We start from the raw sequence: 72,089 nt of genomic DNA on the forward strand, positions 1-72,089 counted from the left end.
CTGTTGTTCCTTAATGAGACAATTAATTACGACGGTTTAGCCTAATCATGGGTAGACACCTAATTTACCCGTGCTGGTGGGCTGTGACACTGAGACATTCCTGCTAGAGGGTAGTCCAGTAGAGCTCTCTGTTCTGCCCATTTGCAGACAACAGGATGTCCCAGAGACATAAAAGGTTTGGTTTCAGCTTGTTTTTAACGTTTCCTGTGCTCTGTGGCATACTTTGGGTTAGATGCCTGCTGGCTGTTCTCTTATACAAGTTAGGTTACATGCAGGAAATTCATGAATATTGAACATTGATTATACATTACTAATTAATACGAAGTCTTTTATAAACGTTTTATAAACTACCTAGCCAATAACAAGGCCCGCTTGCTAACAGGGGGCAACGAGAACTCTGTTCTTGCCCGTGAAAATGAAATGAAGCACCTTTTATTTACTGTTTAAATTTCATGATTTCTATCCCCCATTGGAATGAATTACGTAAATCCAGATTTTGACATCAACGTGATGCAAGAAGGCTAGAGAAGTAGCTTTCAGATCCAGCTGGAAGCTTTGTACAGTGGGAGGATACCTACGCAGAATAAACCCAGCATCACTGACAATCCTGTTTGTGTTCAGCGTAGATGGGGTACCGACCGCGGCAACTTGATATTGTCTCTGAAATGCTGAGCCAGCGGGACGCGCTCCTAGGGAACATTGCTACCAGCACAAGTAAGAGGAGCTGGAAAACTCTTCTGTCTTGATCCAGGGCCAAGATTGCTTCAAGAAGAGGAAGATGGAAAAGTTCCACCTGTGCCTCCGCCAGCGCCAAACATTTCCTTGGGGACACGCGATGATCTGGCTGCTCTCAAACATTTCTTTGAAGTATTTAACTTAGAGGAAAAAAAAAAACACCTTTAAGTTAGGAACAACTGTTTTGTCTTAAACTACTTGATCAAAGTGGGAGAAAAGAGCATCGTGCTCATTTTATTGATGTTCACTGAAGATGCACTTAGGAGAACAGCAACATGGCCACGTAAATACACCAGAAGTTGTGTATTTACCCTTTCTGTGCACTCCTGTGTTTTTCTGGAAAGATATCAAAGGCATTTACTAGCTCTGAGAGGGGAAATATATGACTCCATTGTGTCTTCTGAAAATGGAAGCCCTCTGAAAGAGAGACATCAGTCAAAGTGGGGATACAAACTCTCCAGCATTTCAGGATATATTTTGTCTGGAATTTGCTTTATTACTTCATCTTTGGGTCTTTAAAGTTTTATTTTTCTCCTTGTCCTTTTTGCACCTCGTTTCCCAAATACTTGAAAATCATCTTTACATTGTAAAGTGGAACATGCCTAGAATTTAATTGATCAGTGTAAACACAGTAACTGCATGAAGGCTTTTATAAGTCTTTTTAATTCTCTTATGATGCACTTTATGTACTTGTTTTGCATTTTTCTTTTGCTGGGGGTAGTAGAGAAGAAGACATAGTTGGTTTTGCTTTCGGGTTGGCATACTGAGGAGGTGCAAATTCTTCTTATGAAGTAATATACATTAGTCCCCGGAGCTGGAAGCGATGTTTGTCACCAATAGGAACAGAGGTGGAGCATTTCTGTCTTTCCGTTCTTGAAGCAGCTTGACCTTCTCAACTTAGGATAGTTTTGGAACTCTCCTGTGCTACCTACGACCTATGTTTTTAAATGCTCTGTTAATCTCAAACTAGTATAAAGAAAGACTAATACAGTTTCAGCTGCTCATATGATGAGTTTGGACTCATATCAGTTGATGCTTTAAGTGACTTGCCTGAGGACAGAAAAACAAAATCAATATTAGAAAAAAAATTATTCTCCCAATCCTGCACTTGGGGCAGTAGCAGAATGATTTAGCTTTCTTTTCCACACTGGCAGGCTGGTTTCTGCAGACGTTGCCAAATTTCCAAATACCTTGACTCAAGCTCATAAAAACTTTTTACTTCTCTTGGGAGAGAAAATTGGAGGGCAAGAGTTTTATTAGACCAGTTGGAAAAGCCGACAAGCTTTACAGCAGAGAGTCTCTCATTTCTCTTGGTTGTGGTTGTTGTCTTTTCCCTTCTTTTACGAGTACCTCTGCGAAAGGAGGCACTTAGCTGCTGTCAGCCGTGCAGCGTAACACTGGGAGCTGCCTCACAGAATGTGCCACAAGGGGATACCTCAGCAATGGCGTTTCTGCACGGTCGTACCTCCTCAGGTGTGGGATAGAATTCATCCCCTTTCATTGGAATTTTGCCCAATCTCAATTTTTTTTACTTTTCACTGATCATATCTGTTCTGGCACTGATGTTCCCTGAAGTGGAATACCTTTTGATGTATGTATCTTTCAGGGCAAGTACCATTTAAAAATGATTACTTAGGCTTCATATATACCTCTACCAAGTTAATACACATGTAATTATAATTCTACCTGCCTATCCATCTGCGTCACACAGGGCATACACTCAGTTTAAATGCTTTTTGCATAGGTTTAATAGCAGAATTTTTTTTACAGTAATTGCTACGTTCTGGCCTTCACAGCATTACTCACAGGTACGTGGTGCCATGCTTGCATGAAACACATTTCTATCCATTTCTTGCAGGACCCGAGAAGGCCCTTAAACAGACTGTTTCAAACGTTTCTATATTAATTAGATGTGGGGTGTCTGGAGTAGGACTGTTTTTTAGGTAAGCAAGCGGTGTGTTCGAGGGAGACAGTGATGTTGTCGCTCTGGATGAAACCCGGTGTCACTGTCGGCTCCAAGTGACTTTTAAGATTTTTCTTACACTGCTTAATTAGCTCACTGGCTGAGGGCCAGCTTTCTTCTGGGTAGTCACAGGTTGTTGTTTCAGCTGTGCCATGTTCTTTCTTTCCTTATAGTTTTCAGAAGGTGGAGTGTCTCCTATAGCAAAGTGCACTGGTTTGTATCAAAAGACGTCTACGTTTTTAGCAAGTTTTTAATGCTTTATAGATGTTGTGCTTTTTTTTTTGTGTTTATTTGTGTTATGAACAATAAGGTGCCATTTTTTACACAGTATTTTAGTCCATGAACCACGATGTGTAATGGTGTGAGAGACCAATAGGCAAGATCATCTTCAGTAAGAGTAATAACAGATTTTAAAAAGAAAAAACACTTGCTGAATCTTTCTGTGCTTGGTTAGGTGACTGTCTTCCTCTAGAAGAGAAGCGGTGGGATTGAGTTCAGCCAGGAGAAGGTGGTAACCTGATGTCAGCCTGTGTTCCTGCCGGCAGCGTTACTTCTAAGCCAAGGCTCAGATTTAGACTGTGTTTTCTCTGTATGACTTTGGTTTCTTAATGATGCAAAAAAATTTTTGGTGAAGTCACCAAAGTCTCTTAATGTGAGTTTGGGGAATTGTACTGCTCTGCCCACAAAGCGCCTCTTCTAACTCTACTAGGAAAGTTTTATTACACGAGTATTGTTCTTAGGATTATAAATAGCAGCAAGTTGAAAAAGGTTGGTTTTGTCACAGTGTTTGTAGATCAAGTGCACAGCTCTGCAAAACCATTTGAATGGTTTGTTTTAATGGAAAAATATCTGCTGGAGATTGGAAAGCAAGAGGGCTGCTATTCCTGCAGCTCTACTGGTCTAAACGTCGCCAGCGTGGCAGGGTGTGCAGGGATGCCGAGTGCGCTTCCATTGCTGGAAGACAGGTTACCAGCACCCCCGTGTTTTGGTGAAGGGTCACAAGGGCTTTGGGAATGAAGGCTTCAGAGCTCCTGCGAAGCAGCAGACTGTCCCTCGAGCTGTGCAGAGAGAAGATCATTCAATCCCACAGGAGATTTCAAGAACCCAAGTATTGTTTTCATTTCCAGCTCCCAGCCTCCAAAATGTCATTTTTCTCCACAGAAGAAAACAAAGCCCAGGAGCAATCTGGGGTTAGCTCCAGAGCTGTGGAACAGGGGCGCCCTGGCCACAGGCTCTGCTGGCACAGGACACGTACATGCCAGGCTGCGTGGGGGCTGCCCACCCTCCAAGGCCCCTGCAGCTCACCAGAAACACCAGGCTACTTCCCGTGAGCGTTACCACTTCTACCAGACCCACTATGACAAACCTCTGGCTCGTCTTGTCTGAGATACTGCAGTTTGTCCAAGTCACTAGATGGTCCTGCTGCCTTGCCTTTTGGCTGAATTACTGGAATGATCTCAGCGGACCCCAAGTTTGAGTTCATTGGAGCCTGTTGTTCAGTTTTCTGTCTGTGCCCATTTTCTGTAGGAGGAGCAGGGAGTTGGATGGAGGTTGGAGGCTGGGCTTTCCATACAGGGAGGTGCACAGCTCTTACTGACAGCAGCCTCCACGGTGCATACCTACCTCCAGCTCTGCTTCCTTCACGGCACCCACATCCAGGCTGGATGGGGAACGCTATTTCTGCTTACCGTGCTGTAAGGGTTGTATGGGATGTTCCATCACCCTTCTCTATAGAACAATATCCCATGTTACATACAGGCTTCTAAAATGTTGTCAGTACTATCCTCACTAATCTGAGTACTTTAAAGTATTTTCCACTGTTTTTTACAACACACGCTATAGAAAGCACTAGTTAGACTTCAGTGACCACTGTTGTGGTTGAAAGGCAGCGATCCTCCTACCAGACGTGTAATTCAATCATTCATTCTGAGAGTGAAGTTGCTGTACGAGCTTGTCATGTCCACGGGATTAAACTTTATCTCAGGGGTTTTGTTATGTAAGAACATAATATACAGTCTTGTAAGAAAACTGGGAAAAAAGCTAATTTTAAGAAACATCCTTCATTCCTGCTTTGCCCCTGCCCCCAGAAAACATAAACATTCTTTTTTGTAACTGTCGTAAGTGTACTTGCTTTAACACATGGTTTTACAAAGTTTTCCCCCAAGTTGAGTGCTGAGGTCACACCTTTGGCCTTGAGAGGTATCGTGCACTTGCAATTTCTCCTTAAATCAATCCATATCCACTTGTAGGTGTTAGCAATTTTTTAGAAGAGAATCTGAACACTCAGCATCTCACCATTTTCTATTTTCTCAGTCATCTGAGTTTGTACCTTTGAAGTTACTGCTATAATTGGAAGAAAGGTCACGCCAATCTATTCCCTTTAAACATTATTTTCATTTCACTAGTATCTAATTATTATTTTTCTCTCATTTCTTACAATGTTTTAGGTGAAAGTAATTTTTGGTGCTTGTAATTTTTTAAGCATTTTCTTTTCTAGAAGTTATTTTGTAGTTTGATGTATTCCTCACATCACAGTAGGTGGTGATGTTCTGGAAGCCCCAGTGATATTTGTGAAATATTTTCATGCAAAAACCTAAAAAGGAAGCATTACTAATTTCCCTTAGGTACTAGTTCGATTGGTTTTCATGGAATTAAAGTATAATTTCTGTTCAGTGCCAGGCTTTTTTTTTTGTTTGTTTGTTTGTTTTTTGTTTTGGTTTTTTTTTTTTGTTTTGTTTTGTTTTAACATGAACAAAGCACAATTCAAACAGCAGAACTTCATCTTAAAACTGATTTCGTATTGTTTGGGTCTTTCAAGGGCCAATATGACTTCTGGTCGTCCACGACCTTCCTTTTCCTTTTGGGTGCTATGCTATTTTTTTCTTTCCCTCCAGATTTGCAGGGGGCTGGGGGAACATGGCTGCAAAAACACCTTTCAGATCTCAACTTTCCCGCCGAAATGGCGGTGGGGTTGGCGGTGCGCGGGTGGGAAGCGGGTGCAGCTTCCCTTAGGGGAGCGTCGGGGACCGCATGGCCAGGCTGGTGGCACCGGGGACGGGTGCGGGGGTGTCAAGGGACACGGGTGGGGTTTCGAGCTGTGCTTTTGGAGCCGCCTCGGTGCAAATGACTCGGGGGGAGGGGGGCGTTTTCCACTTAAAAGAGTAAAAATAACTCTCCCGACAGGGGACCTCCTGCTTAGCCATCCCTCCGCGGCACCGCGCTCGCTCCCACACGAAGCGAAGAAGCGGCGGAGAGCCGGAAAGCGCTCGTTTGCCTCCGGGCTCCCTCCCGCCGGCTTCTCCCAGTGGAGCTAAAGCTCCCGTGGGGCCGGGGTGGTGGTGTGGGGGGGTGGTCCCCAGCGAGCAGCGGGGCAGCCCCGTCCGCCGCCTCCTCTCCGCTTCCCCCCATCAGGAGGAGGATTTTCCCTCCTTAACGCCAACACCCGGGAAGCCTCGGCGGGAGCCCGGCAGCGGCGGCGAGCGCGGGGCAGGTGCCGCCGGCTCGGCGGGGGCTCGGCCCGGCCCCGACGGGCGTCGCAAGGCGGGGGGGCACCGGGGGGTCGGCCGCCAACGGAGGGACGGGGCGGGGAGCGAACAAAGCGTCCCCGACGGGGCCGGCCGGCACGGTGCCGCCCGCAGCGGGGGCGGGGTGACCGGGCCACCCGGCCCCCCCTTCTCCACACACACACAGAGACACGCACACGCAGAGACACAAGCGGCCGCCGGTGCGCGGCGGGAGGATGCGGAGGCTGCGCCCCTGGGCGCTGGTGCTGGGCGGGCTGCTGTGTGCCGCCGCCGCCGCCGCCGCCGGTCCGCCGCCGCGGAGCTACCCGCACAGCGCGGTGCTGGACGGCGCGGCCGCGTACCGCCTGCTCTGGGGCCGCAGCGGCAGCTCCCTCGCCTTCCGCCTGGAGGTGCGCACCCGCGGCTACGTGGGCTTCGGGCTCTCGGCCAGCGGCGGCATGGCCTCGGCCGACATCGTGGTAGGGGGCGTGGAGAGGGGACAGCCCTACCTGCAGGTAAGGCCCGGCGCTGCCGGCACCCCCCTCCTGCCCCGCGTCCCGGGGCCTCTTTGCCCCCCCACCTTCCCCCCTTGCCGTCTCTTTCTCGGGACGCCCCTCTTTCCCTGCCCCTCTTTCGTTTGCAGCCTCTTCGCCCCCCATCTCCGTACCTCTTTGCTTCTTCCTCACAGCTTTTTGGTTATCCCTATTGTTATGCGTCCCTCTCCCCCCCAGAGGAGCTACTCCTTTTCCTACTCCTTTTCGGTCCGCTCCCTGCCAACCTTCCCTCTAAACTTCTACGTGGGTTTCGTCAAAGGTGTCAGGTTTCCTTCCTCTTTATCCAGAAAATGCAACAGCCCCTTTTCTCTCTCTTTGGGCACTCTCTCCCTGCCGGACCTCTTTGCCTGGACCCGAGGAGGAGAGGGGAGGGATGGCAGAGTCTCTCCCGCCGAGATGCGGCACCTTTTCCCTCACTCAGCCGTAGCGCATCGGTGCAACCAAGTGACAGAGCGCGGCCGTCCTGGTGCCGCCCGAGCTTCCTCTCTGTAATCCCACTGGCATGAGGGCACAATCCCACCAGCTTCCCAGCCTGCTGATGTCCTCATTCGCTGGGGTACAACCGGTGCTGCTCCTGCCCTTGGTGTTCCTTCTCTCCTCACCTGGAGCTGTTTTGACCCAGATATTGAAAAGGACTTACAGAGAAACCACTGGGGCCCCTGGTACTTGTCCTTGGTCTGGTAAAGCAACCTCAGGGGAGCCCAACTTTATTGCCATAATTCCCTAGGTATGTTTCTGTAGTTGTATAGATAGTGCCAGGGCTACAGCTCGGAACAGGAGTGTGGGATGTAGGCTCCGCTGGTGCTTCCAGTGAAGCATCCCCTTCAGGAGGCACCAGTGGCTGGTGGGGTAGGAGCCATGAGAGGGGGAGGGACCCATACCTTCGGTTCCTTCTCAGTGACCTGAGATCCATCGTGGATGAATTGTTCCGGGGCTGGGGGAGCTGGGACACCTTGTCCCATGGGTGAGTGAAAGGGGAATCAGGCCCGACATGACACCTTGTCGCCCCCAGTTGCCTGAATAATAACTTTTAGAAAGGCAATTTAAGAGCAGAGTAACTCCCAGTTGTTAGAGTAAGGTCTAGGAGAAGTTGTCTTTTCTTCATTGTGTTAGAGCTAGTTGATCTTTAAAGCTGCTGCTTAAATGTTGATAGCTTTTTCTTTCAGAATATGGATTTTTATTAACATTTCTTCATAAGAAAACTAAGTGCTTAATATGCTTTCCCTACTACTTGTCAAGATTTTATAAAACCAAAACCTTTACAGAAAAAGGGAGCTTTTAGCATAAATATTTCCTTTTGTTTCTATTAGTTTGCTACATGAAGTTTTGGCAAATGGTTGTCTTATCTCAGTTCAGACTGATGATTTTCAGAATATTCTTTTCTCCATATTTCAAAATGAAGATCATTTTTCCAAAAACCTCAGTCTAAATAAAAAACTACTAATAAAAATGCCCTATTTTGGTCATGGAGCAATGAGCTCTTAGCTCACAGAATGTAAAGCTTTCTGGAGCCTTACACTTCAGAAGATACACCTATTAATCATTAAAAGAAACCCACACTTTGTGCTTGGTTAGTTCATAGATACTGTTAAAGCAAGCCTTTTAGAAAGGCATCCAAACCTAGTGTAAAGACATCCAGGATCCATCACTTCCCTTGATAGTTTCTGGCAATGGCGAGTCTGTGCTTTTCCTGATTTCCAGTATTAGTTTGGGTTCAGATTCCAGCTATGTATTTTCTCTACTATATTAAAAACTACACCCTCCAACCCCCTTCCCCCACATCCCACCTCCATATAGTTATTTATATGCTGTAATCAAGTCACTCATTTTTCTTTTGCATAAAATGAATAAATCGAGCTCTTTAAGCATCCCACTGCAGGACATTTTCCCCAGCACTAAAAGCACTTTTGTGGCTCTTCTCAGCACCCCTCGCCGCTTTCCAGCATCCTTTAAAAATGGCCCCATACAAATTCCATTCTTCTTCAAAGATTTTATTCACTCGCACACCATGACAAATACAACCGAGACAGAAGAGGGGAGGACTTTAGCAATTGCCTCCTGTTACAGAACACCTGATATTTTTCCTGAAACACTAATTTAGCACATAAACATCTGCTATGCTAAGTGCTATGCGTTATTTTGTTGCACTTTTGAGTAGGTAAAGCACAGAAGAAGCACTTCTGTTAAGCTTGCTTGTAACGTGAGGTTTTCTCCATCCCCATTCCTTCTTCAGTTCTAGGCAGCAAAGTTTCCTTTTAAACTGGACTGAGGTCTTTTAAAAACTTGCTCGGTTAAAATATTTCTGTACTTGCACCAACAAGGAAAGGCCAGAAACAAAGACGATGAAGAAACAAAATTTTTCCAAAGGCTTTTTCTGGCCAGCGAGCAGGGATTGCTACAAAATGAATAACTTGTTCTAGAATGCTATTTCAATAATATCTAATTCTTCCCTTTACTGGACACACAACTACAGTTAATATTTTAAAAACACGTTCTGTGTGAAGTGCATATCATCATAATTTACATTATTTACTGCTGAAAAAGAATTTTTCATAGATAGTAACCTTGAAAGTATGTGGTTTTATGCCTAGCTGCACTCTATTAAATATGTACACCCTATAATGAAAGAACTTACTTTTCTTTTTGGTTTTAGAAATATGTTTTTATTCCATGATCATCAGTCGGAAAATGTGCATCGTGGTCTAAACCCTTAGAAGGGTCATTTTTTGGTTTCTTTGAAAGTTTTGAGATGCTTGTTAGTGGCCTGATTTTCAGAAGATGTTCTGAAACACCTTTATAGCCTTTCAAGTGGGCATTGAAATTGCTAGTCTCTTGGGAGAATTTAGCCTCTTTTTCCCCCCTAAATTCTCTCTTCTCCTTTAAAAATAGAAAGTGTTCCCGGAGAATAGAGTCCTCTTGTGGGAGCAAATATGTAAATGTAGTTAGACTACAGCTGGTAAAGGTAAAAGCAGATACTCCTTATTCAGTGGAAGATCCATGTATCGAGGTAAAGGAAAACTTCCAGACAGTTTTCAGAGAAGAGAGAAAACGCTTCCTCTGGCATTTATTCTTCATCTTCTCAGAGCAAGCAGATGCTGTTCCCACCGTCAGCAGGCAATGCTTGTCTTCAAAAAATCTGGTGACCCGAAGTTCTGGATACCTGAGATTGTGTTTTACTTTCTCAGTTTTTGGATGTCTCCTGAACTTGGGTGTAACGCGTTATTTGTTTTGGTGTGCTTTTCCGTTGCTTGAGCTGTATTTAAGCTAAAAGAGTGTCTGGCATAAGTAAAGGCTAAATTGATTTGAAAGTCTGAGGTTTAGTTCTCTCTAAATATATCAAGATGAAAAGTGTTGTGATGTCGTGAGTGAAGAAGAACAAACTTTCATGGTGTACCAGAGTAGTTTTTTGGCAAGCATTTGAATGATCAGAGAATTATACATTTACTATCACAGAGTCACAGAATGACAGAATGGTTTGGGTTGGAAGGGACCTTAAAGATCATCTAGTTTCAACCCCCCTGTCCTGGGCAGGGACACCTCCCACCAGACCAGGCTGCTCAAAGCCCCATCCAGCCTGGCCTTGACTATCCTAACGTTTCAGAAGTTCGGGACTTGGAATGGGAACCTAGACATATTTTGGGAGGATGTAGAGGACATGGCATGAGCGCATATATACATACATGCGTAGCTTTATGTTGTTGTGAGGGAGGCACCTCTACCAAGCGAAGAAAAACAGGGAGATTGGGAAACAAATTATTCTTGCATGTTCCTGAGAGCCCTGTGTTGACTGAGGAGCAGATTATGTGAGGTGTGGGTGAGCGTGTTTGAGAACAAGAAGATAGCAATGGAGGCTGGTGTTGGAAAGCTGGGAGCTGCCTTTGTCTCTACAGGGAGGGGGTGGACTTGGAAGGAGAGTTCATATTTAGCAAAACGTTACCTTGAAATATTGCCATGGTCACTTGCAGCATGTGTTACTCTTCATAAAAGTGCTTGGGGCAGCCTTAGCTTTTGCATCTAATTTTCTTTTGTGTCATTCCCCCCCCCCCCCCCGCTTTTGTTTTTTTTTTTAAACGCATCTCTTTTGTGCTTATGAATTGACACAGCATGCATTTTCATGCTAGACCCATGCCTTTTCCTTGGTCTCCACCCCTGTCTGGAATTGTGCATCCCCACCCACAGCACGTAGCTGCTGAGAGCCCCATTTTGGGGAGAGTAATCCTCCTTGATGAATGCCTATTTTGTGCAAGTTATACAAGAGGGTTGCATTGTTAGAATCTTCTGTTGAACTTGCACAAAAATAGTCCCTACTCAGGGTGAATAGGGACTGTGTGTCACTAAAAAGTACTTTATTATTCATTACAGCCTTGCTTGTTAACTGTCACCCAAACTAAAGAATATCTGTTATCAAATGTATCCCATAGAGTTAGCTTAATTGCTCATAGGGAAGTACTTGGAAGAGATTTTAAAGGACAGAAAACAGTGAGCATTCTCTGTACTTAACGATATGCTGCTTTTAAGTGCACTCATGCCAACAGCAACAAAAGAAGTGTTTAGAAAACAACTTGAAAGGCACCAAGAGGGAGATGCAAAGTGAGTGCCACACTGACATATCTCAGTTGGTGCTTTGTTGGAGGTATTTCGTGCCTTCGGGCGTTGGGGCAAAATCTCCAGATGACTAATGAGTCCCTCTTGGCTTCCATGTGGGGCATAAAGAGACACTCCAGTGTACATCTCCACCAGCTGGGTGCTTTGTTGTTCCCTTTCAGAGGTACAATAGTTAGGACAAGGAAGCAACAGTTGGTGAACAAAAGATGAGAAGAATTCCATAGCTCTTGTATTTTGCAGGCTCTTGGGGGCTGTTTTGCAAGGGTTTTTTTGTTCTTTATGGTATTTTTCTTGTCTTTTTCTTGATTTTGGAAACACCAAGAAAATGAAACTTTCTTAAACCTCCCCAAAAATAAGTACCTGGGGCAGGATGGAAATGTAGCCACCATGAGTGATGCAAAGGCTTAAAATAATGGGGGAATGTTTCAATTCTCAGTATAAACAAGTATTTTAGAAGTAGGAGAGGGAAGAGGGGAGATTTTCTAAGGCACACACAGAAATTTTGGGAGCAAGTATCACTAATAGTTGTGCTTGAAAAATCCCTTAAGTGTTTTTAAAACTTCCTCATAATTGAGGTAATTAAAGTAATTAAAACAAGAAAACTTGTACTCGTTAAATGTGGCTCCTGTGTAAGGAATGCTCCTTGTGATAAAGTACAGTTGTGAGATTGGATCATGCAGTATCTCCTACTTCCAGCTTTTCCTTCCCTTAAAACACTTTGCTACATGTTTTGTCTAGTCTGTTTGTGTTAGGACAGCCTTTAATCTAGCTTTATAGCTTCTGATATAACTGGAGCATAACCTCTTAAATCAACATTTACTCTCGATGTAAAGACTTGGATAAGTCATTGGGACTCTGATGCAAAGTCAAATTATCCATGCCGATAAGGGACGTCTTATTTCACCTTCTAACTGCTCGTGCTTCTTACACCTCTGTGTTGGTAAGTTAGAGAGCTCTCCACACCTCAGTGTTTTCCGTTTGTGTGTGGAGAAAGCGGTATTTTTATATCTCCCAGGACTGCCATGGAAACCAAGGGGTGTCACAGCTGGCTGTAGGCTACCGGGGAGCTGCAGCAGGCAGCATTTAACTAGATATAAGAAATACACCGAAGTGTTTTTAAATGACTTACAGTTTGATGGGGAAAGACACATCTCTAAGTAAATAGATGTGTTTCATGTGTAAAAATTACACACTCTCTTTTTGCAAATATATGTACATGTCCACACGCACACGCATGCATTATCTGTTTCTGTAAATGAACAAGAGGAAGATGTGTGCCTTTGTGTATATGTTTAAAATACAGACACACCCACAATTATTCGCTACAGATGAAAATTTTCTGTCATTGTCAAAGTTAGTAGTAGACCTGGAGTAAATAAGCCACATTTACTCCAGTGTAATTCAGCTTAATTGGAATTGTACCAGGAATTGCACAGCTTCTCGGAACTCCCTGTGGGCGTGAGGTCCAGGTTTCCTAGCAAGGACTGAATCACTTCATACTAATCTGCTGCGTAGGTAAAAAATAAAATAAATAAATCAGTAAATTAATTGTGAACAGGCTACTCAGAGGGCAGCAGCTGAACTTAGTGATCTCGGTTACTTTAGGAGCTTCTTGCGACTTGATTGCTGTCGCTATACCCTTTCTGTGGATATTTTTTTCATTTGGGGCCAATCCTAAGGCTGGATCAGTCAACTGGAATGCTCTCAAGGTGTTCTTATACAGAGCAGTGATGCTTTCAGGCCCCTGCTTCGTGTTAGGTTTCTGTGGGTGGGCTCTGCTTTTGCCTAACATAAGAGCGTAGTAAGATCTTTGCCTGAAACTCAAGCTGAAATTTATTTGAGGTTGCAAAAAAGTTTGGTTTGCTTATTTGTAAACTCATGCTCTGTTTGCTTCTTGCCAAATACAATGTAAAACCAGCTTCTTTTTGGTGGTAACATCCAGTGTGTGCTGGAACCATGAGCAGCAGGATTCCATCTAAATTAAATGCAACAATAAAAAAGAGAAACGTTAACCACAGTTATTTTTCTGGAAACCCAGAAAGGCAGAGCTTGGTGCTTATTTCAAACAAATGTTTTGGTCAGTTCTTTTGCATCCTGTAGCAATTTATCCATCCTATTTATACTCAAGATAGGTCCTCTCCTGTGCCAGCTTTCATCTTGGTTACAGTTTCCCGATTCCTTTGCCAAATTTTTTTTCAGCCCTGGTCTTACACAGCAGTTTGGGTAGTCTGGGGATGTTCGGGACTCCATGGGTTGGCTAAACACCATAGGTGAGGACTAGTTGCAACACGGCTTGGTTTTCCCTCATTTCCCGTCCCTGGCTTGTCCCCTTTACTGGCTTGTAAGTGTTAAATCACTGCTGAAGTGGCAGCACCTCCTGCTTAGGGAAGGGCAGGGTGTATAAATCCTGGCGGCAGAGCTGCTCCCAAGCCGAGCCCACAGAGCGATGGCTGGATGGGGCCGCAGTTTGAGACTTATGTTACGCTCCTTGAGGTTGAAAGGTGCTGTATATTATTTGGGATGGGAAATGGATATCATAAACAAAACAATCTTGTATATTGTGAAGATCTGGGGAGGGAGTCCCATAAACACCTGTTCAGGCCTGCGACGACAGCTGGTGGTGCTTTTGGGGTCAGGCTTCCCTCTGCAGCTGTGCTTACATTCTCCAAGGATAAAACAGCCTCTTCTCACATCCTTAAGAAATTACTCTCCCCGACTGTTTGTAGAGCAGCAATCAGAAACCATATACGCTGCAGAACATTTTCTTTTTTTTTAAGAAAGAGAGAGGTTAATGGGACCTGAAAAACATATAACATGATCGGCTTCACATCTGGAAAAGAACATCTTTTGTGCTGTCAGGAGGATTTTTCATTTTCCATATGTTGTTTCAACTTCTAGTTAATGTGAGGAAGGAGATACCTAATTATTTGATGGATTGCATAACTTAGTCCAGAGTTTAAAATGCCAGTTTATGCAATATAATCAAAGGGAGTGCAGAAACTTTAAATGTTTTGAATGTAAACAGTTTACATAAGCAAATTTTGAAATAAAAATAACATCTTTGTTATTATGCAGCATGACCAATAACACTTGTGGAAATTTGTTTTAAACCCTTACTATTTAAATAACAAAAATAAGATGTTCTTACTAGAAAAAATATAGTCATTTCACCCTTATTTTCTCTTACTGTAACCGCTTACACTTCTGTGAAATTGATGTGAAACTGTAAGAAAGCAAAGAACCTGGACGCACGTGTCAAATCAATACACAAATCCATGCTTTCAGGTTTCTGCTGTGAGTGTTTCAGAAATTCAATTTTAAGGGCTTGATAGTTATTGCAGATCACTGCTGGGATTCCATGAAATGCTGGGGGAATTGTGTCAGTATAATCTATCCTACAAAAGACACACGTTTTCTAGATAACTGTACGGGATGGCAAAACCAAATCTGTGTAAGAGAGGTTGCCACATTAGAGCCTTTTCCTCCCTGGTGGGAGGGATAAGCTGTTCTAATATGAGGCACATCTCAGACCATCTGTGATGGATATTGAAGCACTGTAATTCTGTTGAAAATGTTACACTCCCTTCTCTACAGAATTGAATGTGCGAAACTTGTGAATTTAGATGAGTTCTGTGTTATGGTAGTCTGGCCCTGAGAGAGTTTTGAACTGTATTTAGATGTCCTCAGTTCAGCTGGAGCCCAGACGCCGAGCGTCCCTTCTCTGGCTGCTGGTGGATCCATCCTCTGTGCTGTCCTTTGGCCTTATAAGTCACTTTTCAAAGGCCTTCAGAAGTACGCAGCTTTCTCCTTTAACTAGACACAAGGACTTAAATGGAGAGTAGGCTGTTCAAATGTGGTGGTTTTGATTGCGTCTGTGCCATAGGAGCAGGACTTCCATTTATTCTTATTTTTCTACTCTGCGAGGAAGCACAGGAGATGTATAAAGATACAGACATATATCTATAACTAACTTTTTCTTACTTTTCCAAGATGCTGCTGAAAAGAATATGGCATCACAGTTTTCCAGTGTGTCTTCACTTTTGATAACTTCCTTTTGTTCTTTACGTTGTGTACACAAGCAAGTGTCTTAAAGGCTTTTAAGCTCTGATTGGTAAATCGAGCAGTGTCCACGGAGTTTGATTTAAATCTTTGTGAACAGAAAGACATCAGTATGTTTCCTTGGCAATGTGGTCTTATTTTGTTTTCAAAGTGGTAAACAATCCTTTTTCATGTGAGACGTTGAGCAATCAAATTCTGAGCCGTTCAGAAATTTTTTGATGTATTATTTTTGTATTTCATTTTTGTGATGAACGTCTGGATAATTTTCAACAAAGGAAATAAAAATAGTAATAGAAGCAGTTGGTTAACTCCTAAATAGCTCCTGGCAAGCGTACTCACACTTGATTCCTCTAGGGCAGTCCCACTGCACTCAGTGGAGTTGCAGGATCTTGTGAATAAATGGACATCTCTCCGTCTTCCTGGGTACTACATAAATTTGCTTCCCAGGTATTCTCAGCACCCCGATATTCAAAGACTGTTTCAAGGTGGCGTGTATCAGGCAGAGAAAGTAAGCAGAGGCGAGGAATTCATTACTTCGCAGAAATTTTCACATGGGAAAGATTAACGTTCGTCGGTCAGATTAGCATCTGCCCACAAAATAATTTAAGGTGAGTCACGGAACGAGGTGCTGTTCAGCGTCGACTGCAGGGGCAGGCAGCGAGCACCCAACGCAGCGCTCCCAACCCAGGTCTGCTCCCACAGGGAGCAGCGTGGTCCTCTCCTGGGGGACCTTACCACCCTGCCCAAAGCGTTCCCTGGCAGCCACAAAACGAGCCCCTCGCAGTGAGCCAGAGCTGTGACCTGTCTTTGACTGTCTTCCAGGCGAGTGAAATAATTGCACTGACAAACACGTTATCAAGGCACATCTGAGCTAATACCGTAATTACACAACTTCTTTGAGTTATTTTTGCGTACTCCCCGCAGGCTCATGGAAGTCAGGGCTATATCACAAGAGGTTTTTTTTTTGGTTACAGCTGTGTCCTCTGGACTTGCTAAGAAATGGTGAAGTTCTTTCAAACCAGCAAAATACACCCGTAAATCCGCTTCACATTTCTGAGCTTTCCTTCACAGCAGTTTCAGGTAAAGACTTTCAACCTGTTCACATGAGGAGAAGCTGTTCTTGAATTTCTATTCCTCAACAATTCAGTGTATGAGTGCTTATTCTAATCCCCCAATTTAAAGTAACATTTCAGCAGAGATGTCACACTGTAATAAAAGCAGATATTCACAAGGTTACATTTCTTGTCCAGACAAGCCCTTACTATTTTTAAGATGCAAGCGGAGATTCCATAGAGGAGTGTTTTCGGAGCAGGGATGGTATTGCGTATAGATTGTCAGTGTCTCTTTCCAAGCTCTGACAGAAGGTAAAAGTGGAGCTTTTTGATCCCATAAAGTACCCATCTTCAAGTACCATCCCAGAACAGGCCCATTATTTCCCTTTGGAAAAGCAAATCTAAAATTCTTTCTCTAAACAAACTTAACTCATCAGTTCCCTTTCTTTCAGCATACAAATTCAGGTCCCAGACCCCTCTTTTGCTCTTTTTGGTGGTTATTTTTCCATGTGTGTATTCTTTCAGTATGCGCTCGTTCATTTGTAGTCATGAGAAGTGCTGACAGGAAAAGAAGGACTCTTTTTGGTACCTTTCAAAATTTTTGAAATTTAGATTTGTTCCAGAACTGAAAAAATCCAAACTGTTTCAGTAGTTTTGGCAAGATAGAATGAAATCTGAATATTGTCCTACTGATAAAAAAGGGTCAGCTTTTTACACTTGTCTTCATTGACACTGCATTGTGACTGAGATAATTTTATACAAATTTTCATCGAAATTAATAAACCTTAACGAAATGTTTGGGCACGCAGTTATTTGTACATCTATAAAAGGCAGACCAGTGTGTGAACTCTGACTGGTGTGCATGTGGTCTCTTGCACACACACACAGGTTTCTAGGCTGGGGTTAATTTTAAGATTACAGCTCCTGAATGATCCTTTAGTGAATTAATAAGGTATCAGCTACTTTTACCGGTATCAAGATACTTGGACATAACATTTTATAATTTTTCAGCTTGGTTACCTCCACTTTAACAAAAGGGAAAAGCTAGAAATCTCTCTAAGAGTGAATGGTGGTCCAAATAGCTGCAGAACTGAACACCTTCAAGGAACAGCCAGCGCTGCACTATTCTGCAAGGATGCCACACGATTAATGGTGTCTGCCTGGAGCCTGTTTGGCATGAGAAATACATCTATTAGTTAAAAGCCCTCTTTCCCGTCCCAAACCGGGCAGAAACAGCCTGCACCTCAAAGGAGGGTGACCGGAGGAGGTGCAGGGGAGGCGGTGGCCATCCCTTGCCAGGTGGCCGGGGTGGGAGCGGAGGGAGGGCCGGGTCCCAGCTGCTTGGGGCCGCAGGAATTTGGGGTGAGGAGGTTAATGACCCGGCATCGCCGCCGCCGCCGCTCCTCCATTGCACCGTGCCTCTGCTGAACCCCAGTCAGGGAGCGTCTTTCTTACAAACAGCTTGACACCCTCCCCCCTCAAATAATCCCCCCCAACCTAACCCCAACCCAGCACCTTTTGTGTGAACTGAGCACTTTCCGTGCTGGTTAAGCCGCAGGGTTTCTGATGCTAGTGGGTGCGCGTTCAAGAGGTTTGCTTTCTGTGGGCAAGGAGAAAAGAAAGGAAGAGTTGTGCTGATGTGAATATTGAGTGAAATTCGCTCTCTCTGTAATTCCCCCCGAAGTTCATGACGCCCCCGTCAGGATAAATTGGGCTTCTTGGTCGTTGACTACAGCTGATATTTCTGCAGTTATGTACAGGCAGCATGCTGTTAAAGTTGCTCAAGACATTCTTTGAGCTGCTTATCAAGGAGATTTGCTTTCCTGAAGACTTTTAATCAAAAAAAAGTTCAGTGACACCTCAAATTTATCATTTGATGCAAACCTATGATACCTCAATATTTTACATAAAGATATATTTTAGGAGGATTCAGTATTGTTCATAAATTTTTATTTTTAATTTAATATTAGTTTTTAATAATGGCCCACCTTTTATTTTCAACAGGATTATTTTACAGATGAAAACAGAGTACTTAAAAAGGACCCTCAACAGGATTACCATCTGGAATATGCCATGGAAAACAGCACACATACCATATTGGCTTTTAGCAGAGAACTGCACACTTGTGATACAAATGACAAAAGCATAACGGTAAGATGCTCTGCCTCTATGTAGTGAGATGATGTAATTAATGCAGCCCAAATGTATACGTGGTTATGAAGTTGGTTATTGAAATCTCATTTTAGTAAAAGGACAGAATTAGAGAAATTCACTTTCCAAAACGTCTCTTAGGTCAACTTAAATTAACCATGTAGTTCTTGTGCTAGTTCTATTAAGCTCTTATATTTTAATTTCAGCTTTCTTTGTCCTTCTACTTTAATGCGTTCTGTTCTCTAATTTCTAACACACCAAGTGAACACAGGATTGAAACAGGTACTTCTGGGCCATCAAGTCCCATATCCCATAGTTACAATCATTCGAGAGATGCCAACATGAGAAACATTTTTTAGGTCTTACACTAACTTGTAGTTGATCTTAAAGACAGACTTTTAAAAAACATTGGAGCATATATATTTATAGTATATTTTTGGTTTTATTTCTTTATTCAAAATAAAGAAGTTGAAGAGTTTTACGATAAAACTCTTTCCATGCTGAAATATACTTTTCATGGTAAATTCTCCTTTTGCCCTAGGGACTGCCGTGCTGTTTCCTAAGCATAATTTTAAATTATATGAAGTTGATGGCTTTTGCATTGGAAATGACAGATAGGTTAGAGAGGTTTGCAAAGCTTTCTATGCTCTGGTTTGTTTTGGAAGCATTACCGTAGCAGTTCAACACTATTTTCATTATTTGTGTTTTCACAATATACACAATAATAACAACATGAGGAGCTGAAAGATGCAGGAAGCAAACCACAGCTGTGCAAACCACGAGAGTTCCAGGCAGTCAATGGATCTATGGTTTTCGCACCTGCTCAAAATTGTCTCAGTATAATTTAACATTCTGGGACACTTCAGGATTTATTAGATTATTTTGTCTCAAGGGTGATTATTACAATTGAAGAATGGTTTACAGAGAATTGTTCTGTGCTGTGGCTGTACATTGATGTTTAAGATGCAAATCTGTTCTGTAATTGAATGTCTGTCTTCCCTAGCATGTGAGGACGGCAGTTCACAGAAGGTATTCACATCTTTGCAGAGTTGAGCCTGGGAACTGTTTTGGGAGGAAACCTGTTTGCTGGCCAAATGAGTGGCATCTCTAGAAAAAAACCGTTTGATGTGTTTAGTTGGTTACCTCTTTATGAGTCTGTTCTGCTATTTGCAGATGTGATTTAAATCTGGGGCGTTAATGAAGGAATCTATCAGAGAGAGATTAAACTTCTGCAGATCTGCAATGAACCCTATGAGTATAAAACATTAATAATTTTAAAAGCAGTAGGTGACTGCTCCTCTGGTATACATTGTCATTGTTCAGATACAGCAGTACCTACATCATAGTGATCTTAGGAATTATGTGAATAATGCAAGGAAGATCTTGTTGCTATTCCTTATGGGTTTTTTGGTTGTTTTCTTTTTTTCAGGAGAGCACAGTGCGAGTTATATGGGCCTACCACCACAAGGACATGGGAGAAGCAGGTCAAAATTACCATGGGTCTAATCGTGGTACAAAAAGTCTACGTTTACTGAATCCTGAGAAAGAAGAAGTCTCATCTGCCTCTTTGCCATACTTTGACTTGAGAAACAAAGACGTAAGTTACTCCGGGTTTTGGGTGTATGTGGAGATGGGGATAAGGTGACAGCCAAGGCTTTGGGCTTACGCGACAGGGTAACGTGACTTTTATAATATCATATTCTTGCCCTTTTTATTAAGACAGGTGCCTGTACCAGACAAGGATACAACATATTGGTGCCAAATGTTTAAGATTCCTGTACAACATGAAAAGCATCATGTGACAAAGGTGAGCGATTCTAACTAAGCAAATTTAGAGGGGCTCAGTAACGATTACTCTTCACAGCAGTTCTTACACTTTCAAAATTTGCTTCACTGCTTACTGGAGTGAAAACAAGGCCTTGTGTCTGTCTTCACAAACGTGGGTCAAGTGTGTGTGTGCCCAGGACCTGACTCTGGTGTGCCCTGACAACCAGCACATGCAGTGACAGGGTTCCTTTCTTCCTCTTCTCCTACGTCCTCTCCCTCTCTTAAGAAAATGAGGTTGAAAATTATTTCTGTCCATAAAAATTTTTCGCAAAGACTAAATAAAATTGTCTAAACTTGATGTTCCGTCAAGTTTCTACTTTTATATAAGAATGTCATGAATTTCTTTTAACAGAGGGTAATTTTAGATTAAAAAATAATTAAATGTTGACGTTTGTTAAAATGATGAAGTTTGTTGTTCTTTGATTCCAATCACCTGTGATGACCACAGTGGAGTTCTGCCGCGTTACATCACGTGAGCACAGACTTCATTATCTTCAGCTGCCTAAAAGCCAAGTGTTATGAAAAAAGAGACGGATGTTGTAATTTAAAATAAATGAAACAGTGTAAACATCTACACAAGGTTCAGCAAGATCCAAGGTGATTTCAAAACCCACGTGCATAAACATGTTTTTCTATAATACGTTTTCTAACTTTCAGTTTGGAACTGAAAGCTTAAGAGTGCTGGGAGAAAGATGGTTCTCATATTCCTTCCCAGAAGCAATATACTGAAGACCCCCTAAAAGAACAATTTTTTACTATTGTTTTAGACTGCTTAAGATAGCACTGTGAGATAGCTCTGGCTCTCATTTTTATAGTTCCTTTAACCCATTAGTGCTTTTAAGTATACAATTCTGTCCATTTTTTTTTTATTGTCAGTCATATTTCTCCAATGCATTCAATAAGACTGAAATTTTAAATTAACTCAGAGAACTTAACGTGATTCCCAGTGTAAGTCTGAGAGATACATACAGTTATTATGAAATATTGTGGGTTTCTGCACTTTATCAGAATGAACAATCGCAAGGTCCAAATTTCTGCCTTCAGGTACTTGATCTTTAATCACATTTGAAATTTGTGACAGCTACTTGCACAAATCTGTATTACAAGCAGAATTTGCTTGTAATACCGTAACATATGTTCAGGATTCCTAGCTTTCTGCTTTCAAGTGAGAGAGCTTCAAAATGGTACTATCAGAATCATGCTTTCCTTGTTAAATTTGGTGAAAGTTGTAGACACATGCTGTTCTGCTAAAAAACCCTCTTGCACTATTTACTATTTATATTTTCTGAATTTATTTTTAAACTGCACATAAAGTTACCCGTTTTAAAAAAAATTGTGGTTGGCTGAAGCTCAAACATGATTTTCCCTCAGAAATACATGGACTAATTTTTCAGAATAGTTTTATAGTCTTTATTTTTATGATGATGTATAAAAATATCATAACGTCAGAAATCATATTACAAAGTCAGAAATTTATTTGTTTTTTATAAAGTTAAAAATTAGAGAAGACTCCTCAGTGATTTTCCACCTTCAGAAAAGCAAACAAATTTCATCTTGTCACTTAGAAAGTATTTAGAGAAAGGAAAGTGATTACAGAGAGAGAGAAGAATTATGTAGGAACACTTCCTTAGCATTTCTTTTCAGGGGCACAGCTTATATTTTTATATGGGTGACTTTTGTAGGTGACACACAGGGTTGTTGTGGAATTGTATCTCTGCACTCTTGCAAACTGATTAAACATTTCCTAAAGCCTACTGATGCACAAGGAATGGGGCTTACAGCTACTCAGGAGGACATTAGCTCTGCAAACAAAGATTGAATTTCACAAAGGGGAGGACGGATGAATTGTTTGGCCTGATCAAACTGTCTGTGTTAGTTAAATACTTATGTAGATGTTGATTCTGGATTGCTTCTCTAGCACCATTTTCATATAAACCTACATATCTCATTTTTACAGACAGAAAAAAAAGTAGTTTAGAAAATGGTACAAATTCATCTCTGGTATAATTCAGTCTACTTAAGTAGTGTACATGTGAGCTGACTTTGGCCATTTCTGTCCTCCTGTGTGATTTTGTGGCGCACTGAAGTGCAGTTGAGCTTTGAGCTCTTGTCGGACAATGTGTGCCATCACCTCCATGGAAGTGTGTGCTTAGCTGTGCGTATATGTAAATCTGCTGGTGGGCTGGAGTCTCAAGTAAGTGCAACAGCCGCAGGAAGACATTTTTTCATACTGTTCAGCTGTTCTCTATCATTCCTGTCTTCCTGAAAATTGCCCTGAGCATTTTAAAATAATGTATTTTTTAAAACATCAGTTTCATCAGGGAAGCACAATATTTTAATGAAGGGAAGCATGAAAAAATTAGACCTATCATTAAAGGTAGAGGCTAACACTTTCAATCATCTCTGGTTAACGAATGCCAGATTCTGAATACAGATTCTGAATTAAACAGAATTTTTTAACTTCCATTGACCATGCATTATTTTAAAAAAGAGTATATGCTGTCACGCAGAACATCTTCAAAACACTTACAAATATATTTTGTAAATACAATCCAGTGGTGCAACAGCTGGGTGATTGATAACACTTGGTCTTAGGGTGCATCTGCAGTAGTGTTACAGTTTGGCTGAGAAGCATGCTTCTGAAGTGAATCTTCAAGTTATTCTTGGTTATTTCGGTGTTGTTACTGCCATGGAGCAGTCATGGAGCTCGTGAACTGAATCCCTTTGGGTATAACTCAACAGGAGGGTGTGTGCCAGGAGCACAACAGAAGTTGCCTGGGTGGCAATGGGACGACATTTGTACAAATAAAACATTTCTGATGGCGGGTAGTGAGGATGTCCACAAGACATCCTTTTCCTCTTTTGCACTTTTTCTTCTCAAGGAAAAAAATGTCCCCCAAACTGAATGACTCTCTGGGCAAGGAGAAGCTTTTTTTGCAGATGTCCCAATATGCTGCCATTGCCTTCTGGGTAGCTCAGGCACGGTCCTCCACCTGATTGCCTGCATGAGCAAAGCTGTTGATTTGAAGTGAATTAAAGGGCTTGTTTGGGTAGCAGTTGCGAGGCCTGGGTTCTTCTGTTAGCACAAGATAAAGAAATAACAGCATAAGAGAGCTCAAAATCAGTTGAAGGTATAATTATGTAAGGTCTTATGTCTTTTCTTTCTCTTTACATAATATTCATGCTACTTTCCAAGAACCTCAGGTAATGAGAAACAGCATATTTTCATTGACTGTTCTTGATCAAGCTGTGCTACATGACATGTAAATTGTGCAAGAGATAAGATTGTAATCTTGTGTTCATCTCATAGGTAGAATAAGGACATGGATAAGCAATTTCTCCTTATGCTGCATTTACTGATGGAGAACACCCAGCCAGGTTTAGGGCTTCTCTGTTTAATCTTCCTTTGTTTCATATCTCTTGCAACTTCTTCCCTAGAGAAGCGATTGTGTTTTCCTACGTGTCCCTACAATGCCTTCTGTTACGAGATCTTCTCTGATGCCTCTGGGAACTCCTGGAGAAATAATTCATAATAACATTGTGCCTGCTAAGAAATAAAACAAAATAAGATGATTTCTCGACAGCTGGGCATAATAGTGATAAGAGTTATCCAGATTACAACCAATACCAGGCACCGATTTGTTTTTGTGACCCTCATGGAATACATCACTCTTCAGCTTCAGGCAGCGGGGACTGCTTGAAAATTTATTAAACTTCTACAGGTTTTCCTTCCCCTGTGTTTTTTTGTCATCAGAACCAATTATCAGGGTAACAGATAAATTTTAAAAATAGCAGTATGCAGAAGAGACGAAAGGGGTTGCTTGGAGGCAACCGTCTTTCTTCAAGTCAGCCGTTCGCAGGATGTCTCCGCAGTGGTCCTGGGGCCATGGGCCCTGGCTGCTCTCTGTGTGGGAGAGGGCACATCACCGCCAGTCTGCAAAATCCTCCTGCAGCTACATGTGCATTGGCCTGTTTCGCTGCTTCGAGCTTCAGGCTGCCTCAGGCTTACTACCCTACAGGGGTTTTTACTTTTCTCACACACGGAAGTTAGCCGGGAGCTTTCTCAGAAGTAGCTTTCTTAGAAAAAAAGCATTCCACTTAGTAGCCCAGACATTCCGGAGATGGGTTTAAGGTTATTTCTTGCTAGAATCTTTTGCAGTGCTCTGCAAATACCATTATTTTGACGTAGTTTTGAATGTGCCTCTTACTTGCACCCTCAAAGAAAGTCCTCTGGTTTCACCGACTGCACCTGGGGTAGGATGTCCTCTCCAGCAGGTCCTCTCAGAGGGAGGGAGGGAAGGAGCCGCCGGTGGAGCAGACACACAGCCATGTCCATGCACCGACCTCTGCGAGAAAAGGTTTCTGTCTCCCTGCAGAAGGGCAGCTCCCGGGGTGTGGAGAGCCCTTGCAGGCAGAGTCCCTGTGCTCCAGGGCTGGGAGCGGGGGCTTTCAGGGGGAGAGGGAGGAGCAGGCACTGACAAGGGGAGTCCCTGCATCATCCTCCCTCTTGTAAACCACCCGTTTTAAAAGTCTCTTCCTTATTTCTCTTTCGGTTTATCAAAAAAAAGTTATTCAGTGGCAGCACACCGGAGCTTCTGAGATCCTTTAATTCTCCTACCATCCAGATGTCTGATTTTCATGATTTTCTATGTGTGTGCTGACACGTCTCGCTCTACTTTGACAGTTTTCAAGGCTATTTGTTGGTGATTGGTTTTTTCTGCCTATTTGCTGAATTTATTTTTTGCTTACTGTCAGTTGGCGTCATGCATATGTTTACCAACAGCATAAAAGTGGAAATTTGTTTCACGTTCGTGGGAAATACTTCCCTGTATTTTGGTAAATGCAGCTTTTGCTGTAATTTCAAAGCCTGTCTTTGCTTCTCTTTCTACTTGTGGTTCTACAGATACAACATTTTTATTACTGTCTTTAGCTTAGCTTTCAATACTTCCTGTCTTCTGTTTGTTTAATTTAATTGTATTGCTTATTAATATAACTGCGTCTGGTAAAGATTCATTACTTCGGCTTCACATTAACCGCAGGTCTCCCATGCGCTCCCCTGTTATTTTCCGCCACAATTAGAAAACCTTAAAATACGGTATTTCCTCTAGTGTCTCTAGATTTTCTGTGGATCCTTTATACCTGTGGTCTCCTGACAAATTGTTTAATGCTGTGTGTAAGCTTCTGAAAATTTACAGTATTTACTGGTGAAGGAATGGTATGTATATTCTACATGCCAGACGTGCCATAATCGATTCGTGTGAAGCTTTTCAGCTTCAGTGTATAACATGTCTGTGCTAGTTTCAACGCTTCATAAATTTTCCCTCTTTATTTTCTTTATTTCTTTGAAATATATTGTGTTTTCCTCAGGGAAAGTAGTTCTCCAGGCTTCAGTTGTAATAATCCCATAGACAAAAACATGTCAGACATTGAATTTCACTCTTAAGAGAAGGAAAAAAATAATTATGTAAAATAACAAATACGGTTGGGTCGCAGGGTCATTTAGCTGTATCTACGTGTCTTTTTTCTAAGAATTACTCATTTTCCTATAGACCCTAACTTTCTGGGTTTTTTTTGAAACTAGTATAGCCAGAGAAATACTGTCAGAAAGGCTGCGATGTGGCTGTGCTCAAGAGCATAAAATGCTTCAATTCTGTAAGAGAACTTTTTTAATGGGACACCCAGTTTTAGAGGGCAGAAAGGAGGATCGTAGGTTGCATTTTGTAAGCTTATGAGAATGGAGAAGCAGGTTTAGTGCTGCTGAAAAGGGGAAGAAGCCCCATGCTGGGGATTAGACTATGTGGTCAAAATTCAGTGTCTCTTAAGTGCACCTCATGCATACGAAATTAAACTCAGGCAACATATTGAAGACAGTAAATTAAAAACGACAAAGATGGGCTTCCTCTCATCTAACTTGACTTATCTCCAGGTCTGAGACTGCTGTTTAAATGACCTTACAGTGGCAGAAATACCCATTTGTATCATCCTGGAGGAGGTGTCTGAAATACACGAGCTCAGGCATCCCCTGTATGGTTCAATCTCTCCGTTGGCTGAAGAGAGAACCCAGATAACCAGCCTGTATTAGATATGTAGCTCTCAGCTGGATGAATCAGGGGACACGTGTCCCACCAAAATGGTCAGGGGACAGAAGAGATTGTGATAGGAGCAAAAATTGCAAATTAAAACTTTTTATTTTAAATTTGCCTTTAGGAAAAAATGTTTTTTCTCAACCATAAGCCTATGTAATTTTTTAGCACTCAATTTAGGATGTGACTAGGGAAAACAGGCCAAGCATATCACTAGACAAAACCATAATTATTAAGCATTAACTGAGAAGCATTACACTGGGTATATTTTTATATAAGCCCCAAAGTTTTCCATTGTTGATCTTAGAAAAGGGAGCCTCTTTTCAATTAAAGAAAGGCCTGTATTAGGGCACACCAGCAGCTGCTAGTTAATCTTCATGTTCAGTTTCAGAGCGATCTCTGATAAGGAAGTAAAAACTCCAAAAAAACTTGTTGCCAAGGGTAACTCTGCTTTTTGACAGTGGAATGCTTTAGTAATACCAAAGACCCCAGTGTGAAAATACAAAGGGACTCCAGTTTAAGAGACTGATTGATTGAAAGCCAGAAGGGCAGCCTGTGGCCTCCAGTACCTAAATGAGGGCACTGATTTTTAACTTGAGTGATACCAGACAGTAACTGCTTGTTGTTCTCTGGCTCGAACTTTTACATTTTGCTAAATGTGATAACTCTAGCAAATTGCATCATGCAGCCTGACATAAACAAATCTTCTGTGTTTTTCTGTGTGTTCCCCTGCAAAGCAATTTCAGCCTCGGTAAATTAGATTGGCAACCAAACGATCATCTTATGCTGCAGAGCTTGCAAGCTATCTGCCCTTTGATCTGGAGGGCTGTCTCTTCAGTGCAAGCCTGAATTGGCCCATTAGGCTTCGCAGTGTTAAAGAATGATATAACTGAACTGGCTGGAAATTAAAAGTTTCCCAAGCAACTGTCTCGGGAAACAACACAAATACTGTCTTGCATATTCTGCTAAATTATTTCATATGTAAAATCATTTCTTATGTTATTTCACTCTGTGATCAAAGATGAAACTACATATGACCACAGATTTTACTGTCACACCAAACTTCATATTTCTCATGGAACATATTCTTATTTTGCGGTAGTCTTATTTCACTTGCATACCTTTACAATAAGAATACTTAAACTATGCAGCTATTGCTGCATTATTTTTTTCGCACTGGTATGCAAAAATAATCTACTTCATTTCTGTCATCAGCAAACTTGCACATTTAGTGAATTTATTCCAGTTTCTTTGATTTTTCTTTTTTTTTTAATTAAAACAACATCCATCCATTACAGCAATGTATTGACTATGCCAGCACATGGTTGGAAAATATGTATTTTATGTGATTTTCTGGTTAAATGAAAGTCAGAAGTTATGTAATTTCTGGTTACATACAAGTGTTAGATGACAGGAGTCTTAGCTTAAAATATGACCAATGGTGAACATGGAGAAAGGGAGGGTACAATTTCTGTGAAGCGCTCTGAGTTTTACCTCCCAATTCTGAGACGATATGTTAAGTCGTCTTCAGGAGAGGACTGCTATTAGAATCATAGAATCATAGAATCATTTAGGCTGGAAAAGACCCTCGGGATCATCGAGTCCAACCATCAACCCCACTCTACAAAGTTCTCCCCTACAGCATATCCCCCAACACCACATCTAAACGAGTCTTAAATTTGATAAACCCCATTTTGTCTTGTACCACATCTTTGTTTCTTCTTCCTCGTCTTTAGCTTTGTGTATGGTTTTAGAGTAAGCCTGTGACTAGGTAGTGCACTGAAAAGAAAATTGTGCCTAGGAATTGTCTGCAGCCAACCAATCTACACTTCTTATCATAGCAGGCAACAAAATATTTCAGAGTAGAATTGTGCCTTAGATGAGCAATTATAAAGCATCTTCTGTGCAAATATCAGAACAGCAGGTTCATAGGTGGTAAAATCTGACTTGATGGAGTTTGCGCAGTGTGAGGTGAGTGTCTGGGTGGATCACAGAACTGATCTACCTTGGTCCTACTAGCATTTTGGCATTGCTTCTTAAGATCAACTTTCTAATTCAGGCAAGTCACATATTAGCAACATCTTAAGCAAATTTGCTATAGGACCACATTTAATTCCTCCAATGTCATTTAGATGGAGAAGAAATTTAATTTCCGATCTAACTATTCAAAGTGTTTCTCTTCAGTACCCACCTCTCACTCTGCAACCCTAGCATTAGCTACTGGGGTTAGTTTTCAGAGAATAATGTTAGGATACCTTCTCCATCTCTGCTTGTGCTTGTGATCCGCAGTAGTCACTGCTACGTCCAGAGCACAGATCCATTGACTCCTGGGGGCAAAATAGAAAGAACATTAGTAACAGTGGGAAAATAGACAGACAACAGACAATACTGCTCCACCACATCCACACATAGCATACATGACATCAAAATCCACACAGATGACAACTGAACTACAGGCAGATTGTGAATACTTTCGCTTTGCAACAAGACTGAAGTGAAGTTTTACCTGGTATGAAAATAATTTACATCTTGGATCTAACTAAAATACACAAAAAAAAGTGCAAACCCAAAACACCATAACCTGAGAAAACAGAAGTATCTAATCATCAGTCTTCACTGGCAACCTCCCTCCCCACACCTTTTGAGTGGATGAACCACAAGGCAGGGACAGGGGGAGCAAAGTCCCTCCCACTCTAAGAGAAGATCAGGTTCGTGACCACCTGAGGAACCTGAACATACAGAAGTCTATGGGACTTGATGGGATGCATCCCAGAGTCCTGAAAGAATTGGCTCTTGTAGTTGCCAAGCCACTCTCCATGATATTTGAAAAGTTGTGGCAGTCAGGTGAAGACCCCAGTGACTGGAAAAATGTAAACATTGCACCCACTTTTAAAAAGGGTAGAAAGGAGGACCCTGGGATCTATGGACCTGTCAGCCTCACCTCTGTGCCTGGGAAGATCATGGAACAGATCTTCCTTGAAGCTATGCTAAGACACATGGAGGACAGGGAGGTGATTCGAGACAGCCAGCATGGCCTCACCAAGGGCAAGTCCTGCCTGACCAACCTAGTGGCCTTCTATGATGGAGTAACTACATCAGTGGGCAAGGGAAAAGCTATAGATATCATCTCTCTGGAGTTCTGTAAGGCCTTTGACGTGGTCCCCCACAACATGCTTCGCTCTAAATTGGTGAGATATGGATTTGATGCGTGGATGGTTGGATGGTTACATCCAGAGGGTGGTGGTCAATGGCTCAATGTCCAGATGGAGATTGGTGACAAGTGGTGTCCCTTGGGGGTCCGTATTGAGACCAGTACTGTTCAATATCTTCATCAATGACATAGACAGTGGGATCAAGTGCATCCAGCAAGTTTACAGACGACACCAAGCTGAGTGCTGCGGCTAACGCCTGAGGGACGGGATGCCACCCAGAGTGACCTGGACAGGCTGGAGAAGTGGGCCCATGTGAACCTCATGAGGTTCAACAAGGCCAAGTGCAAGGTCCTGCACTTGGGTTGGGGCAACCCTCAGTATCAGTACAGGCTGGGGGATGAAGGGTTTTAGAGCAGCACTGCCAAGGAGGACTTGGGGCTACTGGTCAATGAAAAGCTGGACATGAGCTGACAACATGTGCTCACAGCTCATAAGACCAACCACATCCTGGGCTGCATCAAAAGAAGCATGGCCAGCAGGTCGAGGGAGTTGATTCTGCCCCTCTACTCGTGAGACCCCCGCTGGAGAACTGCATCCAGCTCTGGGACCCTCAGCACAAGAAGGAGATGGACCTGTTAGAGCAGGGCCAGAGGAGGGCCACAAAAATGATCAGAGGGCTGGAGCACCTCTCCTATGAGGACAGGCTGAGGGAGTTGGGGTTGTTCAGCCTGGAGAAGAAAAGGCTCCAGGGGGACCTTATAGCAGCCTTCCTGTACTTAAAGGGGTCCTACAGGAAAGATGGGGACAAACTTTTTACCAGGGCCTGTTGCGCTAAGACAAGGGATAATGCTTTTAAAGTAAAAGAGGGTAGAATTTGACTAGATATATGGAAGAAAGTTTTTACGAGGGTGGTGAAACACTGTCACAGGTTGCCCAGAGAGGTGGTAGATGTGCCATCCCTGGAAACATTCAAGGTCAGGTTGGACGGGGCTCTGAGCAACCTGGTCTAGTTGAAGATGTCCCTGCTTATTGGAGGGGGGTTGGACTAGATGACCTTTAAAAGTCCCTTCCAACCCAAACTATTTTATGAATGCCTAAGGTCTTTCTTGTTTGTGTTCCCTTTTGGTAGTCCTTCACAGAAGTCAGCATTTCCTTGTCAGAAAACACATTTCCTAACAGTTACCCCAGTGTGTGCAAAGCAAGAAGCAGACACCCTGTAAATTCTCACGCGCTCTGTCTTCGGGCAAAGCTGCGTGTTCACTCCCAAGCAGGAGGAGAAAAATTATAATGTTATTATGCTACACGATCAAAGGGAACATTTTGCCGTTGTACAATAGAATTAAAACCTCTTCCATTGCCATCTCAAAGAAACAGATAGACTAGATAGACATCACTCTGCATGAATGGTTATTTCATGAACAAAAGGAAGTACCTGCATTGACTTTATTATTTATACTATTCAAATTATATGTTCCTCTTGAATGTATATAAACTCTTTATAGACAGCCCTTTTTGGCTTTAGATCTGAAACATATTTGGTTACATATTACTTTATTATTATATTATTTTCACAAGAAAGTAATGATGTTGCTGATTAATTGCCGATTAATTCTGCTTGGTGTGTGTCAATTGTGCTGAGAGTCTATGGCCGTACCGAATACCACAACCACTCTGTCGGTGTTTCTGCTACTTAGGAGTGCAATAAGTGTATTGCCAGGAAGCGTAACCAAATGAAACATGTTTTTTCTTGACCTGAGCACTTTATCAGATTGCTCCTCAGGGTTATACTTTTTAACTGTTACTAAATGCCTTATCTTAAATCTTCAGACACACCTCAGGCAGAAACAATGTTTTATGAATATTTCTTTGAGGTACGCTTCTTGTGGATTTAGTCTAAATTACTGCATACCTTTAAAGTCTGAAACTCTTTATGAAGGGTAGATTAATTAGGAATAACAATTTAGGAATGGACATGATGGCAGAGAGAACAAGAAGCCTTAAACCTATCGCCAGTTGTCATTTTTAAACTTTGGTGTTATTGGTTATTTTGTCGTTTGGTTCCTCTTTCCTAATTAAAATATTCAAGTTGTTCTGCACACTGAACTATAGAAATTCCGGACGTGCAATGTAATCATTAGCAGTAGTTTGTGGAGATGGAAAAATTTGTGTGAATTTAGAGATACGGCCTGCCCTCCAAGCCAACAGCATTGCAAGAGTAGCTTTTACCTGAAAGTACGTGTTCTTTTCCAGTAAAAATTCTACAGCCTAAAGTGGAGGTGTGGTAATTACTTCTTAATGCGGTATACTAATAAAACTTTAATAAGAGCCTTCATTGAACAACACAGTCACTGAGTAAACAAATGCTTTCTTCTTTAGGCCAAGAACAGGAAATATCTGTGCTTTGAATAAGGGTTTCCATTCATGTGGTAAGGACTTTTTCTCCACAGTGATGTTAGAATTTTGGTTTTGCATTTTAAAGTATACCCAAAACCAGTTAAACCCAAATGCCAACCATATATCTTAAATAAATAAATAAATAAATAAATGTCAGCACTGTTATTTCAATTTGGGATTATGTCCTGTATTTGAATCTCACTTTGAAAAAAAAAGTCCTCCACACACATTAAGGACAAATCATGCAAATTTAAATGCCTGAAGTTGTATGGAACCTCTGTTTTTGGTCTGGAAAATTTCCATCCTAGAAGGAAACCTTACCTAATCGTATTATGAGATCGGGGGTGGGGATGGTTGCTGTTGCCTGGACCTTTTTCTCATCTCCATCTCTTTTGTATTAAAATATGAGAAGCAAGATATGTCACTAACTACACAGGTTATATTTTCCTCCAATTGGAAGATGTGGAAAATGTGTATGAAAATAATTTGGATGAACATTTGTATGTTTGAAGGACAATTCAAGTTAAGCAGTAATGCTCCCTGTTGTACATAGGTGACTATCAGTGAACCAGAAACAGCAGCTTTGCTCTGCCTCCTGCAATTCGCCCACCAAAATACACACCTTTGTAAGTAAGCAGCGCAGTACAAACTCAGGCGCACTTGGGACAGAGGGCGATTTAAAGGGCTTTGTTAGTGATGAAGACTGAATTTAGGATCTGGACTGTACAGTGAGAGAACCAGAAATGGGCACTTAGCTGTGTACATGCAACTGATACGGCCGATCTCAGGCAAGATTATGGCAGCTAGTCCATGCTAGACTGCAGCCGGCTGAGCATTGGAGGTGTCTCTTTCAACCCTAACTATCCTGTGGCATTAATTTAATGCTTTCTGACAGAAGGGGTGGGGTGGGGGCGCTGGGAGGGTGGTCCCTGCCTGACCCCGGGATGCCTGAACTCCGGGCTCAAAGTCTGCAGCAGATTAGTGTCCCAGACGTGACGCTGGCCTAGGCAGGCTTTTCTCCTGACATGAGATAGCCGTTAGGTTGTTAGGGTTAAAATCCTGCTCTGCCCTGGAGTCGTGGACTTAAACACCTACCCCAGCTCAGAGGTGCCTTTACAGCTCTTGGTTTTTCGCTCAGCACACCTCTGGGTTGTGTGGAAGAAGCAGTGTTAGGCAGAAAGCAACTAGTGCTTTTCTTTCAGAACAGTTATATGACGATAAAACCATATTATTATTGAGGTTTGGTTTTTTTTTTTCTGGAATACCTGGAGGTTTTTTGCTGAAAAAGACCCAGCTTTATTAAGCCAAGTATTCTAAGTATTTGCTTTTCTGAAGAAAAATCTAAAACCTTAAAAGAGACGTTTTAGACAAATATTTGTTCATTCCAAAACTACACTTTTGAAAAGCAAAAAAAAAAAAAATCAGGAAAAAATCTTGATGATTCCTAATAAGAAGACATTGTGTCTTTGAAGAACTGAGAAAAAGTTAGAGAAATATTTCAATGTAGGTGTGTGGTACACATTTGTGAACGAAGTACAAAGATCAGAGTAATCAGTAAGAAGGTAATAGTTCTTCCTGAGGATGAATATAGAAAGCAGAGACCCTGCAACTTGGTCTTCTGCTACAAAAAGTCTCTCGACTAAACTCAGCTAGTACTCAGTTTCTAAACCATCATTTTTTGGTCTGAGTTAATCAGGGACATGGCAAACTCATATAAATAAAATAACCAACCACAGGCTGGAAACTCTCTTAGATGCAGCAGTGCCAGAACAAAATCTTGTGTCAAATTTTTGCTCTCAATTTTAAGATTACAGAATAATGTTTTTTTCCCTTGTATTACTGCCAGCTACATACACAAGGTGTTGTGTAAGGATGTGGCCTTATTCAGTCGTTTATATGGGAATATGCCATCCCATAGAATCTTTACAATGTAAGATTAAGTTGAAGCTACCTTTCAAGCCAGAAAAAAAAAAATCATATTTTTCACTGTCATTTCAATGTAGAAGCATCACTGCAACAAGAAAAAAAACTCGTCGTCATTTTCATATATCAAATGAAATTCAGCATTTTGTTTTCTGAAGTTCAGTGGGCAATATTTTGTAACAGGGACACTATGAGGAGACTATGGATGTAGTTTACTAACCTTCATCATTCGCACAAGCAGGCACGAAGAAGAAACCACAGCTGTTAACATCAAAGAAAGCAAAGCAAATAAGAAGGGAGAAAAACAGGAATAAGCAGGAAAGACTTCCAAGGTTTCTGGCGATATTTTTCCCTTGTAGGGACTCTAACTTCTTGGACCATTTGAGCTGTTTTCATTTTCATCCTGTTTAATACATTGTACATTAGTATCTTGACCCTGCTTGTCTTTGGCTTTTGAGATGCAGGGCTCTATTATGTTACAATTTTGGCTTGTTTTTTTAAGAAACACAGACATGTGGTGCATTCGGTTTGTGGGTTGGTAAAGAGATATTTGGAAATACAGAAAAGAGCAAGAAAAATTGAAGCTGAGTAACCCAGCACTGGCAGATACAAGCATTTTCTTTGTTCATGTGGTGTCAGCCTTTTGACCAGAATAGAGCTTCTGTTAAATTTACAGGTGGAAAGCACATGTCTTATCTGTATCAACTAACTTGATAATAAATTAAAAATGTGTTTGTTATATACTTTGAAAGTCATTATTTCGAGAAGTGCTAAGAGATACAGTACAGGAGCTCTGTAAAAATTCTCAACCTGCCTGGTGTGTACAGGTCATGCTAATCCCACACCATCACCGTAACCCATACTTTTGGTTGCAGAGGGCAGTGTCTTCATTTTGCATTTGAATGCGGTGTATTTTAAATCCCTCCACCTTTGGAAACCTTGATTTGATGTGATGGTGAATTATAGTGCATCTGTTATTTTTTATCTCTGTTAGTGGGAGTCAGATAGGTTCATATATGTCAGTGTGGAGAGAGAGAAAGAACTTTTGCCCAAGCTTTCAAGAAAGGTAGTGAGGATGCAGTAATTAAGTCATCATGAATAATAAAACAGGAGCTTCTTTTTGTGGGTTTCATGAAAAGCAGGGGAGATCGTGTCTTGTTGCACGCACTTATTTTTTGCAGTCCCGAACGCCTTCGGCATTTTGATGTAGGGTGGATATAGGGCTTTTGTTATCTGAGCCTCTGGCAGTTGGGAAATGTCAAGCAGAAAATGCACTTTGCCTGCAGGGGAAGAAGTCACCAAGGCGCCTCGGTGGTGCAGTATCTCCGCAGGCTTATTCACGACATGGCAAAGAGATGAACCCTGACAGCTGGGTCTTCCTTGCCTGTCAGCAGCAGGGAAAGCACCACAGATGAGCCTCAAAGAATGAGGCAAAATGGGTAAAACAGGTAGTTATATGCATATTCCCTTTCAGTCTCCTTTCAGCCTCTTTCTTGACTCCCTTGGCTAACAAGAGGTGGGTAGGAATTAGCAAGGAAAGAGGAAGGAACTACGTTTCAAAGTCAGAGGTTTCCTCATAATTATTGAAAGTGAAAGGATTCCCATTTTCACTGCAACTCATCTAAATTACTCAAGTTATTGGTGGCAGGAAGTGTCATTTGAGAGTCCCCTTGCACTACAAGAACAGAGTAAACGAGGCTATGTATAAATAAGAATACAAATAAAAATGAATCGTTTGCTTATATCTGCAGAGTTTATTGACTATTACATATTATGCCTATTATGCCACACTTTTTTCTGTATTTCCACAGTAAATTATTATCTTTTCATAAGTATTCTAAAAGTTGCACTATTTCCCGAGTCAAATTAACAAGACAGTCATGGTGACCTTTCAGGGTTCATCCTGTAGTATTGTGACCGGAGACCTGCAAAAGTAGACCTTAGTTTAGCTTAGTTTTCAGTTGTGTGATTTGGGAATTAAAGACTATCAAAGAACCAAAAACTTTATGCTTAAAAACTTCAAATAACTGGAAACATTGAATGCGTGCATTAAACAGTCCGTCTTTTAAAAATGAATGCTTATAGCTGGGGATCAAGGCTGATAAAGGGCTGTTAAAATAGGAATAACCTGGTAGGAGATGAGCCCTTTCAAACTGTGTTATCATTCATTGGGGCTGCAAGTACTCTGGAAACCAGGCCACCCTGATGTAGATATTTAATTGTAGATACCTGCTCTAGCAACTAATTTTACACCTGAGCCTACTTGTGTGCACATTTAAATGCATTAGTGATTTGCTGAATTTGGCCCCAAATTTGAAGAACTCGGTCGTTGTTCATCATTGTTTGTAAGGCTGGCCAGAAAACAAGAATTTTGTTTATTTGGAAGAAAGAGGAGGTTTTGGAATTTCTCTTCAGCTTGTAGCAAACTGAGCTGTACAGATGCTCTTTGTGGAAAGTGAGGGAGGAAGAGGGAGGCAGCCTAAACAACCGACTTGTTCTATAAGCTAAAATAACGAATGGCTGAGTAACTAGGGCAGCACTCACCTGGGATGTAGAATGGCATGTTTAAATCCCTGCCTCAGTTGATCACTACAATAGAGAATCAAATACTTTTTCTTAATTTTTTTTCTTGCTGAACTTTTTCTAGTAAGTAAATACAGCTAGCTATTCTTTGGATCAGAGAAAGGGAACCCAATGTGTCTAGGGGGTCTGCATCTCTTCCTGCTCTCATTTCAATCAGAAATGATGCTGTGATCCTTAGGGAGCTGGCCATTAAAATATTTCCACACATTTCTGGGAAATGAAAAATTTGTGATTAATGAGATTTTCCTAAGATTCTTCTTAATAGATTTCTGACCACTCCTAATAGTTTCTTTTTTTTTTTCTCCATTTGTTTAAAAGGGGAAAGAGAAAGGTGGCACCTTCCTAACAAAGTTGTAATAAAAATTGTGTAAAAAGTCTAACTAACTTCACTGCTGCTTTTCATTATTTAGTTGTGTATCTGAAGAATATAAATTGTCCTACAAGAGGCATTGGAAAGATGCTGAAGGGTTTGTTCTAGTTTTTTTCTTTTCTTCAGTAAAGAAAGCTGAAAAAACCTACTTTTTGAAGTGCTGTTATTGTTTAGGTAACTGACACTAAGAAAGCGATGACAGGATGTGAGTTTCTAATTTTGGTGACGTCCTATTGTTTTGAGGGGAAGTTGGTTTTGAAGCAGTGCTTGTAAGCACAGCAGGTGCTGGAATCTTGTAGAGGCAGGCAGAACTATCACATGTTGGGACAAAAATACTCTTTTTTTCTTTGTAGACACAGGGATAATATTTCCATAACCATTTCCCTGACTAACCTATACATTATGTGGAGCTTCTGAATTCTTGGGATATATACTGCTTTTTATTGTATAAGCTGCCATGATATGAGTGGGTTTTCGTTGTGCAGTGTTTGGATAAATGTGCAGGTATATGACGGAGCAGAGGGAAGAAAGAACATCAAGCTGAAATGGATTTCTGAATCTTTGTCAGTCAGTCTGATATATTGGGGAATAAATTCTTATCTGATGAGAAAACTGACTCTTATCTCCCTCAAACATACCTTTTACTTCCATAGTACAGTAATTCATGATGATGGTAATGCGAACTGAAATAGGGATTACTGGGAACAGTACAGAAGATCTCTTGTGAAGTACTTCATTCTTGCCATCAGAACAAAACTTTGGTGCATCCGTGTAAATTGGCATCCTTCCATTGACTTCTAAGTGCAGTGGAGTGGGTGGTTTTGGGTTGTGCACTTCTTGGACAGACGTGCAGGTACTCAGCAGCAGCTGGACTCCCCAAGAGCCCAACTTCAATGGTATTTTGCAGACTCATATCAACGAGGGTGGTCTTGATATGCACAGGCTCTGGTTGCGTCTTCCTGCCCTTCCTCTTTTGTAATTGGTTTAGTGGTTTGAACGAAGTGCAGAGAGCTAAATTTCTGGTAACAATATTGTGCTGACAATATTTTACTAACGAAATAAACTTCTTGCTTACCCTGTTCTGATCCTCTGGTAGCTGGGCTTCATGTGCTTGCAAAGCAAATGGATGCAAAGTTAGGATGTATATACATTTTTTGCCTGCTTAAAATACCTCCTCTTTCCTAATATTAAAAGTCAATACTGCATGTCACCCTATGTCTTAAGAGTTACGTTGCCAAAGCTTTGCTTTTCTTCTGAAAACATTAATATTTATCTTACTCAACTTGAAGGTAGGTATGATAGAATGGAATGCAATCTTTGAAAGCAAAAGCAAGGGGAAAACTTCCATTTTAATACTATTTTCTATATGCTGATATTTGTGGAATATGATCTTTCTGAAAAGCAAAATAATTTTTTAAAGAAGTATTCATGTTTGCCCTGGGGATGTCATCTCTGACAGAGATGATTTAATATCATCCATCCAAACAGAGAGTGAACACTATTAAATGGGAATGAAATTATTTCAGCCTACCCTGAAGTTCGATGGTCAAATTATAGTGGGGGCACCCGGGCACCCCTGAGAGCCCTCCAGCTCACCACTGTCATAAACAGGCTGGAGCACCCAACCTCTCGGGAATGACTTCGTGTTAATAAATTCTTTACAACTGAGCAGATTGTAAAATAATTCTAATTTCTTGTAGATGTCAAAAAAATTTGAAAGTCCATCTTGAGCTGCTGAGGAGTGTGGGGTATACCTCCAGGCTCACCGTACATGTACAGAATCTATGGGCAGCTCTAGTTTGAAATAGTACAAAAGAGGCAGAAACAGGGATGGAAAGTTCTGAGTAGTTCAGATACCAAGCTGGTTTAGCTGAACAGACTTTCAGCTGGTTTATATCCCCTTCATGCTGGAATGTGGCTAAACAAGATTGTGCAGGGAGAAAGACAAGTGACTGTGCAAGACTGGAGCGGGAGAAGGGAGAACAAGACAAATGGCAACAGAGGTTTTGTCAAGACACATAATTTTCCTCCTGCCCCCTGTTGATGCACTTGGGCAATGCTTGGGGTTGCAGAGCGCTGAAGTCACATTTCAACCTAACTACAATCGAACATCAAGTCTCCTCTTTTAAAATAAATGCACTATATAATTTTTAGTTCTGTCTGCATAGCTGGATTGAAATAGTCACATCTGAGATGTGTTTTCTTTCTTTTTCATTTTAAAATTGACAGGTTGAGCCATTGATCCAGAAAGGCCATGAGAATCTGGTGCACCATATCCTGCTCTACCAGTGCAGCAGCAATTTGAATGACAGTGTGCTGGACTACGGGCACGAGTGCTACCACCCCAACATGCCAGACTCTTTTCTTACATGCGAGACGGTCATTTTTGCTTGGGCCATTGGAGGAGAGGTAGGATGAATGTCTGTCTAGCATGGTTCATCAATGGGGCTTTAGGATGGTGTGTATCGTAATCAAGCTTCTTCCTAGTATATTAATGATTCCTTCATCTGTCTGGTTTTAAGGGTATACAGTCACAATCCCTAAATGCCTCACCAGTAAGTCCTCAGCTCTTGTTGACTTAAGAAAGTATGAAATGCAATGAACATTCCAAGTGACAAGCCAAAATCAATGAATATAGTATAGAGAGAATTGATGCCTTAGGGGAAGAAAGATGACTTGGGAGCATGGAAATCTGTCTGTGTATCAGCTTGGCCCATCTGATACGGAAATATGCTGCCTCCAGCGATGACCAATATCTGTTACCTGTGGAGAGCGGCAGAAAGAAAAGCAAATCTCTGTAGGTAACTGCATAAAAGACATGGAGGCAATATTTTCCAAATAAAGTTAGACATAGATTTAATTCCTTTTGTGCCTCGCCAGGACCTGGTTACAATAGTTTCAGGCATATCATTCCGAAGTTTCCTACCCAGCCTAAAGAGAAATCACTTCAGTGTAGGAGCGATTCTGTGTGCAGAGGACCACCTTACTCATGGCAATGGGACATATCTACAGAAAAGAGTCTCTGATGCCATGTTGACCCCAGGCTGCGTTTTCAGCTTATTTCATCTGTTAATTTAGGCTACAGTAAATGCTTTCAGCTGACATAAGGCAGCATCACTGCCAAAAGAATCCCATCCCTTCTTTACCCCCTTGATTCACTGTGTGCCCACACAAATGATGGTGTGGGCACAAAGAGGGACTGGGATGATGATAGTTTCTGGACCCTTCGTTTGCCAGCCTGCAGTCCAAAACCGTCAAAGAGTGCTGAAGTGCGAGGAAGCCAGAGGTGCTACACAGACCCATCAGCAGAAGTTTAATCCACTGTGAGCATTATCCCTGATGTATGCTTTGTGCATTTTCGCCATCAGCTATGCTCTGACCTAGTATTTGTACTTTCAACTGTCTTAATCTAAGTTAAATAAAAAAACACATATAAATAAATTATAATTTGACAAGCACTACGAAGGCTTTTGCAAGGATGATCCTGTTGTTAAAGATCTGCAGGGAGGAATCTGGCAGATCTGGGTTAAATTCAGGTTTACTAGAGTATTCACTACACTTACTTCAGTTTACCCGTATGCAGAATGGAGGTGATATTTGTTGCTATATACTACGATTAATTCATTAATGTCCATGAAGCATAAGAAAGTTGGGATTGCAAATTGCATATTTCAGAAAATTAGAATCTCCAATTGCATATTAAAATATTAGCTATATCCCCACTTACCAAGCTCTGTTTATCATCATGAGTGGTTTCAGAACTTGTACAGCCCCCTTTGGGATGAAGTTAAACTGAACGTGCAGGGGTGAACCCAGCACCTCCCAGCAGTAAACGCGGTTCCGTGCATTGGGTCTGACCAGAACATGTCCAAAGTAGCATCGTTGTTAGAGGACAGTGGGTTCAGCCCAGCACAAGCTGTTGCACTGTACAGAGCTATTTCTTTTGCACTACATGGCTTCCTGGTGCAAATGTAGCCATGAAGATCATCTTTATTGTTCACATCCTTTTACTTAGAATGCAGTGATTTGGGCAGGAAAAGCCACCTAATTATGTACAACCTCAGTATTCCCTGGAAAATACTGCTTATAGAAACTGGGAACATTTAAAATGTAGATTCACCTTTTCATAAGGGTTTCATTGACAGACTAACTGCTTGATGATGCAGTGTTTGCACATTTAAAATGGAATTTTCCTTTTCCGCTCAAGCAATAAATACAGGATAAATAATCATAAGATCACAGGATAATGCAGTTGGTTGCGACCTCAGGAAATCTCTAGTCCAGCCTCCTACTCAAAGCAGGGTTGGCAGCAAGGTCAGACCAGTTTCCTCAGACCTTTATCCTCTAACAAGCATAGGATCTACTGTTTTGTATTGACATAGCTATTATTTAGTGCATTGAGTATATAATAAATATATTACACCACAGTGCTATGTTCAGAAAGTTCTAAAAGGTCACCTTTGTAAATTTTATCATTAATATGCTTGTATCATTGCAAAAAAAGAGTAGATGCATTTATAAAAAGAAATTAACTCTTAACCGTGGCAAAACCATGTCTCACTCTGTATACGTTGGTTTCCAGGGCTTCGCCTACCCTCCTCATGTTGGCTTATCCATTGGCACAGCAGCTGACCCTCAGTTCGTTCTTATGGAGGTGCATTATGACAATCCATCATACACAGAAGGTTTGTGCCCTCACACTCTTTACAACATGCGAGACTGGAAAATGCACTAGACACAAGTGCTTCTCATTGCATTACATGGCAAATAGAGCAAATACAAAGCTGAGGTTTATTTTTCCCTGCTCAGTAGTTCCTGGTTCCCGTTGTTTCTCTCACTGCACTCAAAAGCTTAACCTGAAGTCAGTGGGAGATTCAGATAGACAAAGAATTGTGGACCGGGTGAATACATCTCCTCCTATCACTATGTTCTTCGTGTTATCTCTCTCTCCTTTCCTTTTGCTGGGAAATCCAATCAGATTGAGAGAGAGCAGCACAGCACCCAGACTGTGAGGCAGCAACACAGGGAATGAGCCTTTTATTAATTTTTTTTAGCATTTTTTTTAGGTCAGTTTCTGAAGGTGAGGTGTAGACTCAGGTTGCTAGATCATTCACTGGGTAAAAGCAGTTTATCTTAAAAGATAAGCTTTTCATTTACAACAGTGTTTTTTAATTGTCTTTCTAAAATTGATTTATATTTAGAAGAAACAAAAGGAAGAAACCAGGGAGCCCCAGAAAATCTAGGGAACTTTGAAGCTGACTTTTGGAAAGATACTGTTTTGTTCTTAAGCAAAAGTTTATTGAGCCACTGTACCTGAGAATATTCTGGTGATTGGTGTATATGAACTGAGTGAAATCCAATGCAGCACAGTGCACTGGCCTTTCTTCACACTCCCGTGTGTTTAAATAACATCCTCCGTGTGGGTTATAGTGTTCTGTTTTACTCTTATTCCTCCTCTTTTTTGTTGTTCTAGATGAACTACCTTAAAACTGTTTTATTTAATGCCGGACACTAGCTCTTCAGCATGCACATTTGTGCAGAATACAGTAAACTTCATTTGCATCCTTGACGTTGCATGCTTTTCTATCAAATATTACCAAAAACCCGAGAAGTCGCACGCAGAAAAACTGTTTTCATATTGGCTGTGTCCCCAAATTCATTATTTTATTTTAATCGACTGTACTGCATGATACTGTTGTTTTAGTTCAAGTGGCACATACAAAAACTGGGAATCAATAATGTTTTGTTTCCTTTTTAAGCAACAGGGACGATTTTGTCTTTTTGGGACAGTCCCAGGTGAACACAGGGTCTCGCCAAAGACCTTGGGAAAATTCAGAGAGCACGGGCCGAGCGGGGTGTCTGTAATCCCGGTCATGTTTCTCTCCTACCTGACAAAATGCACAGCATAAGATCACGCCAGGAGTGGGAGAGGGCAGACCTGGGTTCTCCCACTGCTTTGGGTGGGAGCACACGAGTCCCCCTGACACAGCCCCCAACCTGCCACTGGGTTGGCTTCATTTTCCTGTTTCAGGATCTGCATTTTCCCAGCTTGGGTCTGGCGGTTAAAGGCTGCACTGTTAGCCTTACGTTGTGATCTGGGGTGATGTTTTCCTAAGTGACTCAGATCGGTAGTCAGCGTTGGCCCCCAGTTAGACTCAAAAATGTTTGAATTGCTTCTAACTTGGCTGGTTTTGAATGTGTCTGTTTATGAAATCCCTAACATTCACTTTTAGTTGGAAAGGTGTTCTCTTTTGAGATTGTTTATCAAAAAACTCTTACATAGCTTAAAAATTTCTGGCATTTCGATGTTAGCAACAAGCTTGAAGGGGAAATACCACAAAGGAGAAATTCAGGTTGATGAGATTGTACAAATAGCTTCAGAAAGGGAATGAGTATGGATTCCCAGACACAGTAAAATTGGGATGTTGTGGGACAGTATATTTCACCTGAAAAGTCACGATTTGTATACTGGAGAATGTCTCATAGTTAATTACCACTCTTAATTTGCTATGCCTAGTTCATAGCCTTTGTTCCTTAATAATTATATAAAACTCTCTCTTAGGTACTTTAGTAACTGGTTAACTTAGTCCCTGCTGTGCTTCTCTGTCATTTGCCTATCTTAAAACAGCCTGCTGATTTCATGTTGATGTAAAATTTAGTTTCAGGCACTGCTATGTCTGTTATGTTTTCTAGAAGACCAATATAGGTCACTAGGAAGCCTCTTACCTTCTTTGAGACACTTGGTATGTTTTTTGCATTTTTAATTTTCAAAACTGAAATTTGAAAAGGACCAACAAAGAAGAGGGTAAGAGAAGAGTTAACAGAATGCAGAGCTTGTGCAACACAAATTAATTGTTGTTTTTTGCTTGTATCTTTCCTAATAAAAATGGCTGATAGAAGAGAAATAATTACAAGCAGGTAGATGATAGATGCAACATAAATTCTGTGTAGATACACAAACAAATGCATATGGCTAAACATTTAGATGAATGAAATAGATTCACAACATTTTAGCTCTTAAAAACCACAACATTTTTAAATCAGGTTTTGGTTCCTTAGACTACTTTTTAAAATCAAGAGAGGTCCTTGAGTGAGTGCAGCATTAAAATCCTGTGCAGTTCCCCTGTCTGCTTTACTCAAGGTGCTGGTGTTATCTTCAAGTTTGAGATTTAGGAAGACAATTTTCATATGTTTAATCGATGCTCTTTTAATAGAAGAGATTGCAAAAACGACGTATTTGGTCATCTGGGGTATGCTGTAACGTGACAAGCAATCCAAAACAAAGAAAGAATATAATTAATGCTAGGGCTCAAGGTGAAAGAATAGGTAAGCTGACAGGTAGAAGACAACACATGGGTTGAAAATTTTAAAGAAAAAAACCACAACAACTTTAAGCTCGGCTTTAACTATTTGATTTGAAAATCATACATGGCACCTTTTGAGGTCTTATTGTCTCTTTTTATTGTTTGCTCTGCCTGTGGTCTGCCTTTTCTCTGAGGTCCGTGTTGGATAACTTAGTGGAAGGGACACAGGGGCTCCGGGCAGCACATATTTTTCATTCACATCTGAGCATGACAGATATTAACATACCATGTTTAACAACCCTCCTGTGGCCTGCCTCTCTTTATTACTTCCTGCATATGGTCTGACTCATTTCCAGGTTATTGAGGTTGATTCTTCGATTTTCATGAAAACACTTAGGACAAGCCTTGAAAAATGTGAAACAATTGGATTTTTTTTTTTTTTTAATACTGATTTGCAGCCATGGCTGACTGTGTTCTTTTGTTGCAGGTTTGATAGATAACTCTGGTCTGAGGTTAATTTATACTCCAGTTATAAGGAAATACGATGCTGGGGTAATTGAAGCCGGTCTTTGGGTCAGCCTCTTCCACAATATCCCACCGGGCATGCCTGAATTTGTGTCAGAGGGTCACTGCACACTGGAATGTCTGGAAGAGGTATGTCTCCTGTCTGAATCCGTTGGTTTTCATTCCTAGAAATAGTTTTGGACAGCCTCTTTAACTTCTTGGGAAGATTGATAGTTACCATTTTAAGATGTGTGAAGAAAGGCATCTGCTACATGCTGCCCTCCAGAATGTTGAGTCTTTTTGATCTGGGTATTTGGGGTGCTCAGTATTCAGGCTGCTTTACTGGTATGAGTAATCCTGGGTGACACAGTGCTTGTGATGATTTAATTGTGTGTTCCATATACAAGCATACATCGCTTTCCATGGCAAAGCTATAAATAGCCTAGAATAGCTAGCCCAGAAAAATTGTTGAGAGACACTAATTAAGACCTATGCATTAACAAAAGGCTCATAATAGTGAAGTGAAAGCCTGAAAGGTATTCTTAGACCAACCACAGAAACTGAAGACCTGAAATGTTTTGTTGTATGGCCCAAAGTACAAAATTATGCATTCATTAAACACTTGGTTTCATTAGGATAATCTAAATATCTCTACAGATAATTGAAGTATTGTCTAAAATCTGTGATTAATGTGATCACGGGAGATTCTCATATACTTTTTCATTACAGAGAAAAGTTGAATGGATGCTTGTTATGATGTGGTTTGGAGTGAAGTGCAAATTAGATAGGGGATTTAGATTTGTTCTTGGAAGTGTTAAATGTTGCATATTGTCCTAGCATTTTTCAGCCTAAAACCACTTGAGTAATCTGTTATTGTGAGGTTTCTGACCTTAAGGCTTAAGGTATTTGAAAGGTATTGTAATAACAGGTTATTTCTAGTTTGAGCTCTGAACAAGAATCAAAGTTTAGCATACTAAAAGTTCGGATCCATAGATCTCAGCTAGAATGGGAGTGATGTCAGATTTGTGTCAATTTGGAAAAGTAAATTTTAAACTGTTTTTTTGACCCGGAAAAAAGTTTCAGGTGTAAACCTACGGTATTTCACTACCAGTTGACTTGAAGATGGGAAGTTGAGCATATTATAATTACATTCTCTTAATTTAAATTGTTTCTCTTGGCATGATATTGATGATAATGTCTTTCAAAATGGCATAGAAATTCCTTTTCACAATAAACATCCACGTTCAGCAGTAGCAGCCACTAGCAGTAAAATAACGTCCAAGTTTTAGTATAATACCCTTGAAAGTCTTAATCTATTGAGAATTATTGGCCGTCCAGTTGATTTTCATAAAAACTGTGTGTGTTAGGAGTCAAAACTTTTTTTTTTAAAGGAAAAAATTGCCCAAAAACCCCAAGCTTTTTTGTATATAAAATCTTAATTTCACACACAGATACATTTGGTTTTGCTCCAGACTGCATTTTGCTGTAAACCGAGGGAATGTAAAATGCATTTATTAATATATTTTCACTCTGTTTGTACGTTGCATTATATTACATTGCATCTGGGCACGCTGATGATGTTGGTTTCCCCTTGCCAGGCTCTAGGTGCTGAGAGACCTGCTGGGATTCATGTGTTTGCGGTACTTCTTCATGCTCATCTTGCTGGCAGAGCTATCAGGATGCGTCACTTCCACAACGGCGAGGAGCAGAAGCTGCTTGCTTATGACGATGAGTTTGACTTCAACTTCCAGGAGTTTCAGTATCTGAAAGAAGAAAGAACCATCTTGCCAGTATGACACTCTTTATTCTTTCCCTGAAAGTGTTTAAGAGGTCGTGTGCCTAACATTTACTGACATTTAGGATTAATTTTGCTATAGAATTCGTGAATGTTTTGTTCATTTTTTCACTTATTGCAGAGTGACTAATGCACTGAATTTGCAGTATCTCAGGAGACACTGCGGACTGGCTGGCCCATGAACTCAAGCTGTTCTTTGGGTGCATTTGGTGTCCACAACTACTTGATTTGAACTTTACTGTTACAGTAGACTGGACTTCAGTAAGGCCTTTGACACCGTTTCCCACAGCATTCTCCTGGAGAAACTGGCTGCTCATGGTTTGGACGGGCATACGCTTCGCTGGGTAAAAAACTGGCTGGATGGCCAGGCCCAAAGAGTTGTGGTGAATCCAGTTGGCAGCCAATCACAAGTGGTGTTCCCCAGGGCTCAGTATTTGGGCAAGTTCTGTTTAATATCTTTATCAACGATCTGGATGAGGGGACTGAGTGCACCCTCAGTAAGTTTGCAGACGACACCAAGTTAGGTGGGAGTGTTGATCTGCTCGAGGGTAGGAAGGGTCTACAGAGGGATCTGCACAGGCTGGATCGATGGGCCAAGGCCAATGGTACGAAGTTCAGCAAGACCTAGTGCTGGGTCCTGCACTTATGTCACAACAACCCCATGCAGCAACAGGCTTGGGGAAGGGTGGCTGGAAAGCTGCCTGGTGGAAAAGGACCTGGGGGTGTTGGTTGACAGCTGGCTGAATATGAGCCAGCAGTGTGCCCAGGTGATCTAGAGGGCAAACAGAATCTTGACTTATATCAGAAATAGTGTGGCCAGCAGGACTAGGGAAGTGATCGTCCCCTTGTACTCTCCACTGGTGGTCAAGCATTGGAACAGGCTGCCCAGGGAAGTGGTTCAGTCACCATCCCTGGAGGTATTTAAAAGATGTGTAGATGTGGTTCTTAGGAACATGGTTCAGTAGTGGACTTGTCTGTGTTGGGTTAACGGTTGGACGTGGTGATCTTAAAAGGTCTTTTCCAACCTAAACGATTCTATGATTCTATGAAACACTTGAGCAAAGTAGACTATAAAATCACACATGTGCCTGGTTATGCCATCTTCGTGCATCCAGACAGCTGAAGAATGGAAACACCACTGTGTGGCCTTATGGAACCCTTGGAGCCAAGTAGCACATCCTGAGTATTTGCACACAGCAAGTATCCAGCCTTGCAAACATGTGTCTACAAATCAGCCAAATCTTACTTGTTTCACATTTTTATTTGTTGTTGGGAGTAAAACTCTACGCTCACGTTCCACATGAGGTTTCACTGAGTAAACAAAACCCTTCAGAAGAAGAAATAATGCAATTCTATCTGCTCTTCTTGTGAGAAAAGTGTAATCTATCTTTTAAAAAACTCCCAACCGCAATTACATTATAAAGCAGTAGCTGTCCATAGATATTGCATGAAAAGAATCTAGATTTTTTTGGTTGAGTTACTCATTTAAAAATCATTCACTCAACCTTTGTTAGTTCCAGCTGGCATCTATTTTTGAAGATTTGGCCTGAGGACAGAATGTTAGTGTTGCAAAAATTGGGTGCTCCAGATATGACCAGCAGCAGCTGGAGATGTACCTGTCTGGGTGCATATGAACAAGCCCATTATTGGTGGAATTGGCCAGATTTAAAATATCAAACAACTGGATTTTTTTTTATGATTGAAGCCAGTAGGGGAAGGGGAGGACCTTTGGAATGACTGAACTTCAAGTATGGTCAGGAGCCCCATGGTTTAAACTTCCAGGCTTCTCTTCGAGTCCCTTCCTCTCTTAAGTCTCTTCTTCCACAGTCGTATACTTTAATATTTGTCCTTTAAAGGCAAGACACTAAAATGCTAACTTTCTAATTTTATTTCTACAGCAAAACATGGATGTTCAGGTGTAGCATTTACTCTTTGAAGTCCAACTGCTTGTACTCCACAGGGACTTCAAAGACAAACTGGTGTTACCTCCTCCAGGAAAGAAGTGTTGAAGGGTTTAGGAAGAGGGCTGGCAGAAGATGACAGGTTTGCAGAGAAAGCCTGTAATATTTTTAGGAAAATCCACGCAGATTATAGAGAAAGACCTCTTAAAATTCAAGAACAAAAGGGAGTAGGCTGCAGAAAGACTAAAAGAAGTATTTGATAGTATCAGCAACTTAAAAAAGACAGCTTGAGTAGAAACAGGAATTCTTTCTCTAAGTGAGCCTTTTTCATGCCTTCTATTGTTTTCATCTTATGCAAAAATACCAGTACAGCTTTACATACATCATTCTGATGTAATTCGGACCACAGCCTAATCAATTAATCATTAATATTAAAAATTTTCATAGAAGTTCTTGTTATTCTGTCCTTCTGCCAGCTCTTCCAAGGGTGTATCCTTCTTTCAGCTCGAGGAGTCGGGGTTATTTGTTTTCTTCACGTACTAGCACTCTCTTCCAAATTTGGAAGCAAAAGATTTAATCTCACAGAAGGAACACTTCTAGTGAATGTTATCCAGTCCGTAAGCCACGAGAGCCAGAGACCTCACTGGTGGGAACCAGCATATTCCCACTGGGGGCAGCGAAGCTGTGCCAGTTCATGCTGCTTCAGAGAGCTCTGTCTCCATCTGTCTGACAGGAGGCTGACACAGCTTCTTCCAGCAGCCCGGAGTAGTTAGTGCTAGCATTGATCTGGCAATGAGACAGCCCACGGGAAAGGAGAAATTATCGGCCTTTGAAGGGTGATCTGATTTTTGCAGGGAAGACTAGTACAATGGGTGATAGGGGAAGATGCTGATACAAAAAAAAAAAAATAAAAAAAATTAACCAAAATGAATAAACCTCTGGCATCCTTGTGATGTGAAGTTGACCAAAAATATCACAATTTGGACATCTGGCTATGTTCTTCAACATTTTCATTTCCACTTGATTATCATGGTGGTTTTGAGATTTGTATTTGATTAGGTACAGGGAATAGAGGTACTACCAAACTGTAGATCAGTTTGTCAAGACAGCAAAAAGTTAATTTGTATGTACTTGAGAAGGTAAGTATTCAGCCTTTCCCATACATATCTGTCAATATACTTAAGTCTTTGTCTGCCACTCCTCTACTCGCAGGCTTGGCAGATAAATAGTTGTTATTGTGATGTGGAAAGCCTTCTTTTCCTCATTTGGCAAGTGTTTCTATTGAAGTTGGCAGGATAAATTAGCCTGGGGAAAGCTCTCCAAACTAGAACTGGATGGGTTTTGGAGCAATACTCATGTGTATACATCACAGAATCATAGACTCTTCATGGTTGGAAAGGACCTTTGAGATCATCGAGTCCAACCATACACACAAAAAAATCCAACCCTACGATCTCTGCCACTAGAGCACGCGCCCTGAAGTGCCAAGTCTATATACATAATTTTCCTGAAAATAGGATTATAACTGGGCTCCTCTATTGCTATTTTAGAAAAACAGACCAGACTATTAGTAAGACTCTGTTTAAATCCATGGGGGATCCCTGAGGATCAGGCATAATATGAATGCTAAGTGCCAAAGCCTTACCATATGCTTATTACCTAATCCTTTGCTCTTTCAAAAAGTCCTATCCACTGCTCTGATCCTTATTTCTTAAGTGTTTTCTGTCATCTGTGTTTACCTGAAGCTGGTGTTGATGAACTTCAGAACTCTGAACTTCCTAAATCTTGTGTTTCAGGGGGATAATTTAATCACAGAATGTCACTACAGTACTGTGGACCGAATTCGCATGACATGGGTAAGCCAAGTATTAACGGATCAAAATAAGTACACAGATAATATTGGGGACTAAAATCTTTTTCATAAAATGTTACTGAAAAGTGTGAACTTACTTGCTAATGCCTGTGTGCACATAATTATGTATTATCTTTCCTTTCATAGATTCTTAGGTTTTAAAGTCATCAGGGCTATTATGAGAATAGTCTGATCTCTTGCATAAGGCATTCAAATGGCTAGTTTAGAAAATTAAACAAGCCAGTTCATAAAAGATCTTTAAAAATCAGACTTAGCTAGTGTAGGGAGTGCTTTCTTCATAACATGTATTGACATGCAAATTCTGCATATCCTAATGAATTATTTTTATGAACTTGCTACCCACCATTTTTCCACAAAGTTGTAATTGCTAGTTCTTACATACTGATTTTTACTTACGCTGTGGTTAAGATGGGACCACTTGCTTTTGTGCCTAATGTAGAATCCAGGCAGCAGGCAGGTCCTTTGGGCTGGGAGGAGGAGGCTGGGCTCAGTGAGCCTCTGTGCGTTACCGTTCTCATGCGGTGGGTTTTCCAGCATCAGGGACCCTCCTGCAGAGCTGCTGCCCCCAGGACAGTGCAGGAGGAGCCTTTGCCGTAGCCTTGCACCCTTGCAGCCGAGGCATGAGGGGCGGCTGTGCCACAGCACTGGGTGCATGTCCACGGCAGCAGACAAGGCAGGGCTGTGGCCAGGGGGAGAGCATCCCCTTTGGGGTCGAGAGGGTCTGGCTCAGGCTTGGCACATGGCAGCACATGGTCTCCCAGACGCAGCTTTTTAGGTTAGCAGAGGCCATTGCGATCTGGCCACTTGGTTTTAGAGGTGAAGCAAATTCGGTTGTTGGGAAATGAGCTGGACTGTGCCAGCTGGCTGTGAAACCAGAGAGTGATGCCAGACCCAGTATGCTTATGGGAGGGACGTAGCTGCCAGCACCCAGCCTTCACCAGGGGCTGATCCTGCTTCCTTGGGAGGTGCTGGATCCAGACCTCCAGAGGTGAGACCTGAGGGGTTTCTGTTGGCCAAGGAAGACCTGGTCCTGGCATCCAGAGAGCACAGGGATACCTCTCCCTGTGATGATACCTCTCCCTCTCCTACATGGCTGGCATGTAGGCGCATGCAGTAGGTATATAAAGAAAAGCAAAAGAGCGAGAACAAAGGCTTTTGAGTTTTTGTCCTATTGTCCTGTGTGGCGACCACACTAGCTCTTGGCCTTTAGTTCATGTATTTTGTGTTCTCCATTCCTGTTCCTGTGGTTCTGTGAGATTTGTGTAACCGCTCTCACATGGGTTTTAGGAACATGCAACTCATTATCTTGTCCATATTTACCGAGATTGATTTTAAATTAGTTGTTTGCCCCATTGCTCTCAATGGAAGACTGTTTAAGAGTCTATGTCTTCTGCTAGCTAAAAGTCTTACTGTAATTAATTAATTATTTTATAGTTAGTGCTCATTTGTTCTTGAGTCAACATTATCTGTTAACTTAAGTAACTCTTTTCTTTTCATACTCTGCATATGTATTTCCAAAGAGAGTCTTTAGAGATACATTTTCCATCCTGGCCTCCATTTTGCTAGGCAAAGCTCATTTAATTTCTTATTAAACAGACTAATTATCCTACCAGATTTTTTCTCCATCAGCTCCACTTTGAAGGCCTTTTTCTGAAACACCGTAGATAAAAGTAACTTGGAGACAGCTGAAATGAAAATAAGCCTGAAGTCAGATAGTACTCTCCAACATAATAGGAGTCTTATTTTATTGATAGTTGTTCTTTCTGTCATCTTTTAAGCTCAGGAGTTATTGCTCGAGCTTGCAGTGTATTTTGTAATTAATTAGGTAATAACTTCTTGCTACTTGATAGCCTAATGTGCAAAATATACCTGTTGAATTGGGCCTCCTGATACAAATTTCATCAGCATATAGATGCTAATTGGTGTTTTTATCTGCGGGATTCCAATGCTATCTTGATTTAAAGAAAAATCCCATTTTCAGGGTGGTCTGAGCACCAGGAATGAAATGTGTCTGTCGTATCTGCTTTACTACCCGAGAATCAACCTCACCCGATGTGCAAGTATTCCGGATATAATGGAACAACTCCAGTTCATTGGTGTTAAGGAAATCTATAGACCAGTCAGGCAAGTAAAATGTTTATGGATATGTGTAGCACCTCTATTTCTGTCTGTGGGATTACAGGGACATTTTTATTAGACCTTTATTTCTTTCTGGTAGTGCAACATGTTGCAGGGTCACTCATGTCACTTGTTTTTGGTCAATACATTGTGCTGCTACTTATTTTTCCTGCCAAATTATTTTGCATCTTTTTTTATTTTTAATAAAAGAGCAGTTTCTTCTGTTGAAGAAATAGTATTTCTCACTGCAGTTTTTTTTTCACCACACTAAAAGTTTACAAGTTTACTTCACATGTAAAAAGACCACGTATCAATGTCATATTGATGTTTCAAATCTCTCAATTTATCAAAACATATCAGTGTTTCACATATATGGAGATAATTTTGAAAGTTTAGAGTTTGGGAGCATGGGTATTGAATTACCTTGGGTAGATTTGTTGACAGTAATTCTTCAGATCCTGGAACTGTTGCTCACATATAGAGCTTAATGCTATCTTGGTGACACTCACAAAAATACACAAAAGGCGAAGAAGTTGTAAATTAGAAAAGAAATGGAGAGATTGAGAGAATATGAAGTTGTTCGTAGTAAAAGATAAATGGTAGCACCATGGATAAGCACCATGGTGGAGAGAAACGAGATAATGGAGGCATTGGAAGAATGACAAGTCAGAGGATGCAAGGTGAGTAGAGAGAAAAACATGGAAGCAGTGGTAGAAATCTAGCCAGGAGGAAGAATAGAGCTTTTTAAGTGAAGTGTTGGATGCAGGGGCTTGCAGTTCTGTGCAAAGACACTGTGCCCTGAGCCTCGGACTCCTACCATTCAGGAAAGCAGGACGCTGCATATTTTTGAGATGTAAATCCATGTTAGGAAAAAAACACCCTAGCTCATTCATCAGCTTTTCTTCGTAATAAAAATAACCCATAAGAATCTGAATATTGGACCAGTGTTCAGCCCAAATGGGGTAATATCATTTTGTTGTAAGATCTGCCTACTTCAGTGCTCCACAAATATTAAATATCCCCTCTGTGAATGGCAAGGGGTGGGGGTTGTTACCATTTAGGCAACTCAGGATCTATAATAACCACCATGAAGGGCCATGCAATTCAGCTGGCATCTCACCGCTGGGGAAAACCACAGGCTGGTGAATTTTAAACAAGGTGTTGCAGTTTCTCCAGTAAGTCAGCAGAAGTCTTGCTGTCCTTCATCATGAGAGTCCTCGGCAAGAACAAAATGCTTCCCGGTGTGTTGTTGGATCTGGCTTTTCTGCCCTTGAATGTCAGTGGGATGACATTGATGACCTGCGCAATGATATTGCTCACTAAGAGCAAGAGTGATTTCCAAAATCTAGTATAAAATTTAAATTTTGGTAGGAGATGGGAGGAAGCCCGCTACAGAGAGGATAAATGTGTGTGAATATATAAAAATCAATAAATAGCATATTTCAGTTTTTAAGCCTTCCGTACAGTGCCTAAAATTAAAGCATCTCAATAGCAGATCAGCAGTGGAAGTGATTGTAAACAGAGTGAGAACAGTCTAAAGAGGAAAGTTCCCAAATGAATGAAATGCAGAAAAATAATCAAACAATGGAAAACAGAACGCACTATTAGTGGTGAAAGGTGAATTACATTTGTATTGTTAGTTGCACTAAACTAAGGTAGTAGTAAGAATTCAAAATAAAATTGATAGACTAATAGTGTGTCATCACATTTAAATTCTTAAAGTTCACTTTCCTTATACAGTTTATCTTAACAAAAACATGTAAAACTATTATTGCAAAGTAATTTGATGTACAGGCTTACTGGTCTTAGTTCTGAAATTCATATTCAAGACAGAAGAGTCTGAAGAATGTCACAATGCAATCAATGTCTACTTCATTTTCCGCACTATTTCTATTCAAAATCTCTTAATACAGGGAGAACACAGTTTCTAAATTAGTCCTAGCTAAAAGAGTCTTTCTGAGCTTAGAAAGAAAATATTCTAACAAATGTATGCTCTCTTGAGTGTTCATTCATGATAACTGTACTTAAGGAAAAAATGCACATTTGGCCTGGGGAAATAAAGATGTTTTGAATAGAGTAAGTATGCAGACTGTCTGCCGCAAATGGAATAGTAATTAGAAGAAGAGATTATTAATGCCTCTAGTATTTATGACCTAATCCACAATTCTTGTTTCATTAAGCTCTGTCAGCCTAAGGATATGTGACCTGATACTCATCTCTCTTGTGTCAGTCTTACACAGGAATTGCTTCACTGACTCCTCCAAAGTCTGTCTTGACTTAGAGACGAAGGCAAACTGGAAGCAGGATCAAGGCACTGTGGCTCACTTTAAAACTTTTTTCCCTCAGTCTGGTGGCCCAGACAGTGGTATAAATCATGAGGAGCTGAGATGAAAGTGATTGGGCCACAATAGCGTAAAATAGGTGCTTGATTAAAATTATGTCTTCCGTGCCCAAGTGTTGAGTAGAGCAGAACTTTGGCACAGGCAGCACTTTACCCAAAGCAAGTGGGAGACAGCCCACTGCAAGATAACACAGATCTGTCTAAAGGGCTTTGAAAAGTAACTCATGCTCCAACCAAAGTATTAATCAGGCTACTTCGATAAAGTTTTAGCTGCTTTCATTCTTCCACTAGCTGTATTGGACTTTCTGTTTTTAAAAACTTGACCCATCCACCACGTTTTCATTCATCCCAGTAGTCAAACAAGGAGAAAGCAAGAACAATGGAAAAGGTTTTCTTTAGATGGTTTTTTTTTTCTCTCCTTTGTTATTATTTTTGAGTTTTCTTTACTAAATGAAAGATGAGAAATCTCTTTCCTTCCCTTTCCACGTCTTTGGCTGGCGAGAAGTGGGTTTGGCCCCACTTTTTCGTGGGGAGGATTCCCACGCGTGGGCAAATCGCTGGCTCTCTCACAGCAGCGCAGTGCGTCTCTATCCAGCCCCTGGCAAAAAGTCCCGTTGCAGCCAGCATGTAGGGACATGCCAAAACGCAATGTCCACAGCACCAGTTACTCCCATTTGATCTTTTGGCACCGGTGCCAACCAATGCATGCTAGAGCAACTCCTGTGCTAGGCTGAGTTTTGACCTGTTATCTGAGTTATGACCAGAGCTTGGCAGAGCCATCTGGAAGCAGCTTTCTGAAGGCAAACGTTTCTTTACAACGCTCTCTGCCAAGCCTAGCAGAGGGTGTGGTGCTTTTTTTTGTTTTGTTTGGGGTTTTTTTTTGAGAAGTTACAACAGAAGATCTGTTTTGTATTGCCTGTGTATTCAGTTTGTAGATCAGAGAAGAGCAACGTTAATTCTTTTTCTTAAGTTGAAGTCTTTCATTTCTAAAAGCATCTGGAGGCAAGTCCTAAACTGCTGACAAAGTTTTGTAGTTCTGTTAAAATCAATGAAACTGCATTAGTTTTCAGTAGCAGAGAACTTAGCAGAGAATGTGATATATGTGACATAATATACATACTAATAGTACATTTGTTTTTCTGAATAAATTCTCCAAAAGCTTTTCCTCATCAGTTCCAACTTAATGGCATTTATCTATTTTTTAAAACCTACTTATTTATTTTTCTTTAGGACTTGGCCTTTCATTATCAAGAGTCCTAAGCAATATAAAAACCTGTCTTTTATGGATGCAATGAACAAATTCAAATGGTCCAGATCGGAGGGTCTCTCCTATAATGAACTTGTGCTTAAACTACCAGTGAATGTGAGATGTTCAAAAACAGATAATGCAGAATGGTCGGTAAGTCTAAGTGTTGAAAAGGGGGCAACAATGCCATGAAACAAATGTGGTTTACTCTGCTTCATTGTATATGAATAAGTACCCGGTTATATGTCTTTAGACTGTTTACACGGCCATATTACATTTACATGCAATAACAAATGATGAGAATGTTTTATCAATGCTTTCGCCTAACTCGAGCATTATTTTAGAAGTATTGAAAAAGAATAGAAAAGTCGGAACTTCAATTAGCACTTGGGATGAGTAATAGGAGTATGGAGTCTTCCAGTGTGTCTGGGACTGATCAGAGGGTAACCGTATGTGTCCAGATTAGGTGACCAAGTTAAAAAGCTGTTTTCCCTTGGTGGCCTCCATTGTCAGGGACTTATGTTAGGGTCTTGTGATGGATGATTCAAAATCCCTAAATCAGGTTTCTTGTCTACGTCACTCTGTAGGGGGAAGCTCATTGACTGCATAAGGAAGCCTCAAGAATCTGACTTCTTAACTCAGGCATTTAGACTACCTAAAGTTATATGAATACTCTTCCAATATCTCTTGCTTTTTTGCTGGTCTTGTGTCTTAGAGATGGCTATAGTATTGGGCCAAAAAAGGTACATTTGGATTATCCGTTTCCTTTGTGCACCTTTGGAAGATTTTATTATAGTTTTCCTTTCCCAATTCTCTTGATGAAAAGAACTCTAAGATAAAAAATAATTCCCCAGTAAGTTATTATTTATTCTAAATGTCTCCTGGTATTTTAACAGGACTGCTGGGAAAAGCTGTCATCTTTAGTGCTGATGTGTGTTTGTAAAGAACTACTAGTGCATATAGTATTATCCCTGAAGGAGATGCTGAAAAATACATATTGCTCCTTGAACTCCTTTACAGAGTCCAAAACCAAGACTCCATTTTACTTTTTTGAGCTTTTCTGATCAGAAGAGGAGATTGTCTCATTGTACTGGCTTATCTCCTACTGCGATTTTAGGCTAGACTAACAGAGACCATGACTAAAAGATGTGAGATACTACTGATGAAATACTTCCTAGGAAAGGACCTTTGCCTCATTGTCCTCACCCTGCAAAACAGCCCACGCTATCACACGGTGCTTTCAGGTGGTGGAGAAATTGCCCTTCCTGCAGTAGTGTTCTCGGGTCTTCCCAGCATTGATCAGACTGTTCTGCCCATGGGTTGTCAATGAAATACCATGTGCTACAAGTAATCAAAGAGGTTCTCTTTTTTTCTAATATTTGTCCCACTGCAGACCTTCTGTGAAAAGTAGTTATTGACAGTACATGCCACTATTCACCAGTTTTGGTTAAACTTCTTGACCTTTGCAACTGCTGCCCAGTAGCAGCTGCGTAGCCACTCTTTCACTGATTATTTGTCAGAGGACAAGTTAAGATGATGAAAAGCACACAGAATTTTTATCAAGAGGGGATAGGTTTTTTTGTTTTGTTTTGTTTTGTTTTTTTAAATGGTATGCTGTTCCCCTTTATCTTACAGGAATAAGGAACAGTACTTACAATTTAAAGAACATAGTCAAGGAGTGAGCTCACTGGAACTGGGAGTGCTTAGGCCTTCCTTTTAATCATAGTTTCCTGTATCAAATGACTTGGGCACATTCATCAAAGCTAAGATTAGGACTCTTTCCTTTCCCTTCCCTTATTAGTGATATTACATTAAATTGGCCATCCTCATCAAAATCAAGAACAGATTTAACCTGAATGGCCAAACAATCAGTGAGTTGTTACAAGAAGGAAAAAACTTGAAGTAGAGGAAGTGAGTTGAAAATACCTTTATCCTTCTGTAGGGATGGTCCCTTGATGAGTTTTAGCTTTCTGTTGTGTTTGCTAAGATTAAGTGAATATTTAGATTTTTTTTTTCCTGCAGCGCAGGATAATTGCAACATGGAAAAAACCCAAAGCGAGCACATGCTGTGCAGGTGGGCATTCAGATCTTCAAAAATGTTTGTGTCCAGGGTCTCGCTTTTTGCATAGCTTCTTTTCTTGAATGTGTAGGGAGCACATTTAGGAAAAGCCTAGCCAAGCAGTGCACCCAAATCTCTCCAATTTCATGTCAAAACCAGGACAGGCAGGTAGTTATGTCTAATTCCATAAAAATTGCACTGAGTTCTACAGGAAGACTAAAAAGTGCTCAATATATAGAAATATGACACTGCTGTAGGTGGCCCTGCTTGAGCCGGAACATCGGACCAAATGAGCCCTAGAGGTCCCTTCCAACCTCAGCCATTCTGTGATTCTGTGAAATAAATAGGAATAACTGGAAAACAGGAACAACTGCCTTGTACATGCAAGTATAAGCCTTGTTATGTACAAATGAAGGCATTCAAATATCATCCAATATCCCTATCGCACTGTAACACTATAAACTTCCATTTTTATCTGCCAGAAAGATGAAAACAAAACCCAAAACAACCGACCAGTCCCACAAAGCAAAATAAGGTCATACAGCTCAAGCAACAAAAGCCTAACCTTGCTTTACTGGAGAGGATGCCAGTGTGTACAGCTGTTCCCAAGCTGAGAACAATGGATGTGCACACTGGATGATCGTTTGGCGTGCAATATATTAATATTTTTACTGAGCTCGATCTCTCCACAGTAAGAGTCAAAACCCCACTACAGAACTAACAATAGATTCTCATGAAAGCTGGCAAGTAGTTAGCAAAATACAGATTTCTAATCTTATTTGATGAAGCTCTGACCAATTTTTATTATTTTAATTGCAGATCCAAGGCATGACAGCTTTACCTCCTGAAATAGAGAGACCGTACAAGACAGAACCAGTAATATGCAACTCATCTTCCTGTTTATGTTGCAGTTTATTCCTCACCCTGTTGTTTGTTGTACACATCGCAGCCAGCACCATAGGAAACACTGGGCCCCTTGTATAATAATTTTTATTCAGTTGTGTTCTGTATGCCATGCAAGTTCTCATGTGTTTGCACTGTTGCTATTGTAGATTTATTTTTTTACATATTAATAAACTAAATTTGCCAGTTCCAAATAAAATATGTACTTCCTCGGAAAAATGTGGGTTTTTTGGTTTCCAGTGTAAAGTATGTATAAAACACAGTAGGTACACTGGCATGTTGCATATTGAAATCTTTTCCTGCACCATTTTGTTACACTTTGTCCTGGCTCTTTCACACGGTGTTTTCAAAACCAACTCTGTATATGGGTAAACTTAATAAACTAAAAGCAACTTAGTTAACCATATTCAACGTGGTGTGTGCTGTATTATTTTGTCTTGGTTTCTTGACATCTGCAGGTTATGAAATTATTTCTGTATGGACAGGTCTTGCAAACATGTATTTGGCCATGTCTGACTGACACCTGCCGTAAAGCTACAGGAAGGATTCATTCAGGGAGGACATTTCTGGGAGCAACACATCGCAAACCATCTCTCACCTTAAGAGAAATGAGCGCTATGGCTGTGAAAGGGATGAACCCCAAATCTCCCCGTAGGAGTCCTTCAGCTTGGCAGGGACTTCTCTCCCCCTTTTCTGTTCTTTATCTCTTGCCCAGCCCCTGGCAATTCAGTGTGTTTCTTTTGTCTTTAAGGTATTTGTACGGCGAGTAAGGCTTTGGCGAGGGGTAGGCACACCTTTGCTAGATTTGATCCGGATAGCAGTAGCAATGAAAGATCTATCTCGCAGCCAGGCTCTGGCACGCACAGGGAACCGGAGTACGAGCCTGCCAGGAGCTATTGTTAGCACATGCCGAGCATCACGATAGGCCACACCGTTGATGAACAGGTTAGTTTTGTGTAAAATTTTTTATTTGTTTGTTTATTTATTTGGAAATCCTCAACTTTTTTACTCAGATGGTGTTGGGCAGGGAAGATTCCCAAAAGATACCTGACTTACTTGCAGCCCAATGAAAGTATGCAACACAGTAGAAAAGGGCTTTGAAGATCCACAAACCCCCTTATTTTCGTAGCCACACTGCAGTTACAGTAAACTATAATTTTTCCACAGCGCTGTGTAAACTTTGCTGGAGCGTGGCTATAAAAGTAAGTTGTTTTGGATGTTGAGAGTGCTTCCCTGACCGCTGCAACACCTGCACTACAACTAACCTCTAAGGACTTAGTTACATACAGACTTTGTTACATATATTTTATGACATTGAGCACTCTTGTGCAGTATGGCGAGTCCCGATCAGATCGAGAACCTGACCGAGCTGAGATAAACTGGTTTTCTGAACGTTTTTGTTCATTGACTGTTAATGACTGATACCTATCTGTGCAATTGCACCTCTTAACGAGGGCAGGCTGTCCTAATGCAAAGAAATAGCACATAGGAAGGAAAATTAGGAGAGGATTTGGGAACTCTCTCTTCTCTATTGAGAAGTGGGAAGGAAAGCATCACAAAGCTGGTAAGGCTCCTTTGTGGGTAGCCAAAATGGCAATGTGTGTGATACTCGACACAGAAGAGAGGCGCTGAAGCAGCTAATGCCTCAAGTAGAGATGAGTATTAATGACGTATAGATTAATTTTCTAGGAGCTATTACAATCTCAGTAGAAAATATATGCACGAAGGGAGTTTAAAATGAGCCATGAAGGTCGAGGTTCACAGGGCCTACTAAATATTAATTATAAATATAATTATATATATTATATATATAAATATATATATAAATATATATATTATATATATAAAATATATATTAAATATAATATAAATATTATTATATATATAATATAATTAATTATAAATATAAATATAAATTATAAATATAAATATAATACCACTTGGGGTAACTCCCCCAAATCCTGGGAAACTTCCTCACTGTTGTTGGGCTGCTGCTTGCTCTAAATATACCTGGACAGTGGTACATTCTGTCATCCTTCCTATTGGTGCTGGATAAGGTAAGGAAAGTGTGTATGCTAAATAGCATATGGATATTTGGGGGGTCAAAACCCTGAAGTTTCAATAAAGAAATATAACGATTTAGGTATTTCCTTACTGCCAGCAGGAGAGCTATGCTTTTCTGTTTTGTATTCCTGAATAGACTTGGTTGGAAAATGAAAAACAAACAATGGTCATGGTGAATTGCAGGCAGAAAAATCTTCCAAGTGATTATTTGTACAGATCTGTTCTGAACGTGAAAAGCTAGGGCACCCTCCAGCTCAGGTATCCCAGAGTCCGGGGTGCACCTGGTTGTAAAAGCAGTCAGCGGGAGCCTGGGCCTTTCTTACACTTAAAACCATTCCTGAAGTGAGCATGTTTGAGCAGCTTTTTGACAGGGAGTGAGGGGTAAAGTAATAGGGAATGAAATGAGAAAAAGCGCATTTGCGTTGGACAGGGGAGCCCTTTCACATGCAACACGGTCTCATTTGCTAATAGACGTGGGCTACTGGCATCAGTCCTATGTTGGCTTGGTTTGCAACCAAAATAAAGAAGATCTAGGGTTATTTTCCATTCGCTTGGCTGTTCTCTGGTTTGATGCAGTTTCTTATCTACAGGGATGTCCTTTCCATGGGCACTCGTCCTAGGAACACGTGAACAGATGGGTGTTTGTTGTTGCCGTCCAGTAGGCCGCGACATGATGTAAAGCAAAGCTGGCTCAGAAAGGATGTCTGTGTGAGATAACTGCCAGTATATCAGGAAGACCTGCCGTATACACTAAAAGTTCATTTTTGTTTAACTTCCAACTGTTTTATGACTTCTGGAGGAATGGAAAGGAAAATTTTGCTTCACAGGTAAATAAAAACAGACACTGGTGATATAGTTCTGGGATACTTCCAACTAAAAGGATCCAAAGCAAATGTGAGCACGTTACATTATTAAACATAAAATAAGAAAACAAATAAAAGGTGAATGTCTGAAATTGTCACAAATTCAAAGCAATGATAGAGGTGAGAAATGCCACGAAATAACTCTATGACACTGAAGAAAAAAACAGATGGGGCAAAGAGATGCCTAGTCACAATGCACATGAAAAGCTCTCAGGCACAGATTTCTCTGGTTTTCTTTCAATATTGTGCTGTGGTAAAGCACATACTCTTGCACTGTATTGCTACTCAAAGCTTTCATAATAGTTATAGTTAAAAGTATATACAGTAAATACTGTTTTCAAGGAAACCGTAGGAGAGGAGAAGATGTTGAGTATACACTGGAAAATAAATGAGTTAGGGACAACAAGCACAAAATGATTAAACATAGTACCTCCTTTTAACAATTTTGCCATTCAAAGTTTTTCTGTGTGAAGAAATATGTTACGAGCTTCTCGTGAGAAGCTAAATACATAAATAATTTAGTGGGATAAGGAGTTGCATTCTGGAATAGCAACTGAAAATCCCATTCTCCTTAAATCAGATTTCCTACACATTGGTCCAGCTGCCTGTCAACCTGTAGACTACCTATAGATATATTATTAATACTATTTAATCCCTTTTAGTTTTGTTATTTATTCATTATGAAGCTTTCATTTAATGAACACATGGCTCTCCTCAAATATTCACATTATCTGAATCAACAACCATTTGGGATTTTGCCTGTGTGTTGTCAAACCAGGATGCAGGAAGATTGAGAAGGCAGCATTGGAGCTTGTGTAGCCCTTAAATCTGCCCCTATAGGGGAAGGTGCCATTCTCTGCTCACATATCACATCCAAGAGGTGCATCGTAGGGCCCCCGTGTCAGCCCATCTGTGCCTGCATCGCAGTGACGTCTAGGCTGGGTGCAAGGGTGGACCAACACAAGAGCGAGAAGCAGAGCTGCAGCCGGGGGGAGTGCAACTGTGCTGGGATTAATCTCTTTCACTGAGGAGGTCTGGCTTGGTAACCAGACTGGCTGGTTAGGAAGAGGGACTGTATGGCCATATTATCCCAGAGGCTGAGGCGGCACAAATTTAATAAATAAAACCTAGCAGAAACACTGGCCTCATTCTCCTCTTTCCTCCCTTCCATGCAGAAAATGACTATTTTTAGACCAATTATTACTTATGGAATGTTACAGAATTTCCACTCCTTCCGCCCTCTGCCTCTTATTTCTGAGTTTTGGTACATCCCTGTCTTTGCATGAGAGAGAGAGATAGCAAACATATCCAAAACCTGTTAGCAGAGGGGAAAGCTGGGAGAAGAAAAGGATGGCTGTGACACAGAGAGCTCTTCCAGGCTGCTTCCTCCTTCCCAACGGAGGTTTCCCCAGGCCGTGGGTACCACCGGGAGCATCAGTAACCCAGAGACCAGTGTCCTGTGGGCACATCGAGCCTGGCACAGGCTGAACAAAGGGTTGAGGACAGCCATGAAGTTTCTCTTCTTCAGCCCCTGCAAAGTGCTTGCCATGCAGGTGCCTGCTCCTGGCTGCTGAAACCTAAAGACTGGTGCTTAATGCACTCACCCAGGGTAAAGGCATGAACGTAATTTAGGTTTGTACATCAAAACTAGCACAGTAGAATATTTTCCCAGACTGAATGTTTAGTTTTGTGGTAACTGTAGTTTGCAGGAAAACTGTAAGATATCAGGCAAACATAAGATGATTTAAGATGTCCAAAAACACGACTTATAGTCTGCTTCTGAGAGCTGACCATTTTAGGATGAGTTATTGCATCCTGTTCAAAAGAAGACATGTTAAAATTCAGTACAAGCCCTTCCAAACCACTGAGCAAGAATCACGCCTATCACCACTTGAACGATCCCGCATAATCAGATGTGGCTCTCCCTGTTACCCACTCCGTTTGCATGGTATCCCCAGACCTCAATGTTAAAAGCATTTTCAACAAGTACATTTACATTGCAGTTTTTTTACAAGTACAAATGTGTCTCTCTGCTAAATACGTGATTGTTTCTCCTACTCCTTCCACTTTTCTTCAAGGTAAGATGAGTATTACCTATATGAGGTAAAGCTCATGGAGGAGCTTATTGTTCTGCACAGTGTGTGAGTGCCAACATTAAATGGTGCAAAATGATTGTTAAATGCTGTCATTAACATAATTGTTCTAAAATCTCCTTTTCCCTGGTTTATGTAACTGCAGAAGGCAGAGGAGAATAGCAACTCCTTCTTCCAGTACCTACGCTAAGTCTGACTACCTTCAAGACAACCTGTAAAAACTTTCACGACTACATGTGCCACAGCTGTAAAAATATGCAGAGAGCTTGAAGCTTTTCCCAGACAGCTGTGGTGAGTGAACCATTGACTCACAGCAACATTTGTTTGCTCCATGTCCTGCCTGTCCAGTCCTTGTAGCCCTGGTGGTGACCTGTCATCGTTTATGACTTCAGGGGTGACTTCTGTGCTGGCTGCGCACGGCGAAGTTCAAGGGCTCTGCTTTGCTCCTTGGCCATAGTGAGGACAGCTGGAACTGGCCGTGGCCACTGGCTTTTTCATGGCTGCCCTGCAAATTGCCTTGGGCCTCGATGAAATTGATAAGGAGTAGGTGAAATACGTTGCCTTGTTTTTAAAATGCACTCACAAAATTGGGTAGAGCTGTATTTTAATACGTGACGGGAACTCTGAACTGAAGAAACTGTGTAGTTAGATTGTAATATATACTACATGGATTTTAAATATGCATGGCTGCTGAATGCAAAGGTGTAAAGAAAGTGGGACTTTTTAACAGTGCAAAGGAGGATAGTTGCTCTGATATACAGGGAGAATGTTCAGTACCCTGTGAATACCTGTCTTAGAAGCAAAATCTTCATCATAACATATAACCATCATGCACGGCTAGGAAGGTTGATGAGCGGTATAGAGGTGGCTGATTAAATACTTGTTGGAGTGTCCTTTTAAAATTATTGAAGTTTAAACTGTACTGTTAAGATTTTTAAGAAGGTCTTTTGAATTGAATATCCACCTTTTTAGTTAAATGCAAACAAACCCTAAATAAAAGACTTCTGAAGGAGGAAGGGCGGTATGCTGGCAGCGTGCAACTGATAATGCTACAGGCTCAGATGGTAGCAACTACCTTATCACCACTTGCTTGGAATAAAATCATGGTGTGATTCTTTGCTTGCTCTCCTGACTGGAAGAGTCCAGAATGGACAGAACACGGCTTGTGTTAGCTGGGACAGGCAAAAGTTTTACTCTTACCAACTTACTAAGATTAAACTATTTCTATTTAATTTTATTTTAGTTAAACTCTTTCTATTATGTCTTTAATTATTAAGATCTTGTCCAGATCATACTGCAGGAATCAACTTTTATTATACCATAGGCAGCATAGAGACAACTAACTAAATAGATATATATTACAGCAGTTCTCAGCTTGCAGAGCATGTTTTTTTGGGAGAGGGTTGACCATCTATCTTTTAATATCACAACCTTTTAATCACTGAAAAGATACAGAATATGCAGTGGGACATATTTGTATTTTAAGCCTCAGATGCTTAAAAGCATATGTGGGTTGTTTGGTTTTTTTGTACTTACTGCACAAAAGGCAGTCTTTTAGTTTTATAAGCCTGAGCAACCATTTCTTCAGCACATTGTCATTATTTAATCATGATTTAAATTCCCTATTTGCAGTGATTTTTAAGAAAGATAATGGTAATTTTTCACTGGAAATATCTGATCTCTTGAAAGGAAACCTGGCAAAATCCAAGGTGCTGACTCCTTCCTCTGCTCTAACCTAAGGACCAGGTAATAAAAAGTTCTTACAGCTTGACACAGTACCGCGAAGAGCCCTGCTTTGTGACTGAGCAAAAATAATCTGAGAATCACAAATGGCTCTCATCTCAGGTTTATTTAAGCATAGATTATCAGTAGCATAGAAAATACCTATTTCATCAAAGCGAATAGCATTTCTGTGGGTGTCCTGTTGGTTTTACTGAAAATTTCTGCTCTCCGGACTAAAAGAGGATGTTGTGTAGTATATTTTCCTTTTTCACTGCTTGTCCTAAGGTTGTATGGCTGGCTTGTCATCAGTGGATGTCTTAAGATTTTTAAGGGGATAGGGTTTGAAAGCTTCGTCACAACCTGTACAAAACCTTGCAAGGCATTTCTGAGGAATACAGCAAACTTCTATAAATATCTATGTCTTTAGACATCAAGTTACAAGTCCGCAATATGCTGTGAAAGCCATAAAAGCTGCTCAAGTGTTGGCCATTATTTGTGGCATCATGTAGTAAATCTGGCAGAAGCTATTCCCAGATTGTGCCTCTCTGGGGAGACTGTAATTGAAATACTGAACCTGGACACATTTTTAGACTTGACAGGTTGGATTCAGTGCTGATGGAAGCTGACACAAATCCATTATAGGGCTATGTGAGTCTACCTCATCCTTCAGCAGCAGAGGATTTGGTCCTTCAAGGCTGGCAAGATTTAGAAAAGCAGGTCAGAAAGCTGAGAAATGCACGACAGGAAGCAGATAGCAGGGAAAAAAAATTAAAGATAAATATGTCCAGCTGAACATACCTCCAGAGGTCAGTGCTTTCAGCTAGGGTGCGGGAGAACTAAGCTGTAGAGAGAAGAGATCCCTGTATATGAAATCTGTGGGTATTTTTGAAAGGCATGATGGAAAGAACAAGTGGCTTTGTATCTAATGCACTGAACCAAGCCTAGGGCTCCCGGGTTCAGTAGCCTACCAATGCCATCGCCAGAAATATGTGTGCAGTTAAACCAATACACACTCCAAACACCTCCAGACAGGGCGATGGTGGATAAGTCTGAAAATGTGCATGTGGGAACTGGATACCGCAGAGATAAGAAAGGTGTAGGGTGTGTATTGGTACAGAAGAGGAGAAGGAATTATTAAAGGGAAATTGGGACAATTAGGCAAACTAAAATGGTGGAAGGCTGGAAAAGACTGTTAGCCAAGACTTCCTGATGATGAAATCTGTCCAATTGTTTGTTCATTTCCTATGTGAAGTCCCAGGGCTTTATTGTCTGGGAAAGGGAATCTTAGATTTGACAAAAACTGTCTACTTTATTGAACATTCCTGTATTGGCAGGGGATAGTCCACTAACCAGATAAGAACCTTCCCTTGTAAGTAGAAAGATAAAACCTGCCTTTTCCAAGAACCTCTTTTTTTTCGGTAGGTGTATTTTTGCATGCATCATGTTCATAACCAAAACCATGTTAAAGTACTAGTATCTGTTTGCCAAAATTGATACTCAGAATGTTTTTTTCCTGTTTGTATGTTTGTTTGTTAATACAGGTTCAAAAATTGTGTCTTTATATATTTGTTTTTAAAAAGTGTTTGTATCACATTGGAACAGGTTAGAAATTTTGGAAACTGCGAGTTGGCCAAAAGATTTCATATTGGAAAAATTTATGCATTAAATTCACTAGTCAACCTCAACCTCAGCACAGACAATAGAATAGATCCTTCTATACGGTGTCTTCTCTAGAGTTTAATTTTCACTAAAACCTCTCAGTTTTCAAATTCTGCACTAACAGGAAAAGTAGGGCTGTTCCCTTTCAATCCATACTTGCTGGACTAGGGGTTATCTTCGTTTATTTGGTTTTAGTTCCCGGCTGTTTTGCTACTATAATTGCCTTTCTCTGGCTTCCTTCCGTTCCTTTCCCTGTTCTGTGGCCCTGGCTAGAATTTTCCTATTCCTCCACCACCTCATCACATATAACACCAGATCCTTGCTGATCTTGCTTTTACTGCTAAAGCTTTCATTTCTATTTTGTCTCCTAAGAGGAAAAGCCACTTACTTCTCGCTGACTGGCATAAAGAAATAGTTATTTTGCCCGTTCAGCCCTGATGACTACCAGAAGAAGGATGCTGCTCCTGCCTGCAGAGTGGGGTAACGGCAGAGAAGGAATTTTAAAGGGCTTAATTCTGGACTTGGTAGCAAGTAGTTGTCACCTTCCCCATGCTATGCTGTGGATCTGCCCCTCTATGCCCACCCACTAGCCTTTTATCAATGTGCTGTTGAGATACCCAGGCACGTAAAATGGACTTGCCAAGCACAAAGCAAGATGTAGGGCTTGTACAAGACAAGCTGTTCACTTCTTTTTATGGTCCCATACTAGCTGGTATGACTACTTAATTTGTAGCGGATGGAGGACTCTTTCCTATAAGCAGGCAAGTACTTCTTTTTTTTTTTTTTTCTTCCTTTTGCGTTTTCCTCCTCAATTTTGCATTAAAACTTGAAAAAAAAAACTTGAAAAGACTGAAAAAATAACTGCTTATTGAACAGCACTCTCTGCTGCCTCCTGAGAGATTTGCATGTGATATCTGCTTTAAGCTTTTCAAGGGTGAAACAGACACTTCATAGGATGGGGGAAATGCTCTTTTCTGACAGGGAGCTAGAGGGGATGGTGTTAATGGTCTTTGATGCCAGTCCTAAAGCCTGCTGTTTGCTCTCCCAAGCACGGGGGAGAGCTCAATAGTAATGAAGGAAAGGAGGGGGGGGGCTCTGCATTAAAACCCATCCTCAGTCCCCACCTGGATAATCTCCTACTGAAGTAGCATCCTGTGCAGGAGTCGGAGGGGAGGAGCTGACATCAGGCAACACCAGCAATGGGCTCTGTCAGCACACTTGAGAAAATACCTTTACAACAGCAAAAAAAATAGCCCACCCAAACATCTGCCTTCTTCAAATAAAAATCTTTTTTACTAAGGTCTTGTCCAGGGACAAAAGCTGAGGCATTTTATGTGTAAACTATTACATCTTCTTTAATCTATACCAGTATAAAAATATTTGCAGTGGCTGGCCTACTCCCATAAGGAAAAGGAAACAAATGGTACTAAAAAGGTGCACTGGCACCAAGTGGTAAAGTGTTTTCTTAAAGTGTTTAACCCACTCAGAGTTAAAGCAAAACTGCTATGCAGGCCAAAACTCATCACTAAAAAAGCATCATTTAAACTCCGCGTTTAAGCTCAATCACATAAATAGCAGTAGCTGAGAGCGTCGGACAGCCCCCACATGAAAGGAAATTTTAAAAAGCAGAATAAGTAAAACAGAAATAGGAAAGAGAGATTTCGAATTGAAGCCCTGCCATCTTGTGGTACCACGGGAGAATAACTCCGGCGCCGGGGCGGCCACTGCCGGCCCCGACACCCCGCAGCGCGGGGCGGCTTTTCAGCTCCGGCTCTTGAGCAGAGCATCGCCGCTGGGACGGGGGCGTCCGCATCACCGCCCCTGGCCGGAGCCGCCCAGCAGAGAGGGACGTTTTCTCGGGGCGCTGCTCCTGCTGCGGCAAGATCCCCATCAGCCCCGACTGCTGGGTTTGAAAGTACCACATAACAGGTGTTTAAAGAAATGGCAGGCCGCGGGATGGGAGAGGCAGGGATTTAAATACTGTAGCATTTCAGTACTCACCTAATGGGACCTATAAAAAGATTTTCATCAGTTTTATCTGCCTATTATTTTATTTGTCTGTTTCATCTCTATCTTTCCACCGGCACACAAGGTGCTTACTCTATGTTTAGAAATATCATACGTGTTTGGGGTTGCCTAATCACTCTTGGGGTGGGTGTCTCCCCCCGTCACTCCCCGTGGGGCTGATCACTCACCCTGGGATGCACAGGGATGCCCCCTGGGATGCCCAGGCAGTGCCCCTTCTCTCTGATGGATTATTGGCATTCCCCACAGGCATCACACCTCTGTGCTCCCCCTGTGTATGGAGATGAGGAGTCACGTAGCAATGTACCTTTTCCTAGGCTGAATAAGCAGCTGCTGTATTACTTAAAACCTTCCAGCCAGTTCTTAACACTATTCACTATTTCCCACTGTTTATTCTCTACAACTGATGAGGCAGAGATCTTGTATGAACCACAGCACACGATGAAAAGGCACACATGGGGCAGAGCCAATCTCCCACTGCCTGACTTTGCAACCTTGGGAGATGTTCTTCAAGAACATTTTTTTTTTTTCCCCTGCATTTTCATCTTTAAAAATAACAAGGAAAGATGATCAGAGAGATGCCACTGGGTGCTACCCATGGAAATGCCGACTGCTCTTCCCAGATGTCAACAATTCAGCAGCCAAATGCCTACAGTTCAGTTCCTTCTGGACAAGGAGACAGAAGCATCTGCAATTTTTGGCCACACCGGTTTGAGCAGCCAGGGAGCGGTGTGGGAGACAGCCCAAAGCTCCCTGGTTCATGCAGATTGCTGCAGCTGGGGGCTGGACCAGCAGGTGGGTCAGGACACATGGCACCCTGCAGCGGGGGCAGGCGCGGGTTCGTGCTGTGCTCGCGTGCTCTGAGATTGCATTTCCAAAACATGAGCTTGAGAAAGAGCGGGGCGCTCGTTGTGGCTGGAGGCTGGCGGCTCCTGCAGGGGTTTGCTCAGCAGCGGCAGGTAGATGCCAGGGGAAAAAGATGCATCACCCAACAACAGGTTTGACAGACATCTGCTGGCATCAGCCCAGTGAGGAGAGGCTGCTGGACTTGCTGGTTTACCACATAGACATGAGAGCATGCTCTAAGCCCACCGGTACCGCCTGAGCACCCCAGCCTTTGTGCCAAGACCAATTTCCACTCCAGGTTTCAAGTCAGAGGGGTTGCTTCAGTGCCTCCAGGGAAAAGCCACCAGAACATTGTTACTGTGTGAAAAACAATGTATTTTTAACTAACCTCTTACTTGAAAAGCCGTGAATCATTTTGGCTGAGTTTTTCTGCAAATAAAGCAGCTTGAAGCAGACACTAGACATGGAAAATGTTGTCCAAATAAAGAGTTCAGAAAAATTACATGGAACTGAGAATAGGACCTGCAAAAGGGAAATGATGGGGAAACTTTAGTAGTAACTGATGCTGTTAAGCAGTTTTACAATAAACCTACAGGAAACATGAATAATTCAACAAAGACCTTTTTTTGTTCTTTTTCACCTTTTTTCTTCAATGCTGATTTTTTACCTCCTGCCTAACTCATCTCCTGTGGAGATATATAGCAGTACCTGAGACAGATTAGTGTACTTTTACAACTCCCTTCATAAGCTAATATAAAATATTACCACTCATTATGATCATCCTTTTCTCCAGCATTTTTATTACACGCGGAAGAATTGGCAAATTTTTTCTAAATTGTGATTATTAGAAGTGAGAATAACTAAGAACTTGAAATTCAATATTTTTCTTGGGTATCTTACAGACTTAGCCAGACTTTACCACACAGGTTTATTCTTAATTCTGTTGTGAGTTTTCCAGTCAACAAGTCTCATGCTGGTTTTGTGTTATGAAAAAGCAGACTCTGAAATATAAATCACCTGGAAAATGATGTATCACTAGAAGTTATAGTTTGCCTACCTTTCGTTCCTGCTCTATTCTCAAGTAATTTTGTTATAAAAGAGGGTCAATGCTGATAATATTTTATCTTCTTTTTTAATATAGTAGGTGAAGGAAAAGTTACTTGGAAAATACTGCATATTGTTTATATTATATCACCGCTTCCTTGGAAAAGGCTCCTGCTTGCTCAAATAACATCGAAGTAGTGGAAAATGAAGACTTTTGGAGATGTGCACGATATGCCTAAATCCACCTCCTCACTGCCTGTCCTGGAGAGAGCGTCCCCCAGCCCCCTGCCAGCACGGGACAAGGGCAGCTGGCTGCCTGCCTTCTTCCACAAACCAGAGCCTGGATCACAAAAACAAAGCCAGCTTGTTATTGCCTCCAGAGCTGAGACAGCAGGACTGAAGGTGAGAGGGACTCTTTTATCCAGTTCTGTAACTTTATTCAGCTCGTTCGGACTGGGATTTGGACTGCTTTCTATTCATCTTCCTTTTCTGTTCCCAGCCCGGTGCCCCGGGGGGTAGGTGACTGGACACACAGGCTCCCTCATCTCCCTCTGCCTGTTCCCGTGCTGCAGGCAGCCAGGGAAAAAGTATGAGTGGGCATTGCATCAAGGGAAAAGTCGAGCTCATGACATCAGAGGTATGATCATAGGAACAAAATCCCTATTCAAGGTGAAAAACAGGGTCAATGTGTAGCCTTGACTTCCATACAGAGCCCAGCTGAGAACTATTTTAATCAAATACAATAAAACTAATAAAGATTTATGCTGCAGCTGTC

At 41.3% G+C, this 72,089-nt stretch overlaps 1 protein-coding gene across 1 annotated transcript; it reads left to right on the plus strand.

Annotated features, from left to right (window-relative positions):
• Window positions 1-6,405: 6,405 nt before the first annotated feature.
• Window positions 6,406-59,328, plus strand: MOXD1 (monooxygenase DBH like 1). Its single transcript, XM_054196142.1, has 12 exons — window positions 6,406-6,716; window positions 18,476-18,622; window positions 20,052-20,219; window positions 20,346-20,429; window positions 39,184-39,363; window positions 41,537-41,639; window positions 44,746-44,912; window positions 46,361-46,552; window positions 50,255-50,314; window positions 52,313-52,455; window positions 56,021-56,189; window positions 58,915-59,328. Exons 1-12 carry the CDS (start codon window positions 6,438-6,440, stop codon window positions 59,077-59,079), a joined length of 1,857 nt encoding a protein of 618 aa, XP_054052117.1. The 5' UTR covers window positions 6,406-6,437; the 3' UTR covers window positions 59,080-59,328.
• The last annotated feature ends 12,761 nt before the right edge of the window (window positions 59,329-72,089 follow it).

This window comes from Rissa tridactyla, chromosome 3 (assembly GCF_028500815.1).
Source record: "Rissa tridactyla isolate bRisTri1 chromosome 3, bRisTri1.patW.cur.20221130, whole genome shotgun sequence".
Taxonomy (NCBI): Eukaryota; Metazoa; Chordata; class Aves; order Charadriiformes; family Laridae; genus Rissa; species Rissa tridactyla.

Coding starts and splice junctions, on each gene's coding strand:
- MOXD1 (XM_054196142.1), top strand. CDS start 6,438: ATGCGGAGGCTGCGCCCCTGGGCGCTGGTGCTGGGCGGGCTGCTGTGT. Junction 20,220..20,345: donor TTGACTTGAGAAACAAAGAC/GTAAGTTACTCC, acceptor TTATTAAGACAG/GTGCCTGTACCAGACAAGGA. Junction 39,364..41,536: donor CTTGGGCCATTGGAGGAGAG/GTAGGATGAATG, acceptor GTTGGTTTCCAG/GGCTTCGCCTACCCTCCTCA.